Raw genomic sequence first — 72,089 nt, 5'->3', positions numbered from 1 at the left:
ATTTTCATTTACCCTTTTGTTTTTCAGTACTTTTTAATATGCTATATGATCACAATTTAAGACATGTATGCCTTAGAAAATCACCAACTGGTTTAATTTGCTTATTAGCTGGCTGCTTTTATTTGGATCAGAAAGGGTCATGAATGGAGATACTTAATATTTTTCCCATGTTGGTAATTAGCCATTCATTAGTAATAGGCAGCACATTCTTTTTTATAATATACAGGAAAATATAACTTGCTTTTTTAGCAGTTTCTTCATTTGGTTTCAGCAACAATTACCAAAATCGTAGCTTGAATAGCTTAATTCATTTTTAATTTCAACAACCACTTCACACAAGAATATTTTTCTTCTACTGTATGAGGCATACAATCCTTTTATTTAGGATTGTCAAAATGTGGAAGTTTTAAGTAATATATATTATGCGACGCGTACACTAATTTGCTGCTATAGTTGACACCCTAGAAACATAATTTAGAACTGTTACTAAAGTTATAAAGGTTACAGGTGTAGATCTTGCATCTCATTAGTAAGATTGTGAACAAAAGTTTTTTATTGCATTTACATTTATTGTAAAGAATATTTTGTTACAAACTTTTCCTACAAATATAATGCCTTATTAATACCTGTGGCTTATTCTTCCATTTGAGTAGAGGATTATTTGTATTGAAGAAAAATCACAGTGGAAGCAACTTTATTTTGCCTATTTGCTGCCTTTAATTGTCACATGACTCTGGTTGTCTGATAATTGGATAGGAGGAGGTGGTCAGTGAACCAGAGTCACAATTGTAGTGTACCCGTGTTTTCTCTGGGTGGTACTTTATCCAGAAATACGTTATCCAGGAAGTTTTATTAGTTTAGGGAGGCTCTCTTGGCTTTCCTTTAGAGAAAGCATGAAAAATGCAATTGGATTCCAACTATAATTGCTCCACCCTCAAGGGGCACAGTTATGAAAACTGCTGCAAAATTAAATAGGTAATATAACCCATAGCAACCTGGGGGTAAATGTATCAATATGCGGGTTTTTCAACACCCGCGTGTTCAGCCTCTTCCGCGATTAAATTTCAAGCGGCGCTGCATTGTAAAGGGAAGTTAACCCTTTACAATGCAGCGCCGCTTGAAATTTAATCGCGGAAGAGGCTGAACACGCGGGTGTTGAAGAACCCGCATATTGATACATTTACCCCCTGGTGTTTTTTTCTATAGTTTAGGCAATGAACAAATATTGTGACTTGTTATGAGTTATAGCACTTTTCTTTGCACAGCTACAAGTTTTCATAAATGTCCCACAATGCTGTTTATGTTTTTTCTCATGCATTTTTCATCCAGTTTAATTAGTTTAAAATGCATGTTAAGTTTTAAAATAAGGAGGGACGAATGAACCGTAAAGTAGAACTATTCTACATTCATACATTATGTAGCCTCTATATATTTATGGTACACCATCCTACTTTTTTTACAATGGCTTTCTGGTCTGATAGAGCTTTAATATTATAGAGCTCATAAGTTCCAACCAAAAACTGGACTGTGTGGAAAACATGCCCTACCTCAAAAATAGTGTATCTCACTGGAAATATATTTTTAGCCCACTCTATTAGTCTCCATATTTACTTGGATCAAATTTCTCTTCGTGTAAACTTAATTGTCTCTCTCTCTCTCTCATTTTTCTTCAGATTTTGAAAACATTACAGAGAAATAAAAATGGCAGAATATTAGGATGTGTCCAGCTAATTCACCTTAAATTCTTATTTTTACATATAATGTTTTTCATTAACCAAGAGCCCATGGACTTTTTTTTATGTTTGTTATTTTATGTTCTAAATCTAAATTAAACTTTTAAAGATTAACTTTTAATTAATTAATAAATAATAATACTAGTAATAAAATTAATAATAATAATAATTATAATAAATAATGTTATTTTTATAGCTCTTTTCTCACAATTAGGATACAAAGCACTTTACATTTGACATATAAAGAATGGATGATAGAGAGCATAAAAGAACATATGATATAAAAACATACATAACAAGATACATAGACGTAAATCAGGTACAGGGCAAACATAAAAGAGGCAGCCATCTTGGGCGTACTTGGGTTATTCCTGAAGAGAGATAAGGGAAGAATTACTTAAGAATTGAACAGGACAGAAATGAAACATATTTGGATGGGCAGCTAACTTGGGCGCAATCATGTTATGCATAAAAAGCATAGGGGAAAACTTTTGATACGGAGAAACACCGATGTAAGACACAGGGTAAAGATGACCCAGCGTTTGGAATCTAGAGGGGGGGAGGGTTCAGGCATGAGGATCTTGTAGGACTAGGTGTGAGAATATGGGTGAGATCTGGTAAAGGAAGTTCCAGTAGGGAAGAGGCTTAGATAGTCCATGTGTGGTAGTTGCCTTGCAAGGTATTAGATGGAGTAGAGTCCTAGATGGTGCAGAGGCCTAGATAGTAAATGCCTGGGTGGTGTTGGGGTCCAATGCAGGGCATAGATAGTATACAGGCCCATCTGGTGGACCTCTGGATGGTGCAGTGGTTTAGTGTGGGCCCGGACAGTGCAGAGGCCTAGTTGGTTGAGGTCATAGATGTGCAGAGGTCCATTTCAGGGTCTAGGTGTAGCAAAGGCCTAGTTGGTGGTGCCTCATAGCACCAGCCCCTGGTGATGGCGCAGACACAGAGGCCTGTGGTGGGACAAGGAACTGGCTGGTGGATCACACTCCTTGGCCACAGTCAGGGTCTTTTGGAAGGCAGATCAAAGTGGCAAGTGCCCCCACGAGACTGCCATGCTGCACTTGGCCGACAAGCTGCAGATAGAAGATGGTGATATGATGCCTAGCAGCACATTGGCTGCCATGAAACCCAGCATCTTAAAAATGCGAAGGCTGAGAGTAAGGGCATGAAGAACTTCCAAGAATGGGTCATGGGGCTGCCCCAAAGTTATGGCAGACCAGGGACAAATCTCCCATAGTGCATCAGAGCCTCTCGATTTATAGTTGGTGTGACGATTATATATTATGTCTAATCACTGATTGTTATTTTTTCTTTGAATTTATGTATGACAATGTGTATATTGTATGTAACCTTTCAAAGTGTACTATGAGTAATCCCCTCAGGCCACCCTGAGCTGAAAGCAACAATAGGGACCCAAAACAGAGGTGATGGAACCTCGGTGCTTGCAGATGTAGTATCTGCATCCAGGAGCTCTGCTGATGCTGTATATTGCTGGCATAATATTTGTCAAAGATTACTTTGCCTTCTGATGACAGTGTTTGCAGTGTAGCTGTCACTCGCCGGGGTATCGGGCAGCTCACCTGACCCCCGGCAAACTTACCTCTCTCCGGTGCTCCGCTTCGTCCCAGGCACCGCCATCTTGGATTCGGGTCTGCACATGCGCAGACCTGCAATTCCTAAACCTCTGGCTGCTTTCTCATTGGCCAGGCAATTTTGGCTCTAAATACAAAAGGCACCTCCTCTATACACTCAGTGCCTGTTCCTCAGTTGCCTTTTGGTGCCTAGACGTGACTGCTCTCTATCCTGTCTATTTGCCTGCAGAGCTGATGCTCCAACCAAGTACCTGCTATTCAATCTACTTGCCTGCAGAGCTGATGCTCCAACCAAGTATCCGCTATTCTATCTACTTGCCCACAGAGCTGACGCCTCCAACCAAGTACCCGTTATTGTGTCTACTCGTCCTCTGGGCTGACAATCCAACCAAGTACCTGCTATTCAATCTACTTGCCTGCAGAGCAGACGGTCCAACCAAGTATCCACTATTCAATCTACTTACCCACAGAGCTGACGCCTCCAACCAAGTATCTGCTATTCTGTCTACCTGTCTACAGAGCTGACGTTCCATCAGCTGTTCCGGTATTGCATCTACCCTTCACCGCTATTGTCTGTCCCTTATATCCTGACTTCCAAAAGGGTCTCGCTCAGTACTCTAGCAGGGGCCACGACCTGCGAGCAGACGCAGCTAAGACCATACTGCTTTGCGGCGGTTCCTGGTGAACACCGTCTACTCGTTAGACTCCGCGCCCTGCTGGAGTAGCGCTAAACTGTACCAACCCTAGGATTCGCATCGTAAAGACCTATTTATCGTTTGAGACCATGACAGTAGCCCTGTGACAGGATAGACCGTCTATGCCATCCTGTCTGCTGTTGCTGGGAACTGGCTGGGCTTACTTTGCCACCGTCCCCTTTTGTTATTCTGAATGTGCCCCTCCGGCTGCAGTAGGAGGAGCCTGCTGCCACCACTGGACTCCTTTATGGCATCCAGAACCACGTTCCTTCTGGGTAACTGTCACTGCTAGTGTACTCCCATGCTGGTACACTTGGGCTGGTACGCCTGACCGCTTACTATGGATCAGGGTGCTGTGGATGGATCCCCTCTGGCCTATCACACTGTCCAGAGCTGTTGGGTTGCGGTAGAGCGGTGTACTGGAGAGCTGGGTCCAAACCTCAGACAGCCAGAAACAGATTAGATTTTGGGTCTAATCTGTAGGTCACAGGATTACAGTAATATTGAAGAAGTTGTCAAGCAGGGTCTTGAAGCAGAGAGTGATGTTTATTTTGCTTAAGTGTCCTGACAAGCACAGTTCCACTGATTAAAGGTATCAGTGGTCAGGTCAGACGGAACATTAGAATGATACATTTCAGTTTACAAGGGCTCTCTCTTTAGACAGTTTTAGACACCATGTTGCAATCTGTATATCCAAACATGAATTTAAATGCAATGCAAAACTAGCAAGATGTATGCGTATCTGTGATTTCCTAAAACCTTGCTGTGATTCCCTGTGTCTCTTTTTGGACACAGTGGACATCTGACAGCAAGTCTATTTACCCCTTCTTTTCCCTTAAGGGGTATTGGACACTCTCATCAAAAGTTCTAATCAACATGATATTACCATGGGTGCTTTCTTCCAAAAGTTGCAGAATACACATTTCCCCAAGAAAAGTTGCAAACTCCAAACAAGGCATTTCCTTACACCAAGATATACAAAAAACTTTCTAAACAAAGGCTTATTGTATCAGATATATACATCAGAAATAATGCATTTCCTCTAGCAAGTTTAAAACAAAAAAAAAACGAATTTTCTCCCTGGTCTCAGAAATAAAGGTTTCCTATATCAAAATATACACAATATCAAAAATAAGTGCATTGGCAATTATATAAATAATCACCCTGTACTATTTCCTTTAAATACATTTATACCATTAGTTACTTATAAGTGATCCAGTCACAAGCCCTAACATTTTTTTTGCACTATTCCCACCTTCTACTAAGTGGTGGTCTATTATTCTGTTATATACATGAAAAGCATCAGTTCTATTGCGCTGCACTTTGACAATTGTTGAAGTAAAAAGGCATTTGATCACCTCCGAATGCTGCTGTTTTCTGGTCAGAAAGTTACTGCATTCTAAAATGACAGTATGAGATTACCCTAATGGTCATTTACCAAGAGTTACCAATCAAGATAATTCTGCACATCATCATTGAACTACTAAACAATAGCTACTTTATATGGCACACTTGCCTGAAACTTTAACACATACAATATCTGAAAATTTTAGATTTCAGATAGCTTAATGTCATTTAGTTTAAATCAAATGATATTATTATTATTATCCTTAATTTGTTAGGCGCCACAAGATTTCCGTAGCGCCGTACACCATACAAACAGTACACTATACAGGGTGAAACAGTACAAAACAATAAACAGAGATACCAGTACTTCAGGAACTCCAGGCAGGTTAAAGCAATAAACACGGAGCAGAAGAACAGGTGAAAAGACAGGAGGAAAGAGGGCCCTGCTCAAGTGAGCTTACATCCTAAGGGAGGGAAAACAGAACAGGCACAAGGGGAGCCAGATGAGGCAAAGGAGAGAGCGAGTGGAGGAGATGAAGGGGTTATGCGGATGGTTGGTAGGCTTTAAGGAAGAGGTGGGTTTTCAGTGCACGTTTGAAGGGGCACAGAGTAGGAGAGAGGCGGATGGAATGTAATAATCAATATTTTCTACAGTGATCAATTGCATAAGCAAACCCAAATGTTTATCAATAAACAAATAAAATATTCAAAATTAATAATACAATTATACCTCTGCTAAAAAATACAGCTGGGTGTAGATACCATCTGTATGTCACAAACAGGGCTTCTGTCTGTTTTGATTGAATAGCCTTCTTTGTTATTAATGACACCCAGGTAAAAATGCAGTAGTTTCATGGCTTTCCTTTTAAATAATGAATAAAGGTGATGCATTGCATAAAACTGTCTTAATAATTTACAAGGTAATATCAAGGAAATACTAAATGAAGTGGTCTATGGAAAATTTTGAAGTTGATTTACTGATGCTGCTAAGCTGGGATTTTGAAGTAAGTAGAAAAACAAACCCAAACACCTGCAAAAATAATTTATGCTGTTCTTGGCTTGATAAGAACTGAAAATGTGACAACTCATGCTTGACACCCAGTGACCAACAAATATCATGGGCTTCACTTAGAGTTAGAGGCAAATCCAACTAGAAGATGCATGTAACACTGTTGGGGGGCGCGGGGTGAGGACATTTAAAATGTGCAGACAGATTTACAGTTGGGATGGTTGGCGTCCTAGCTAAACTATCAATTACAATGTAAAAATAAAGCTACACACTATTTATTTGCTGGATGTAAAGGCAGGCAGTATTTCCTTGAATGTAAAACATTTAATTTAATTCTTTGCATTTTACAGGAGGTAACACTTGAAGATCTGTGACCACGTGGGTGATATTAGTATCGGGAGTGTCGCTTCCTGACTTTATCCCGGTATATTCAGCACCACTGATTGGCTGTCGTATGCCCCGCCCTACCACAGTGACACGCCCCTTGCGTGGTTAACCCGAGAGCTCCTCGTTGTGTATACCCGGTAATAGGATGTATGTTCTCTGTAATGCAGTACTGATTATATGATTGTATCCTATGGCGACGCTGTACAATAATCTGTTAATAGAGTTTTATTTACAGAGTGATCCTAGGCTAATAAACAGAGAAATACAGTGTAAACATACTCTAATATAAAAAAAGTAACTGAACTTTCAGAAAGTGGGTTGTATCCTCCATTTGGGGGTGGTTGATGTGGGGGTTTATACAATAAGTGCCATACCACCATTTCACCTATGGCTTTCATTGTAAAACTATTAAATAACATTCGCTTGCGTTTTCCATACCACCACTTCTAAATTTCGACTTCGACATAATCATGTCAAAATATCCTCTTCCCCTACAATAACCCATGCAAACCATGCCCCCACCTCTAAACATGTGCAGTAAAAAAAAGTCCTTACTGCGAAAAATGCATCTGGGGCATGCTACCATGAATGTGTCTTCTCCATAACTAAATCTAGTTATTCCCCACATCACAAAATCCCATTTTTGCATGTCAGTGTAAAATAAGGCACACTATTAATGAATGCTCCAGTCATCAGAATATGCTAAATTTTGCACCCTCATCGAGGCTTTTATCCTGAACAGGCCTCTACATTTCTTTTTCTTTTTTTTCTGCTCCAGAATCATATTCTGTGTGTAAAGTCACTAGGAAAATGGAATGTTTGTCCTGTTCACTCACAGCTCCTTTCACTTGAACGGAGCTTCGAATGAGAGACCGTCTTTGACGCAAGCAGGGGAATTCCCCCCTTGCGTCACATGACTGCTGAGCCACAGCACATAGCCCAACAGTAGTAAACTAATAGTTTGTAATCTTTACGGGGAGTGCAAAACAAATAGGGGCATATTCAATTCCGATCACCGCGGAAAATGCGCACTACTGCCGGTAATACGGTATCGCAATAACACGGATTTTCGTACGTATGTAAAATCCACGTTATTGCGGTACCGCGGATTACGTTCGCAGCCGTTCCGGCGCGATCCCGCGAATCGGGATCGGAATTGAATATGCCCCATAGTGTCCCTCTGAGAGGCTACAAGCTCTCTACTGCAAAGCACTTGGCATTTCCCAAACCCAATTTGGAAGATTCATAACCCTGCATTGATTCCAGTATAATGGTAAGGGATTCCATTAAACTAAAATATTATTATTATTATTATTATTATTATTATTATTATTATTATTAACATTTCTATAGCACCCCCATACTTAGCATTTGAATACTGGGAACATATAGAAATAAAACAAGACTGTATTAACAGAGGGTCCTGCTTGCAAGGTTGAAATCTGTGTAAATAGTGAAAAAATGCAAATAGATCACACAATTGTTAAATCAACTTGTATTGAAATAAACAGTCACCCAAATACCCTCGCTCTCCTCTTTATAGATTAATAAAACCTTCTTTGTTTGTAATCCAATTGGATCTTCATTTGTAATTGTAATCCACAAATTCTTCATTTATAATTATGATCCACAGGAGATTGTAATCCATGGGAAATATCAAATTATAATCCATGGGAATCCTTAATCTGACATTTTAATCCATGTGAAATTTGTAAACCACAGAAAGTCTAAATAGTGATCCATTACAAATTCTTCTTGTTATCCATTATTAAACAAAAGCTTAAAAAAAGAGATATTGCAAGTTAGAAGCCCATTCTCAGAATGACTGAACTGAATTGACCAGGAGGGTCACTAGCTGCTTTGCCAATCACGAGCGGTTTCCCATGCTGGCTATGACGTGAGAGAGTGAGACTGAAACTCCAAAGTCTTACAGCTTTCATCAGAAATCAATAGAGACTAATTGAATCACAATAATTGTGGGGAAAATCAATTATGTTAAGTTTCATTTATGCCAATATCCTATTCCCTCTAGCAGTCGGACCTAAGGTTTTGTCATCCAGTTTTAGTGGGAACCAATCCAAGCTGTATAGCCTGAGGCTGGCCTTCATTATAGCAGTAGCACACCACTCTTGTTGCCCCCCTGTTTTTTGTAACAGCAGTAGAAGTGAGCAAGCACAGACTGTCTAGTGATGGAGCTGTTGAGGAATTTAGAGCAGAGCACACGCCCAATGTTTGATTTATTAACTGTGTACAGAGCTTTTTCATTGATTTTAATGGCCCATTCATTTTGATGAGATTTCTATATGTAGAGCATGCACTGGAACCCCATTGAAATAAATGGGCTATTGAAATGGCAAGTCACCTTAACCAACTCAAACTAATTTACAAATGTTAAAATATACCATATTATGCATTTTAATTCTATCGTCTTTTTAGTTATTAACATCAAGATTTCATTAGGAATGAAATGAATCAAAAGCTACTTAAGTAAACCATGAAACTCAAAGGTGAAATCATACACGATATCAGAGCTTGCTTGTGTTTCTTTGCAGGCTTCCATATTATGCTTGTTAACCCCAAAGAGTTAACAATAGTTTTGTCGTTAAATAGAAATACTTCAAAAGCTCACAGCACTGGCTCCTATTGTCAGGCTCAACATGTCTGAAAACTATTTTGTCTTCATTATTTTCCCTTCAGTGTACGGTAATTTGGTCTTACCCAGGTCTCTTTATGTGTAGCCTACAAGATGAAAAGTGACCTTGGAAATTCTGTTTTGTTGTACATGATTCTGGCACAGAACTCTGCTGTAGTCATTATCCTGGTAGTAAATGCCCTCCATGTGTTATTGTTTAAAAATCTTTACTTCTGGGTTTATTAGCCATTATAACCACATGGTATATCTCAGAAGATTATACAAACCCTAGGAAGCCGTTTCACATCATGTACTGCCAACAAAGTGTTTTTGTGTCACATGAAAATATTTGAAAATCGAGTTACACAGCAGCACTTTCTTCTAGTTACGTCATTTTGATCTTCCATTAGCCTCAACGTGGTATGGATGTTGTGGTTGAGGTTGTGCAGGTCCTTGCAGTCTTGGTATCAGGCGATCTAGGTAAGCCATCACAAAATTGCAGTTTTCCCTCAGAATCCGCTCCTGTATACTCATTATTTGGGTAATGAAAGAGTCCTGCAGCTCGCTCTCATTATTCATGAAGCGTTGGAGACACGCATCTTCTTGGGCCACCATAGCCATATCCTTTTCCTTGAGCTGTTCAACCATTACTGTGGTCATGGCTTTTGATACTTGTTCCATCTTATTTAGCTTCTTCTTCCTTTTAGGAACATTGTAAAGTACAAATTGGAAAAGGAAAGGAAAGGAAATACATTAGGGCCACCAAGGATGAATGAATATTGCTGTAAAATTAAAAAGCAGTGTTGTAAGCTATTTACATGGCTACCTTTTGAGTTAGTGATTATTAGCCAAGCATTAAGAGAATGACCAGGACCAGTGTGGAGACACTTCTTTGGTAGTGCAGATATAAGCTTGAAAAACTGAGTTACTAGCTCTCCCTTTGTATATTAATCTACCGATCTACACTGTACAGCAAGGCTGCAAGTCTGTCACTCACTCTCTGCCTGTTCAGTTAGAGAAGCCCCTCTGACCTAACCTGGCCACCTCCGGCAGAGAGAAAGCATGGCAGAGGAATGTAGTATAAACACTTCACTTATTTCATGCTTATTATTCAGCTCACTAATACTCAGCCTTTATTATATTTATATTAATAATGGGGGCCCAAGACAGACCACTTTGAGTGAAAGTCAAGTGAGGGCGTTCCATAATTCAAGCAGGGGAGAGGACAGGGAGAATAATACAAATCGGGGGGTGAGAGGGTAATACAAGCGGTGGTAGACACGCCCCATCTAAAAACTCAGCAAGAGGTGTCCCATGGGGGACCCCTTCAAAACATTGCCATAGGGCCCACAAAAACTTTGTTTTCACAGTTCAGTTATCTCCCGGTTCTGTTGTCCATACTGATATGATTAATATTTCAGGACCATTGACATTGATTTTTAGCTAAGTATATTTTGTGTTTTTAACTGTTACAAGTTTTTTTTTGAGAGTCAGGGACACTTAAACAATTCTCCTTGTGATTTCTGTACTCCTTTTACAGTTAGTTACACCTTTTCTGGATGCGTGATATAAATAACACGTGCATTACTTACACACGTTCCAGGAAACGGCATACTGCTTGTATAAACTGTGTCCAACTGCTTCTTTATGTTTTAGTTTTGATTTACAATCCCCCCTGGAATCTGCGCTGATGAAACATTCCGTGTGATATAAACGGGGCTGTTTTTTATCAACCTGTCAGTTTCAGCCAATCGGCAAGCTTGTTTCTCCTGGACCTCTCTCTTTATATGGAGCTGAGGGAAAGCAGTGCTCCTATTGGCTGGGGCCTCTGGAGAGATTTCATATGGCACAGTTCTACTTGACACATTGTTATTATTGACCATTCCGATCTTGTTCTGTGTCATTTTTCTAACTGACTAATGGGAGCGCTAAACCGGGACATAAGTGATTGTAAATAAACGTTGAGGCTCCCTCCGTAAAGAGCAGCTGATACGCATTCCACATCCATCTTACTGGACATATAAGAATCTTTATTCCCAAATTATTACAGCTACTGAGGAGTATGCTGGAGCTATATAAATAAATGTTAATAAAAAATAATGGATTGTATATGTAAAAGTTCAGCATAGTAAAAATATATGTTAACTGCTGTTCTCTCCATCATCTTTGGTTGATCAGTCAGTGGCTGAGCCATTGTTGGGGCTGGCACACATGGTGTTTTCCCTGCAACCTGCCCTGTTAATAGGGTTGTAGAACACTTGCTGGTCTGATATAGATGTAGCGCAGTGTTTCACTTCTATATCTGTACTTCTGTCGCTGTGCTGAAGCCAAACCTAGAACGGGCGCAGATATAGTGTCCATGAGTACAAGCTGTAACCGATTCAAATCTACTTGAGCAAACTTGTTGCGTCTTTACACAAAGTGTCAAAAATCGAAGGCGCTGTTTTCATTGCTTCGGACAAGTCATTAACTGGTCACAGAAAAGCCGATCTGTTCATGTTTACGCTTGATCAAATTGGGTCAATACCTATTTGTCAGTCAGATGTTGTTCATTTATGCCTGAAAACTGGCGGCCGCTTGGTTTCAGCTTATATATTTGTATTGTGAACTGTACTACATGAGCCCCTTGTCCAATTGTCCGGCCCGATCACCAAACAACCAGATCTTTGCAGTTTCACCCACCATGATTTCAGTTAGATTTACCTTAGATCTGGCTGTTCGGCGAATGGCTATCACCCAGGCCATATCCTGTTTGTCCACGGAAAATCAAGACTGTACCACGGAAAATGAGACGGTTGTGAGTTGTTTGACAGTTTTAGACCCAGCCAACAAACACAAAAGGGAAACTGATAAACTAAGCTTCATCAGCGGTTCCGGTAATCGCCCTGGAGCTGGAGGCTTCGGTTTGCCTGATATGCTCTAAGGTTTCGATTTGTGTTTTTGTTACAGAAGAAGAGAGTAAGACCTTGGGCATCCGATTATCTTCGCCATCTGTGGCATGATGACACAGTTCAGAAATTGTGTCCTATGTCCATGTATTGATGCCTATGGAGGTGGCCATTTTCATGGAGACCAAGATTTAATCAAAGACTGACAGGTAAGACAACATGACTTCAGTAATGGAGGCAGAAATGTAAAAGACACTTCAGTCTCTGGAGATTCATTCGCTGCTTTTCTTTAATGCATAGCTGCCTACTCTCCCGGAATGTCCGGGAGACTCCCGCATTTCTGGGAGATCTCCCGGGAGAGCAGGGCAACCTCCCGGTTCTCGCCCCAGCAATAGCTAAGGTGGGGGCGGGGCTTAATGATGCAAATATTGTCATCTTAGCCCTGCCCCTGCTGTAATTGGCCAAAACTGTGACAATTGTTTAGGGGTGGGACCAAAATGATGCAATTCATCAAGCCCTGCCCCCGCACGCCCACCTCCCCCAGGATCTCCCTGAAGCCAACAAAGAAAATTTGGCAAGTATGATATATCAACAATTATTTAAACGATTGTTTCAAGTTATAACAGACAAATTTGACAATAAAGCAGGAAGGCTTTTAGGTTGGAAATCCAACCAATAAATTAACATACAAAACGTTAACTTTTTATGGTTAATTTTATTTTGCTTGATATTTGCAGAAAGTTCAGCAGTCTGAAATGTCAATTCACAGCCAATCTGCAATATGTCCAACAACTGGACTTGGGAAGAATTTCCATTTATCTGGTAGTGACACTGGTCTAATAAAAAGATTTTTCCAAAGCCTGGTGACTATGAAAACAATTATCAAGCACATAAACAGTGAGAAACGCACTTTAATCGGCTATGATAGTGGTGATTGTGTTTTACATTTTTTCTGGCCGAAAACAGAGCCCAGGAAATGGGGGAGGATGAGAAATTATCATAAGCAACGATGCTGGTGGCTTAAATATAAATAATGCTGCCACTTGCTCATGTAACCCAGTTGATTATTATACTTTCTGCTTTGGACTTGTGCCCTATAAGGGGCAGATTATTCCATCTATTTATGCGCCATGTGATCAACTTTAAAAACAAACAGAACAATGGGCTCCAAAATAATTTCAGTGTGATTCAATGTCTGCAGAGTCAGGAATAATCCAGCCAAAGAACAGGGGGATCAGAAGCCACATGGCTCACAACAGTCCTGCAGTGGATATAGGAGCGAGGGAGAGTGAGAGTGAGTGAGAGAGAGAGAGAGAGAGAGAGGGATAGAGAGAGAGAGAGAGGGAGAGAGAGAGGGAGAGAGAGCGGGAGAGAGAGAGGGAGAGAGAGAGAGAGAGAGACAGAAAGAGAGAGAGCGGGAGAGAGAGAGAGGGAGAGAGAGAGAGATTGCTAATATTTTACAGAGATCATCTAACTCATTCATTACTCATCAGATCTCCTGGTTGCTGAATGAGTGGTTAATTAAATGAACTGTGGCTGTAGTGCGATATGTAGTGGACACAGTAAAACAATGGACGATGTTAAGCTGTGTCCAGCAAGTTTAAGAAAATAACATGTGAGCATGTGAGTGACCTGAGAATATTCCAGAAGGGAGTAAAACCACCGAATTGCCCAAGTTACCTTTAACAAAGGTAATTTAGATTGTGTTCAAATCAAGCAGAGACATATTATAGCAAACCCAAGTAGTAATAAAGTTTACATTGAAAGTTCCTCTCTTTCATTTAAAAAAAAAAAAAAAAAAAAGCAACGGAACTGTACTCTCCTACATATCATCCCCAATTTTCCATGTGTCTCCTGTCTCCTCCCACACTCCAAAAACATACTAGTAGGTTAATTGGCTGCTATTAAATTGCCCTTAGTCTCTTGAGGTCTGTGTGTGTGTGTGTGTGTGTGTGTGTGTGTGTGTGTGTGTTAGGGAATTTAGACTGTAAGCTCCAATGGGACAGTGACTGATGTGAATGAGTTCTCTGTACAGCGCTGCGGAATTAGTGGCGCTATATAAAATAAATAGATGATGATGATGATCTAATGGTATTCTGCTCCCCCTGGAAATTATGAATTCTATCACAAGGCACTTTCAAAATGAGTCAATTGCCATCACTGATCACTAGTTTATCGGTTTATTTAAATTGAGGATATATTTGACTAGAGTGACTACTTCCCAAAATTAAGGAATGCCATCACAACTCCCCAAATATAAAGGTATATCTGGAATGTCTTCGCTTGTGTATTATATGAAGTATAGAAGTAATCAAGCAGATTTGTAACCATATTAGGACAGAAATATGCTTCAGTTTGGAATAAAACACATTCCCTGTATTAATGAGCTGATCCTTATATCTAAGTGTATTTTTTATCTTGAACGATAGATGTTTATTTCCATTGAAAAACACTTACAAAATGAGCCAGTTTACACTGTACGACGTCATTAAGCACCTGATAGAAGTGATGACAATCGTAGACAGCAAATAGGAGCATTTGCCAAAGGTTTATACATATGTAAATATCACTAGTGTATTTTATGGAAACTGGGCCTGGGATCTAGAGCACAGAATAGAATGGACAAATGTTGTCAGCCATCTATTATGACGTCCCGTATGGAGGTGTAATTCAATTTATCCACAATTTAATATTGGATGGAATCAGGTGAGATAAGTGAAAGAGAGAAATCTCACTTGCGCTGCCCTCAGTCCTCTGAGACGGCTATCCTGTCCTGCTTCTAACGCTCTACTGCTCAGGTAGTTTTTTTATTTTATTCCGACACCTCTAGCGGGGTTGTCTAGGCCCCTCCCCATTCAGCTTCTCATTCATACAGTTCACAGACACCATAGGGACTTTAATACACTTTTTATAGAATCCCTGGAGGACAGACAAGATACCAGCAGACATGAGATTTTCAATTTGGGTTTCAGCAGAAACATAACAGCAAGTTGTTCTTTCCTGAGGGGGTGTCTTCCAGGATGTCCGCACACCACCAGAGCATATGTGGTTTAATCATTTCGGCAAGTCCTGTCCAGGAGAGGGGTGTGACTGACGCCAAACGTGTCATTTTGGCCACGCCCCTGCGACAGAAATGCAGTTTTTTTCGTGGGAGGCGGGGCTAGAATGACGCGATACACCACGAATCGCGTCATTTTGGGAAGGCAGTTGCGGGAGACTTGCCTGCTTTCCCGGGAGTCCGTGAAACCGACCAGAATTTCGGGAGTCACCCGGACATTCCGGGAGAGTTGACAAGTGTGGGTTTAATGAGCCTGACATTGATATCCCTCCGGCATAACCTTTTCGATCGCCCAGTCGAGCACTTTGGGTTATTCTGGATCAACACCTGAGGCAGTGTTTTCACCTCCATCTACCAGTCGTCAGTTCCGTGACCGTTCTTGCGGAAGAACGGCACTACAGGCCTACTCAATTCCGTGGAGCCTGTGGTGGCCCTATTAAGTCATTTTGTATTGGTGTTTCTACCTTTTTGTCCACTACCTGTATTTTAACCATTATATATACACATTTTCACCCCACACATGCATTATATTAAAGTATTATAAGCACAGTACGGTGTTCGAGTTCCTTGTTTCTATGCTGCTCTCATCCTCTGACATAGAAGCTACCAGATGAAAAAAGATTTCTCAAAAACAATCTGAAATCAAGAAGATGCTCAAAGGATTGACGACCTTTTCAACGCAGAACAGATGAAAACTAAACTGTAAAGATTGATGGCGTGTGATGCTGGAACGACTACTGAAGGAATCTCAGGCATGCCGACAGCAACGAGCGCACCCTCAAAAATGTGTATAATGGCGAGGAGGCTCGTCACATGACCACTTCCAGAAAGTTCAAGGGCTGATTTAATATGAGTTCAAGCTAGCAAATCATAATCAGATGGTTCAACAGATATATGGAGGAAGTAGATGTTTGGCAATAATCAAAACCATATTGGCCTGGATAGTATTAGATGTTAATATGCTTATACGTGCAGCGGAACAAATGCTTAGATTTTCTCGTATCCTGTCCAAGGGCATTTTAGCAAGTATTGTAATTTAAAGAAAACAGTTGAAGAAAACACCCCTGATAGAAAGTTTAGCTACATACAATGACGGTGACGGATACAGACAGCAGAGGAAATAATGTCTGTCCCCAGTTCACCACTTATCACTAGGGGATCACTTTATTTTTGGATTACACTGACAAACCTCCCTATATTTTAAGTTCCAGATTCAAGGCAGAGAGTTTGCACTGCTGTGGAGGGCATGGATGCGTCAAGCTGAGGAGTGTAATGCGAAGCTAGCCCAACCCTCACCTAAATAACACCCCTGCAGTGCCAAGGGTGTCAGTGGCAGGTGCGCATAGGACAGAGGTGGAACTAGAGAGTCATGCGCCCAGGTGCAAAAATTTGCTTTGGGACCCCCCCCCATACACACACACACAGGCACGCATGCCAAAAGTATTGTTTTGTTTACTTCAAATTTCAAGTATAAGAAATATAAATATGTCCCCCTTCTGTATCCACTGTGCCCCTTCTGTGTCACACTGTGCCCCTTCCAACCCACTGTGCCCTTCTGTGTCGCACTGTGCCCCTTCCACCACACTGTGCCATTTCTGTATCACACTGTGTCCCCTGCCCCCCTTCACCATCACATTGTGCCCTTTCTGTGTCACACTGTGCCCCTTCCAACACACTGTGCCCTTCTGTGTCACACAGTGCCCCTTCCAACACACTGTGCCCTTCTGTGTCACACTGTGCCCCTTCCAACACACTGTGCCCTTCTGTGTCACACAGTGCCCCTTCCAACACACTGTGCCCTTCTGTGTCACACTGTGCCCCCTGGCCATCTTCACCATCACATTGTGCCCTTTTTGTGTCACACTGTGCCCCTTCCAACACACTGCCCTTCTGTGTCACACTGTGCCCCTTCCAACACACTGCCCTTCTGTGTCACACTGTGCCCCTTCCAACACACTGCCCTTCTGTGTCACACTGTGCCCCTTCCAACACACTGTGCCCTTCTGTGTCACACTGTGCCCCCTGGCCATCTTCACCATCACATTGTGCCCTTTCTGTGTCACACTGTGCCCCTTCCAACACACTGCCCTTCTGTGTCACACTGTGCCCCTTCCAACACACTGCCCTTCTGTGTCACACTGTGCCCCTTCCAACACACTGCCCTTCTGTGTCACACTGTGCCCCTTCCAACACACTGTGCCCTTCTGTGTCACACTGTGCCCCCTGGCCATCTTCACCATCACATTGTGCCCTTTCTGTGTCACACTGTGCCCCTTCCAACACACTGCCCTTCTGTGTCACACTGTGCCCCTTCCAACACACTGCCCTTCTGTGTCACACTGTGCCCCTTCCAACACACTGCCCTTCTGTGTCACACTGTGCCCCTTCCAACACACTGCCCTTCTGTGTCACACTGTGCCCCTTCCAACACACTGTGCCCTTCTGTGTCACACTGTGCCCCCTGGCCATCTTCACCATCACATTGTGCCCTTTCTGTGTCACACTGTGCCCCTTCCAACACACTGCCCTTCTGTGTCACACTGTGCCCCTTCCAACACACTGCCCTTCTGTGTCACACTGTGCCCCTTCCAACACACTGTGCCCTTCTGTGTCACACTGTGCCCCTTCCAACACACTGTGCCCTTCTGTGTCACATCGAATTGAATCTGCCCCTTAGGGGTAGATTTACTAAAAGTTCTAAAAATTTAAAGTGCAGGAGATTCCAGAGCATCCAATCAGATTCTATCATTTCCTAGACTGTACTAGAAAAATGATAGGTAGAATCTGATTGGTTGGGTTTTATAAGTTTTAGTAAATCTACCTTAATGCAGTGCTGGGCAACGGGCATCCTTAGGGCCTTATGTGGCCATCTGAGCCTTCTCCGGTTCCTTCATTCTTTGAGGTCAGATTTGTTTGTGATATTTTATAACACTTGTTGACCCTACAATAATATGCCTGCTGATACGTTTTACATACAGGTGCCTCTTTCTTTGATTAAATGTATTGTTTTCACCTATCACTGAGATTAAGGGTGATGTGTGGTCCTTTTGAAGGTTAGAGGGCCACACAATGCGGCACCTGAAGTGTATCAGGATGCCTATCACTGCCTTAAGGTCTCATGATCCAACAACTGCCCTAACAATGTGCATGCACTGACAAGGTTTTTCCACTGTTAGATTAGTGTGTGAAGCAATCGTTCAGTTTTAGGTTTATGATCACAGCAACCAGATACTAGCTTTAGTTAATCTGACTACACTTGAAAGCTGAACACCGATATCTGATTGGTTGCTATGAGTTATAGAACACTGTTTGCACCTGGTTATTAAAAAAGCCCCATTTGTGTACATACACATTGCAAGAACATATTTAAATCCCTTCTTACTGCAATAAACGTGTTATAAGCATCATGAATCCCTGGCAATGTTTTTCTCCATCTATTTTTGCAAAAGAAAAAAAAACAAACAAAAAACAACAACAAAGAAATACATCTGGGATGTATAGCAGGTGCGGAATTCAACAAAATTGAATGGCTAACTAAGGGCTTTCATGTGTCACCATTAGCACAACGCAGGTTGCCTGCACCTGTACAGAGTTGTGCGTATTCACACCGCATGTGTGAAAGCACAGTGCCTGCTTTCATGCAGTCTCTGCTTGGCACGTGCTGCCTCCTCCCCCACTGTGTAACTTCTGCCTCATAATCCAAAGAGTGAGCTTCCAGGTGCAAATCCCTCATCACCAAACACACAGCTCTTTGCAGTAGATCAACTGCTCAAAGTAACTGGAATTGGATGATGTCATTTATTTGAAAAACAGAGACTTCATTTATGAAGAAGGTCTGAGAATATGCATAGCTTTACACTATATACAATGGGCAAAGGCAAAAGTAAAATATAAATGCTAGCACATTCGTAACAATAGCTTCCTCTGACTCAGAACTATTCTTTGTTTCCCAATCTATATCTAAATCTTACATAGTAACATAGTTGATGAGGTTGAAAAAAAAAAAAGACACCAGTCCAAAAAGTTCAACCTATTTTGGATCTCCTGCGATCCTGCACTTATATTTGAAATTGATCCAGAGTAAGCAACCACCAATCTGTTTCAATTGTGAAAATCCCCCCAGACTCAATATTGCAGTCCTATTTTTACCCTATATCCACTACTATCCTTCATTTTAATTAACAGTCGTGTCCCTGGATACACCTTTCCGCTAAAAATTTGTCCAACCCTTTCTTAAACATATCTATTGAATCTGCCATCACAAGCTTCCCTGGCAATATCTTGACTGCCCTTACTGTAAAGAACCCCTTCCTTTGCTGGTTGTGAAATTTCCTCTCCTCTAACCTTAGGGGGTGACCACGTGTCCTGTGTATAGTCCTTGGGGTAAAAAGTTCCCATGAAAGTTCTCTGTATTGACCCCCAATGTATTTGTACATAGTAATCATATCTCCCCTTAGACGCCTCTTTTCTAAAGTAAAAATGCCTAAACTGGCTAACCTTTCCTCTAACTTAATGACTCCATACCCTTTATCAATTTTGTCGCCCTTCTCTGAACCCTTTCTAGTTCCAAATTATCTTTTTTATAGAGTGGTGCCCAGAACTGTACTGCATAATCAAGATGAGGTCTTACCAACAATTTATACAGTGGCAAAATTACACTGTCTTCCCTTGCATCTATGCCCCTTTTTATGCATGACAATACTTTGTTTGCCCTTGCAGCTGCTGCTTGACATTGAGCATTATTGCTAAGTCTGTCTACGAGCACTCCCAAATCCTTTTCCATTATAGATTCTCCTAAATTAATTCCATTTAATTTATAGATTGCGTTCTTGTTTTTGATCCCTGAATGCATAACCTTACATTTATCTGTGTTAAACCTCATATTCCTTTTGGCTGGCCAATCCTCCAGTTTATTTAAGTTCCTCTGTAGAGAAGCTACATCTTGCTCTGATTTTATTACCTTACAGAGTTTAGTGTCATCTGCAAAAATAGAAACTTTACTCTCTAAACCATCACCAAGGTCATTAATAAAATCAGAGCAAGATGTAGCTTCTCTACAGAGGAACTTAAATAAACTTATCCCGGCAGGTAGATTTAGTATGGGTGTCTGGATACATGTATACATCCCTTTAAGGAGTGACCCTTAAGTATCCAAGCAGGACATCTACTGATGTATTGTTGTGTGTTTTGCATTACTTTGGTGCTGAACTTCTCTATGCCCACAGTGCCATGGCTTATTTACCTTCATATTGCTCAAGGTATCTGGTGGCTTGTAGACGCCTTTCGTACCTTGATTAAATCCTATGTTAAAGGAGGTTTCCACTTTGCAATAGGGTTTTAACGCCCTTTCCCCAAATTATTTAATGGAGCGATAGCATTTGAATGTAGGGCTCTGTCCTATCTAGAGACATGTTTGTGTTGTGTGTGGGAATGTTGGGGAGAAAAAGAGATATTTAATGGGCAGTCTAGCGCTTTACAGTGACTATTAAATGTTTCTGATAGGCTTCTGAGCTTAGGCTCACCCCTGGGCTAAAATAGGCTTTGTTAGGCTCTTTCCCTCGGATCCCTGAGGCCCCGGATCCTGACTCTGCAAAACTGAAGAGAAATCATTGTGAGATTCTAGCACCCCAACGTTGACAGTCCCTACCACCCCTGCATCTGGAGGTGTAACGCTAGTTGGAATAAATGTCGAGGAGGCTGCAGGCCTACCTCGAGCCAATGATCAGAGAGTGAATAAGACATTTGGTGGCATCTTGGGAGAGGAAGGGCCGGATGCGAGCGATGTTGCGCAGCTGGAAGCGGCAGGATTTAGCAAGAGAGAGAATGTGGGGGCCAAAGGAGAGAGAGGAGTCGAGGATGACACCGAGGCAGCGAAGTTGGGGGACAGGGGAGATAGAGGTGTTGTCGACAGTGATAGAGAGGTCAGAAGGGGGCGAGGTGTGAGGGGGAGGAAAGACTATGAGTTCAGTTTTGGTGAGGTTAAGTTTGAGGAATCGAGAGGACATCCAGGAGGAGATGGCAGAGAGGCAGGAGGACACCCTAGAGAGGAGGGAGGGAGAGAGATCAGGAGAGGAGAGGTAAAGTTGAGTGTCATCAGCGTAGAGGTGGTAATTGAGGCCGTAGGAGCTGATGAGTTCACCCAGGGAAGAGGTGTATAGAGAGAAGAGTAAGGGTCCTAAAACAGAGCCCTGAGGGAACCCGACTGGAAGGGTGGACGGGGGGGAGAGAGACCCAGAGGTGGTGACGGAGAAGGAACGGTCAGAAAGGTAAGAGGTGAACCAGGACAGGACAGGGCCGGAGAGGCCAAAGGACTGGAGGGTGTGGAGGAGGGGGTGGTCAACGGTGTCAAAGGCTGCTGAGAGATCAAGGGGAATAAGAAGGGAGAAGTGGCCCCTGGCGTTAGCAGAGAGTAGATCATTGGTGACTTTAGCCAGGGCAGTTTCAGTGGAGTGAAGGGGGCGGAAACCAGACTGGAGAGGATCAAGGAGGGAGTGTTCAGAAAGGTAGGAGGAGAGAGGGCTGCAGACGAGCCTCTCGAGAATTTTGGAGGCAAAGGGGAGAAGAGATATGGGGCGATAGTTAGAGGGAGAAGTTGGCTCAAGATTAGGTTTCTTTAGAATGGGGGATACGAGAGCATGTTTGAAGGAGGAGGGGAAGATGCCGGTAGAGAGGGAAAGATTAAAGAGGTGAGCGAGGTGGGAGCAGGTGGTGGGGGAAAGGGAGCGAGGAAGGTGGGAGGGATGGGATCCAGGGGACAGGTAGAGGGGGGAGGATGAAATGAGAGAGTGGACTTCCTCGCCCGTGGTGGGGCGGAAAGAGTGGAGGGGAAGGTGACTAGGGGGGGAGGACGGAAAAGTGGGGGGGGGCTGGATGAGAGAGTGGAGAAGGAGATTTCAAGTCGGAGGGCCTCAATTTTAGAGGAGAAAAAGGAGGCGAAGTCAGAGGCGGTCAGGGAGGAGGGGGTGCGGCCAGGAGAGTGCTGAAGGTGGCGAAGAGACGGCGGGGGTTAGAGGATTGGGAAGAGATGAGGGACTTAAAGAAAGATTGTTTAGCGAGTGAGAGGACAGAGCTGTAGGATGCAAGGATGAATTTAAAGTGGAGGAAGTCAGCCAGGGAGCGGGATTTTCTCCAGTGGCGTTCAGCAGTATGGGAGCATTTTTGGAGGAAGCGGGTAAATTTGGAGTGCCAGGGTTGGGGTTTGGAGCAGCGAGGGAGGACGGAGTGGGCAGGGGCGACTGCGTCCAGAGCAGAGGTGAGGGTATGATTGTAGAGGGAGACCGCCTGGTTGGGGCAGGCCAGGGAGGAAAGGGGAGAAAGGAGGGTATTGAGAGAGGAGGACAGAGATGCCGGGTTAAGGGCTAAGGACATCCCCACCATCATCATGGGTGACTTCAACATCCCCATTGATTACCCACCTTCCAAAGCTGCTTCCAAACTACTCTCTCTAACATCCTCACTTGACCTCTCCCAGTGTATTGAATCATCTACTCATAAGTATGGCCACTGCCTTGATCTTGTTTTCTCTAGACTATGCTCAGTTTCTAATTTTATTAATACACCCTTCCCCCTCTCGGATCATCACCTTATCAGCTACACTCTCACCCCCACTGCTCTAACCTCTCTACTGTCTAACTCAACCAAGCCTCCTCATACTCGTAGAAATCGTAATTCTATTAATCTTCAACAATTTTCCACCTCTCTCCAACACCTTCTCTCCCCTATCTCTACATTCTCATCCCCTGAGATGGCAGTACCTCATTTTTACCTAACCTTAGCAACGGCCCTTGATCAAGTGGCTCCAGCGACACTACATACTACACGTCGACTTCGATGTCAACCGTGGCACACCAAAGCAACACGAAATCTTCAAAAACTGTCCCGTAAAGCAGAACGTCACTGGCGTAAATCTCGAAGCTCTAATGACTTCTTCACATATACTTCTGTCTACCACTCCTATCGAAAAGCTCTGGACACGGCAAAACAAACATACTTTCAATCTCTTATCTATGCTCAGGCTTCTAACCCCAAACGCCTTTTCAATACATTTAATCATCTTCTCAATCCTCCCACCCCGAACCCTCCATCTACTATCAGTGCTCAGGATCTTGCTTCCTACTTCAAGGACAAGATTGACAAGATCAGACTAGAAATGGTATCCTCTTCCTCAACAAGCCATCAGCTCAATTCCATCCCACTACCATCTGACACCCTCTCTTCATTTGACCCCACAAATGAAGAGGAAATTTCTACGCTCTTCTTATCTTCCTACTCTACCTCCTGTCCTCTTGATCCTATTCCCTCGCAAATTGGTAGATCCCTGTCTTCTGTGCTCATTTCACCTCTAACTCAAATCTGTAATCTCTCACTCTCTACTGGCATCTTTCCATCACTATACAAGCATGCAGTGATTACTCCTATTCTAAAAAAACAAAACTCCGACCCAAACTCTCTCTCAAATTACCGTCCCATCTCTCAGCTCCCTTGCCCCTCCAAGCTTCTAGAGAGACTTGCCTACACTCGCCTCACACGCTTTCTTTCCGCAAACAACCTGTTGGATCCTCTTCAGTCTGGCTTTCATTCTCAACACTCCACAGAGACTGCGCTGACCAAGGTTGTTAATGATCTGATCACTGCTAAGACTGAACGCCATTACTCTCTCCTAATTCTCCTGGATCTCTCGGCTGCATTTGACACCGTTGACCACTCTCTTCTCATACAAACGCTGCAATCCCTAGGTCTTCAAGACACAGTTCTATCCTGGTTCTCATCCTACCTCTCTAATCGCTCTTTCACTGTTAATTTCTCTGGAGCCACCTCTGCTCCGCTTCCCCTATCAGTTGGAGTACCACAAGGCTCGGTGCTAGGTCCTCTGCTGTTCTCTATCTATACCGCTTCTCTTGAAAATCTAAGAGTTCCTTTGGCTTTCAGTATCATCTCTATGCGGATGATACCCAAATCTATCTATCCTCTCCTGATATCTCGACATCTGTGTTGTCCCGTGTAACTGACTGTCTTTCTGCCATATCATCTTGGATGTCCTCTCGTCAACTCAAACTTAATCTTTCTAAAACAGAGTTAATAATATTCCCACCCGCCAACAAGAGCATACCTGACATTTCTATCTCTGTTGATAACATGACCATAAATCCCACCCCACAAGCTCGCTGCCTAGGTGTAATCCTTGATTCACGCCTATCCTTTGTTCCCCACATTGACTCTATATCTAAATCATGTTACATACATCTAAAGAACATTTCCAGAATCCGCACATATCTCACACAAGACACTGCTAAAACCTCAACTCATGCCCTCATCATCTCCCGCATTGACTATTGCAATTCCCTCCTTACTGGTCTTCCCAAAAACAGACTCAAACCCCTAAAATCTATTTTGCATGCTTCGGCTAGATTGATTTTCCTTGCAAATCGTTATTCCTCTGCTGAATCACTCTGTATGTCTCTGCACTGGTTGCCTGTTTTCTACCAAATCCAATATAAAATACTTTTACTAACCTACAAGGCCATCAACAAAGCCGCACCAATATACATCTCCTCTCTTGTCTCAAAATATCTCCCAACTCGGAAACTCCGTTCTGCACAAGATCTGCATCTCTCATCCACCCTCATTACATCCTCCCATTCCCGGTTAGAGGACTTTTTTCGGGCTGCACCCGCTCTATGGAATTCACTCCCTCGCACAATAAGACTCTCCTCTGGTCTACAAACTTTCAAGCGTTCTCTGAAAACCCACCTCTTCAGATAAGCTTATAATATTCCTCAACCACCCTCTTAACCTCACTAGATTACCCTATTACCACCCGTTACACAGTTCACACATGACAACTACCCCCTGACCAACATTTCTGTGTGACGGGATCATTTAGCTTACGAATCACTTTTTACCTTTGCAGTCTGGCTGGGCCAAAATGCAACATGTAGACTTAATCTCATGTATCAAACTCCCATTGTCCCATAGATTGTAAACTTGCGAGCAGGGCCTTCTCACCTCTTTGTCTGTTTTACCCAGCTTGTTTATTAATTTACTGTGTTTGTCCCCAATTGTAAAGCGCTACGGAATATGTTGGCGCTGTATAAATAAATGACGATGATGATGATGATAATGATGTTTAACAATTACTTTTTCAGTTTCTTTGCTAGTCTGGTTTCTCTTTTACATATTTTTGTTCATTTCTTTTTAACAACTTAAATACTCTTTTGTTTTCCTGTATCACCATTACTTTCTTATTTTGCCATATTGGTCTCATTTTATTTCTAGAACACTTGTTGACCTTATTACTAATGCTATTCAAAATATTTAAAAAATGTCCCATTTGAATTCTGTGTTTTTCTGTGAAAGAACAGTTTTCTAGTTAGTCAGCATTAATGCCTCTCTGAGCTGTTCAGAACTGGCCTTTATAACATTCTTGTTTGTTTAGGACCCTTATTTTAGGCATTGTCAAATGTTACCATGTTAGAATGGCTATTTCCTAGCCCCCTTACCTGTGTTGAGATATAATATATGTTCTCTTAAATAGCATTAAGTCTAATAATCCCCTCCCCCCTTCATTTGGTTCTTCTACCAGTTGTATTTTAGAGTACGTACACACCGGTGTTTGCATATAACCCATATTGCATTTATGTATGCATTTAAAAGTGATTTACATGTGTTTTATATCTGTTTAGATGCATTTACAAATATGTTCATTCTGCATTTTTTTTAAAATGTGTTTGACAAAAATAAAGCCAGTTGTAGCACCCTGATATACTTCAATGTGTGTCCCTCCAGCCCTAAATTACCTGTAATTTCAAAGTGAAGCAAAAATGGGAAAACAACATTGGTATGTCCACATCACTCATCCCTAAATGTGTTCATATGCCCATCACTTGCTCCACTCAGACCTCCTACTTGCTCCAAAATATCTCCACATGCTGATCATATCTCCCCCACATGTCCATCAGATATTCCCAACATGTCCATCACACCCAGGGCCAGCACTACAATTAGGCAAACCTGTACAGTTGCCTAGCATGCCAATGGTAAGAGGACCCCTAGAACACTGAATGAGTGACATTTTATCCCTTAACCAGTGTTTTTAATAAACTAACAATGCTCGCACACGGAGCGCCAGAAGCTGACATGTAGGAGAAGCAGCCAGCGGCTTCTTACATGTGAAGCTGCTGATTGCTGCTCCTTCATGTCAGTGTTAATCTGGGAGTCGATGTTACAGCCAAATGCCAGACATCCAATCCCGGGAGGAGAGGATGCCGCTCTCACTTCCCATCTGCTAAGGTAAGCAGTGTGGGGGAAGGGGGTTGGAGCTGACCACGACTTGTGGAGCGGGGGCACAACCTAGAGTCTGCACCAGCCCTGATCACACCTCCCCCCACATGACTCTCACACCACCACTTTTACTTACTTGTACAGTGGAGCGTGCAGAGGAAGGAGGGAGACCACACTGCACTGTCTCCTCCTCCTCCTCTGATAAGATGCATAACCTCCCTGTGTTGTGCAGAGGAGGTCACGTGATGCAGAAGTTGGCTGCTCCTGTTCAGTCTTATTCTCTGCTTTACAACCAATCATAAAATAAGTCATATGAGGAGCAGCCAATTTGGGGCTGCAGGAGAAGGCACACCGGGTTCGCCTGTTGTCCACCACTTCAATAGAAACTATAGTAATCTAGTAAAACCATCAAAACGCCTAAAGATATATTGGCTGTCAATTCATACCAATTGGTACAAATCTTATTCTACTAGTCAGCTGGCATTGAGTGAAATAAGTGAGCTTGTAAAGTTAGATGGGGTTGGCCAGGTTATGTCACTTTGAGTGAAGGAAGTGGGGATACTCTTCATTAAAGAACTAAAAAGTTACTTGTCTAGAAAACCACTTATTCTTAAATGAATGCATGCTTGTTAAAAACTGTATATTATCACTCATTTGCTTGTTATCACTTATTACCCCTTGTGGCTGCTGTCTGTTTGCCCTCCCTTTAGGATGTAAGTTCTTTCCAGCAGGGCCCTCCTCCCTCCTGTCTCTAGACCATTTCATCTCCTCCAACGTCACTGTACTACCTATGCTTGGAGCTATTGGAGTGCTGGTATTATTTGTTTATTGTTCTGAACTGTTTTACACTGTATGGTCAACTGTTGGTATTCTGTATGGCGCTAAGGAAACCTTGTAGCGCCTTATAAATAAAGAACAATAATAATAATTACAATTAATAAATAAATATATAATTCTCTTTCCAGCTTTGAACAGCTTTGCATTAATTTTGCTAATGAGCATCTACAGCAGTTTTTTGTGCGCCATATATTCAAGCTTGAACAACAGGAATACACTGCAGAGCAGATACCCTGGCAACACATTGATTTTACTGACAACCAGCGCACGCTGGATGTCATTGCCCTCCGGCCCATGAACATCATCTCACTCATTGACGAGGAGAGCAAGTTTCCACAGGTAAGATGCTCTACACGGCTTTCATCAACATTCTGCTGTTCCAGATAACACAATAGCCCCAAAAGACAACTTGGGCACAACGGTATAGTACACATGTATATGTTATAGTTATGAGTGTCTGTGAAGTCCTTTACAAACAAGCAATTCAAGTCTACTAATCATAAATCCTTGTTCTGGCATCACCTGATTGCTATTGCGTCTGTTGCTCCAGGTATCATGCCACTGTGCATGGCCAAGTGCAAGCGATATTCCTCTAGAAGATTGGGGACAATCCAGACATACCTACAGGGTAAATTTGAAAAAAGAACAAAAATAACAAATAACATCCTGCCTTCAGCCTTCCAGTTTGAGAACTTCCACAGGCTTTTGCATAAAATAATTTTCAGTGAGGCCCATGAGAATATGCTTATAATAGATACCTTTCCCTCCTAATGAAAAACTTGGCCAGAACTGAACTAAAATTATTCAGTTGAATCATTTTAATGCATTTGAGTGATTTTGTAAGACATACACACTGCTGAAAACATTCGTGTAGCATAATGGTTACTCAGATCCATGAATCCGAGTGGTTTCGGCTACTATAGCTGATTGCTGACATAACTGATACTGTCTAATGAATAAGGAGCAGTGAATCAGTTTCATATGTTCAGTAACAAGATTTAGCTTCAACTAATACAGCCTCTGACACCAATTATGCAACCTGTGTTCTTTTTATTTTGCTTTTAGGGAACAGATGCTACTATGCTGACCAAAATGAATTCCAATCATAGCAAAAGTAACATTTACATCGCATCTAAAAGTGTCCATGACACAAAGTTTGGAATAAATCATTTTGCAGGAGTTGTGTATTACGAAACTGAAGGTGAGCTCTGCGCACGCGGCATAAAACAACTTTGATTTTTTACAGATATGTTTATATTTTAGTTTATATTATATATTTTAAGTAAGGGTGTGCACCGGCCACTTTTGGGGTTTTGGGTTTTGGGTTCTGATTAGCTTGAGGTTTTGGGTTCTGATTTGTTTTGCCAAAACACCCCACAAAAGGTTTTGGTTCTGATTTTGGGTTTTGGGTTCTGATTTTTTTTAAAAAAAGCATAAAAAGTGCTAAAATCCATATTTTGGGTTTTTTTCACTCCTACACTATTATTAACCTCAATAGCATTCATTTCCACTAATCTCCAGTCTATTCTGAACACCTCACAATATTATGAACCTAGCTCAACCTCACACACATAAAAGACTTTCCACCTACAACTATTTGGTTCTAAAGCCAACAGAGAGCCCAGTTTCCCTCTCTTCTTTCCTCCCCTCTCCCTATAATGACATCCCTATGTTTTTTCTTCTTTTGCTTTCTCCAACCCCTCTCAACCAAGTTTCTAGAATGGTTCTAATACATTTTATCCCTTTCTAAATTTGTGTCCTACTTCATATATAACACTGTTTTAATTGTTTATCTAAGAATCCGTTTTATGTTAAGTATACCACACCATTCCACTGCCAAATTCTTTTTCTGTACCCTCATACTTTGATAAATCTGTGAAATTCAAATAAAAATCGATTTAAATAAAAAGATGTAACTATGTTCAGTATTTGGTTAATGAACTCACAAGCTACATGTGTGAGAGCTCTTGATATGAATATATCACTGATGATCTTTATTTGTCCTAGTGCCACAATGGTTTTCCTTCCATATGTCACTTATAGTAGTGCTTGATAAATATGTTATGGAATACAGTATACAGTTGTTGACAATATACCTACATAATGATTTCTCTTCCTGTGAAATGGCATAGTAATAATTAGTAATCATTACATTCAATCTGGAGAAATATATATTATTGCTCATAATAGCTGTGGAAATATAAAAATATGCTTAACTTATGTCCCAATGTTTAGGCTGCTGCTGAAAGTCCCTTATGTCTTACAACCTCTAAATCAGCTTACACCTCTCCCCAAATAAATAAAGGTATAATATTATCTATTCCTTTCTGTCTTTAGTGACATGTTTCAATTTTGTCTGTTCCCTGTGCTCAAAAGATGTCTTCAGTTTGTACTTCACATGCACTGTATGAAGTGTGGATAAGAAACATGGACATCTGTGGTTTTAGTAAAAAGGAAAATCAAATGATATAATTTACTGTCATCGATCTTCAGATCCAGGCAGGATTTCAGCGTCATCTTGTGTATGGGATTCTTAACTAAATATACCATATACAGAAAAAAAATCAAACTAAAACATGTGTTTGCTAATAGAACTATAGCAACGTGTGTGCTGGCATTCACGCTTCCCGGGCCCCCCACCTCTTCTGAGCATACACATTCCAGCACACATGTTCAAAGGAGAGATCCGCTCTGTTCTTTTGATAACAGAGAGGGGGCCTCAGGGTGAGGTGGGCCGCAAGGTATGGGGCCATCCAGCATTGTTGTACCCCCCTCACATCTGGGCCCCATAGCCTCCACACTCATTGGACCCCCTATTGTTATGCCCCTAGGTAACAGTTAGTGTTATTGGTCGTGATGTGGTTTTCAGAGTCGCTTAGCAGGAGTAAGATGCTGGACTCTCACCTCCATAATTAGCTCAGGAGCAAGACACTGGTGTCCAGCCTACTGAAATAACTTAGCGGGACCAAGATATTGTACTCCAACCTACCAAAACTTTTCAGCTACTCAACCTATTATCATAGTTAACATGGCCTCTCTGCAGTGAACATTTTAATCCTTGTTTAGAGTTGAACGTACGTCAATGTTCTGGGTATAAATATCTGCATTGGATAGAGTATGGACATGTAAATATAAACATGTAAACGACTTGGGCGCATACCCGAATAGGCTTCTTAGGAGGCATTTCTTTTTCCTTGATCAGGAAGCCTGTTGTAAAGATACATGATTATGATGAGGACACCACCAGCGCTATTAAACTTCTTCTAATTGGCTGGTTGTATATTAACACCCATAGCTAATAATACTGAATTAATTAGCTATATTATCAAGTTGCAATCGTCTATTTGGATGACTTATCTGTCATTTTTATTAGGACTACTGCAGAAAAAAAAATTCTCATTGCATTATAAAGCGGTAAATAGATGTGGGGGTGTTTTTTCATTACATTTTTCGCAACAGAATTTTTATGCGTATGTTTGAGGCATAAAATGCCTCACACTCTGAATAGGCCCTTTACCTGCAATACGACTGGAGTACTCCAATTCATTTGAATATTTTTTTTCAATGATATCAAATAAGCAGACAATAAACAATTGTTTACATCAAAACTGGATCAGAATCGCATGTGCATTTTTTTTTAAGAACACAATGGAAACAAATCAAATGCCACAGTCGAACATACCGAGAGCTTTCTAACAAGAATATTAAATATATCATTACGAGAAAGTTGCTATATGCATTAACCAATACAAAGCTGGCTCATAAAAACTGAATTACACTACAGACATAAAAGACTATTTTTTAACATAAAACCAGAATATACAGCAATAATTATGCATCTCTCATTTTATTTGTGAGGTTAACAGTACTGGAAACTGAAAACACTAACCACCAAAAGATAAATCTGTGAAGTTATATAATTCGATAAATGTATTAATTCATTCATAAAATATGTCAAAATATAAAAATGAACATATAAAAACACTAAAATAATAACAATATTCCTATAAACATTCTGAAACATCCGAACTGTAGAATGTTTTCCTTACCATTATTGTTTTTGAAAAGTTGACAAAAAAATTCAGAAGTCTCCTTTAAAGAAGTTTATATTCTGCTATTTATTTTTTAGCTCAATGAGCATTAGTAACAATAACATTTCTATTGTTGCTTGCATTGGAGCACTGCTTAGCCAACTATTGAAATGCAGTTGACCGAGAGAACCGTTGATCCCCATGACAACGGCTCTTGCTCTTCTCAGTGAGTGTTTAAATCCAACTTGTCTGAAAAACTTCACCGAGTAACCTAGAAGAGTTAAAGTTAAAAATGTGCAAGTTGTGAATGACCAAGCGCAGGTTACGTGGGTCAGTGACCCTTCAGAGGAGCATTTTACAAGCCCTCTTGTAAAATGCAGGTAAAGACCATTATTTCCGGCAGTTGAATTGGAGGGGAAGATGTAGAGCAGTACAATGAGTGTTTGCAGGCAACAGTGAAACATGGCGATGGTTCCTTGCCAGTTTGGGGCTGTATTTCAACAAATGGAGCTGGGGATTTGGTCTGGATTGGTGGTGTCCTCAATGCTGACAATTACAGGCAGGTACTTATCCATCAAGTTATCATGTAAACAAAGTGAGGGCTTGGAATCTCATATACGGATCTAAAGCATCTAAAGACATAGGGTTTCCAAGGGGACCAAACAATTTTTTTTACATGTTCAATGAGTATTACTGAAGGCTGTTAAATGTACATCATTGGATAATTTATATAACTTTCTGATAAGCATTTTCTTCACAATAATTTTGACATTGTCTGCAATGTCCACAAGTGTCAACGTTATGTACAATGTAGTATTATGGAAACGGTTATTAAATACATAGTACACTCTGTGCTGCAAGGATGCATTGAAAACAAGTTTCTAACATTGTCAAAAGCAAGAGCAACAAGGTATTGTCTATGCTTTTTAACAGGCCTGAAAGGAAAAAATGCTTTAAAAAGAAAAAAACTCACCTCAATTATATGAACAAAAGAAAAGAAAATGTATCTATATGTTGTAAGTAATCAATTAAGGATCTATATTCAACCTAGTTAGACAATGTTCTATCAATAAATTACTTATTTGGAATAGAATATGATCAAATGTAAAAATCAGGCTTTTCCCCTTAAGGCTACGCAGCTGTTCACTTGATTCTCAATTCAGTATGCATTATTATATGTAGGTAGGAACAGTAATTCATGTGCTGTCTGTGCAACTTTGTTTACAAAATTGTAGTCATGCAATATTATCATATAACATATTACTTTAAAAGCAGGGAACAAGTTGTGTTTGGTTTTAGGTCTGACACGAGACAGACCTATACCAGACAGCGTGTCATGATTCATTTTTTTAGGATTTAAATCTTTTTGGGTTAAAGGGCAGCCTGAGCATTTAGATTTTTGTTGGCTTTTTTAAAATATGCCTTTTCCTCTCCATTATTGCCTATGTTGAGCTGGGAAATAGTCTCCTGAGGTCAATCTACAATTTACATTGATTATAATTGGAGGTAAACGCAACAATTAAAACTCTATAGCACAACTCTTTACCTGTCATTTTATAGCCCTGTGTGACATTACCCTTAGTTAACACAATTAATAGCAAAGCAATCAGCCATATGTAAGACTTCTGCACTATCTCCTTTTTCGGACTATTGCAATTACGCAAGACTGAGTAGTGCAACTGCACAAAATAAACATGGCTGCTTTCTTTCACACAAACAAAAAAAAAAAAGATTGCATACTGTACAAAGAATATATTGCTGTTTTTTTCTACTTTGAACAAGTGGAAATATGTATCTTTGTATTACATAATTACATACACAACATGGAGATTACTTTGTTTAAAAAAATAATACATGAACAACAAAATCATCAGTGAAATATTTTGTACCACACATTCTCATGTTAGGAGATACAAACAAACCTATACAGCTGTTGGAATGAACTACAAAAATGTAAAAATTGCACTTATAGAAAACACTTTGCTCCGATTGGCTGTTTCTTTAAAGATGATGTGTAAATTAAAGAGAAGGAGGTAGAATGAAGTCTACTATAGACATTACTGACAACAGGGCAGTTTATTTATTGATCTAGCGAGCGACAAATAATGTGGGGCATACATTCAGAGAAATATCCCATTTTGCAACTTGCATTGTATTAACAGAAAGACAGTATCATCCTCTCCATATATAATTAACACTTAGTTTCACTTCACCAACACTGCTATGTTCTGAATAACTGTCGCCTATCATGAACAGCGCAGTTTTTTAGAGGTTTCAAAACAGACTAAAAATCAGGCCACTAGTAATAATAATCTACCATGCAGAAAAATTAAAGGCAATCCAGGAGTGCAACTCAACTAAAAGGGGTATTTTAATGATTATTACTGCTGCTCAATAATAATGCAACACTGCATACATAATGCAGTACTATTGCTATTTATCATGCCAGGGCTGGTGACTAACCAGGTCAAAACGCATAACATCATTTGTTTTTAAATGTATGGAAAAGTTGACTTAATGTAAAATATAAACCAAAGGTTAGAAGCAGTTGAGCAACAAAAAAATACAAAGCGCAATATGAAAAGTAAATCTAATAAACATTGCTATATCTGGTACAAAAAAAAATTATTTTTGCCTATTTGAAAAAAAATAAATAAATATGCATCTACTGCAACAACATGCTTTCTTTCAGATTTGTATCTACTCTAAGTCCATTTTTGGAACAAGGCATTTGCCTACATTTTACAGATAATGCTGGCTAAGACTTGCTCTATTAATTAAAAACAAAAACCTATCAACAGTTTTTTATTCCCACAATTAAAATAGGTATATTATGCAAATATTTCCTTTTGCTGTTAGTACATTGTTAGTGCTTAAAGTGTGCTCATGTACTTTGGTTTGTATTTTACATAGATCTTATTACTCTGTCATCAAGTGATTAAAAATAAATACAAACTTTGATCTTTTCATTTATCTGAATTGCGTTGTGCAGTTTGACCTTGTTGACCACATACATACTGCACAGCAATCTGAACAGGAACTAGGAACATGGATTCCTATGCCAGTGTATAACATACATGGCAAAGTTATAGGAAAACGATGAACCCGATGCCTACTCCATAATCAATGCATTAGGAATGTGACTAAACGGCATATTCTCTCCCTGACCACCTTCTCATAGACACCTGCACTGCTGGTTAGCAGGTGGGAGAAGTTACTAAGCACTGGTAATTGGCGGTCCTGTGCATTCCATATGTATACCACTTGGAATGCGAAGTAGCGACAGTAAGTGTTTTAAGTGGTGTTCATAGTGGACTAAGACTAAACAAAGATGAACAGCTGTGTGGGGTACAGGAAGGTACCAACACTACAAAGATCTGATGATCTTAACTGGACTCCATCTGTGGTAACAAGGTTAAAAATACAGTGGCCTGTATTAGAAACCAAGACTTGCATTTTGACAACTCAAACTCTTTTCTATAGGACTGTTCTATATAAAGATACTAAACACAATATTTCTTTCAGGCAAAAAGGAAAAAATATCAAAATATCTAAATATACATAAAACAGACAACAATAGATATAAACAGACTAAGGGTGCTGTAAAAACTAATAAAAAAAATAAAATAAAAAAAAAAGACTGCCAATGTCACTAAAACAACTACAAAAAGTAATACAGCGCTCTAAAGTCTAATCATATGACAAATACAGAGGTCAGAAGAAAAGGAAGCAGCAAAAAATATAGCAGGTCAAAAGACATTAATGCTAAATATCATGAAAAATAAGTAATCATTTGCATAAACCACAAAAATTTGAACATATACATATATAAAATATGCGCAACCTAAAAATCTCACTCAAAAATGTCTAAATTCTACAATAGTTAATAAAACGCCCAAACAATTTACAAAAATTCCTATCATAAATATTTGCCATTCTATTAAGATGTGGCTTAAATAATAAAAATTTAACGCATGAAGCGCAATGTTCCACACATTAATTCTTGTTCTGGAGCTTTCAACACAGTATCAGCCTTCTAAGTATACTGGCTCCTAGCTGCCTTTTTTTAACCACATGCTGAACTGTAAGATACTATAAGTTTTGTTTTAGAAAAAGTTTCTAGAATTGAAAGAATTTTTCCATATTACATTTATAACTAATAAAACGCCTAATACTACCCCTTGCTAATTATAAACATCTGCTGGTTTGGACAAATTTTCTCTTTTGTTCCTTTCCTTAATGATTCAGGCCCAAAAGCTGCACACAGATGCTAAGGCCATGCTTGGTATATGATCTCATGAGGCCAATGTTGTGAGACAGGAGTGCTAATCTTAACTCCCATATATTTCTTGTAATAAGGAAGTTTGTGAGGAGGGTAGCAGGTATCCCCAAACTTTGACATCCTCCCCTTCTTATGAGTGCAATGAATTAGGGGATCTTTCCACACATTCCCTAGGACGATTTGGTGGGCCTTTCCACCCTCCTCCCTACCCTGTGATGAAAGCACTCTAGCCCTTGCCTGACTCGTGTGTGTGTTTGCAATTAATATTAACAATTACACTTTAAATACATTTGTCCCAGATAATATCATTATATAAATGCTAATGCAAATAATTAGGTTAAAACAATTCTGCACAATACACTCTTGATTGTGTTTTAACATTTCTAAACAAACCCTTCGCATCTTACACTTTTCCCATTCTATAATACGAATTTATCTTTAAGTAAGAAAATGTTCGTAAAATGAGTTAAGAACTTCTTAAGAGCTGTAGTTTTCCTTATCTCCATGTTGCATATTTTTATCCATTGTGGAAGTAACTTAAGTAGGGATTCATCTTCGTTTGTATCTTGACTTCCATTCCTTGTTGAATCGATACTTACTTATCTCCCCATATTTTCTTAAAATACTTTTCGCAACTTTCACATAAGATAAGAACGGTAATGAATCAGGCCCAGCAAGATTATTAACATAGTCTTATTGTTACCTAAAGGGGGAAATGGAATGATCACCAGAATCCACGATCATGAATGTTTTGTCTTGGAAAATTTTGAAAATGGAGCTAAATATGTCTGTTTGAATATTTTGTATTTTCATGGCTTGATAGCTGTAACACACCTGAACACTATATGTAAAATTCAAGCTTGGAGGCATGCCGGGAGCTAGAATGACAAAATGTTGATGAGGACCCTGCTTAGGATAAGCTAGGACGAGGGAGACCTCACTGTTTGCATAAGTGAATTACGTGCTGATCATCCAGCAGGGGGTAGGCTAGCCACACAGTTCACCAATAATGATCATGAGCAAATGACACAAACCAAACACCTCACTCTAACATCATGTGATAAAGGGGGCTTAAACCCTTCAATTGAAAAAAAAAAAGATAAATAACACATCTCAAAAGAGCTAATGCCATACTTGCCAACTCTCCCAGAATGTCCGGGAGACTCCCGCATTTTGCAAAAGTCTCCAGGACTCCCAGGCGTGTGTGGCAATCTCCCGAATTCTGCCCACTTCACTAGAAAGTGCCCCACTCCCTAGTGAAGTGGGTAGAATTAGATCCCAAACGCCGCGATTCCCGGTGAATCGCGGCATTTGGCCCCGGCCCCCGCTGTCAAATGACAGTATTTAACTTATGTGCAAACCAGAATACTTAATTTGCACCCCTGCATTGTAACATGGTTTTGTCCAGAAGACTGAAATAAGAAGTTTCTTAAGTTAAGATCCTTAATGAATCAGGCCCATAATCAATTAATAGTAAAGATAATTTGTGTGTTCTGAGAATGATTATTTGTCATATTTTTATAACGCGCCAGCATTTCATAAATGCTGCACAGTTCAGAAGAGGTGCACAGACCCTATATTTAAGTACAAACTGAACTTAATAGGGTCATTTACAAAAGTAAAGCAAAAGCAGGTTAAAAAACTTATTAGTGAAATTGTGACATTAGTAAATAGTATATCTGGACCCTACATCTTTTTGCAGCAGAAATTATTGCTTTTCCATTACATTTTTAACTGTTACTTGTCCATATTGGTGCAAGTAATGCACTGTGAACATTTATACAAGCATATACAGAAAACCATTAAAAGAAAAAGAAGAAAAAAAGGAAATACATTTCTGTGACTTGAATAGTATAAAGTGGGTGTTTTAAAATGCCACAATTCTTTGCCTAGTAAATCGTAAGTGATCTACAGCAATGATACACTTAGTTTGGGTAACTTATTAGTGAATGGAGAATGTTCCACTCTTGCAATCCCAACTTGATTAAACTGAACTTGATCCACCAATCAAGCAGTGCTGAAGATGAGTGGCTACATCCACCCTTACTTCAAAACAGAGTGCACACGCACAAACAGAAGATAAAGAATTACAATAATAGGATTTTCAGAACTTAGTCAAACAAAAAAATATATTAAATGTGGTTATAATAAATTTACCTTGCATGCTATTTTAAATAATGTGACATATTTGGATATAAATCACCTGGCAAAGGTTTGCTCCTAGGATGAAGACTGAGCACCATTTTCTTTCATATTCTATACTTAAGACAATCATACAAAAATACTCCCCAATGTGCAATAAGCTGGCCCTATATATAGCAAATTCTTCAGCTGTCCACCAGTATTTGCCTTTAAATTCAAAAGTTGGAAAGTTCTTGAGCAGGTCCATGTAGTCTAACCAAGAGTAGCCCCTTTATTTGGTTATTCTACCTGCTAATAATTCACAGCTCCATTTGCTATTAGAATAACTTGCAATTGTTGAGCCTAGACCATGTAGAGACCAATTGACTTATAGTTGCCAGTTAGTTGGCAGTAGATCTCTACTTCAGATAACTTGCTTAATTGCATCCCAAAGATGCTCAATTGGATTGAGATCTGGAAAGTGGAAAAGCAAAGGAAGAAAAAAAGAGGGAGGGTTCAGGGGGAAGAACCCGAAAAGAACAGCAGGAGGAGAGAAGTATGCCAACGCCACCACCTTGCCATTCCCCAGGTCTGGGTGTGTGGGAGAAGGACAAGCCCCCGAAAGAGAGAGCAGCTGGAGAGGTAGTGACCTCAGGGGATAGCCAGGTTTCAGTGATGGCAAGCAGGTTGAAGGATCTAGAGATAAAGAGATCATGGATAGAGGTAAATTTGTTACAGACTGATCTGGCATTCCAGAGAACACAGGAGAGTGGAAGAGAGGGAAGAGGAGAGATGTGGATGAGATTGTTGGGGTTGCTCGTCTGCAAGGCAAAGTATGATATGAAGTGAGGGGAATGACAGGAAGAGTGGGTAGGAATTGGACGAGAAGCAGTAATAAGAGGGGATTTGTCAGCAGACAGGAGACGAGGGGCAGGGGAGCAAGAGGTAAGGGAGGAGTGGAGATGGGGCAGATAAGGAGGTTTATGAATGGGAGAGGCAGAAGTTAGGAGTGACGAGAGGGAGTAGATTACCTGGGGGGAAAGAGAGGGAGGTGGTAAGTAGGAACAGACTGACGCCGAGAGAAGAGCAGCGAAGGGGACAAGAGGGAAAGGGTGTGAGTGGGGAAAGGGAGAAAAAGATGGAAGAGGGGGCAGCATGTTAGATCAGGGGCCCAGAGGCACAGAAGAGAAGAGAGGAGTGAAATAGGTAGGGGAATGGAAAGTGAGAGGGGGCAGAGAGGAGGAGAAAGAACATGGAAAGATTGGACATGGGAAGCAGGGGGATAGAGGGAGGGGACAGAAGTGAAAGTGGAGTAAATCATGATAAAGTTAGAGAAGGTATAGAATAGACAGTTAAAGAATTCAGAAATCAAAAATGGTAAGGGCTAACAAGTGGAGTGAGGAAATGATGAGAGCACAAGAGGGGAGTAAAATGAAATAATGCAAAGGTAGAAGGAGAGAAAAGAGGAAGAAGAGATGTATAGTATGAGTCAGGGAATAGGAAGCAGTAAGGACAGCAGAGATACCAGATGGGTGTGTTTTTGGAAAAACAGTTAGATAAGACAGTGACATCAGACATGCTTGGAAGGCAATAGTATAGCACAAGGCATAATACAAGTGTCACGGGCACTAGGAGTTGCTTACCCGAGTTTCACCAGATGGAACTCTGCTAGAGAGGCGGGGTTATGGCACGCACCTCAAAGCAGGCAGGTGAATGATTGGAGCGACACAACAGCAGGAGAGTAGAGATAGTCTGAGGAAGTCAGCGACTTGCAGCTATGGTTAGAGGAAAGTCAGCGACTTGGAGCAGTAAACTGGAGGCTGAAGATAATGTAGACACGAGGAGTGGACGTGGATAGGTGATGGTAGGTAGAGGAGGAGTCAGTGGTCTGCGTACAGCAAGTTGTACCACTGTAGTGATGGGAAGAATAGTACTGGTGCAGGTAGGTAGCAGGGTAGTCGGTGGTCTGCGTTCAGCAAGTTGTACCACCGCTATGGTGAGGAGTCTGGTCCAGGTGTAGGTAGGTAATAGGAGAGTCAGTGGTCTGCGTATAGCAAGTTGTACCACCGCTGTGATAGTAGGACTTGTCCAGGTGCGGGTAGGTAGCAGGGAAGTCAGTGGTCTGCGTGCAGCAAGTTGTACCACTGCTGTGAGAAGGAATGAGGACTTGTCCAGGTGCAGGAGAGTGAAGTTGCAAGGCAAACTGTGGCTGTATGGAAACAGCGCGAGTAGAGCAATGTCTTGTGAGGCACAGATGGAAGGCACAATGAATAGTCTGTATGGAGTAGGTGCCTTGCAGTGAGGAGAAGCTGGTCACAGCAGATATGCACAATAACGCTAAGTAGTAGCGTGAGGAGATATCGTAGCTTGAGTGAAAGCTTGTCCTAAATGAAGCAATGCAGTAACACAGTCTATATGGGTACTTGTACCCTGTGCAGCAAACAACAATGGATACAACTGGTATGCGAGCAATAGGCAAATAGTCAATAGTCAGTAGAGCATACCCAGTTGTGTAGATCCGGAATCAGCTGAGAAGTAAAGTGTTGTAGCGGTATGGGAACCGCCGCTGAGTGAGCTGCGCATGCCCAGTGCGACAGGATGGCGGACGGCCGCGGTTCCATACAGGTGTGAGCGGGAAAGATGGAGAACCACGTACCAGAGTGGAGGCACTCACACTCCGGTGAGTGACAGTACCCCCCCTTTTAAAGGTGGGCACAGAACACTTGGAACCGGGTTTGCCGGAAATTTTTGGTAGAATTTTTTAAGCAGAGCTGGAGCGTTGAGGTCCTCAGCTCGAATCCAGGAGCGTTCTTCTGGACCGAAGCCCTTCCAATGAACGAGGAATCGGAGAGTTCCTCGCGAAATTTTAGCATCCAGGATCTGAGAGATCTCGAACTCCTCTTCTTGATGAATCTGTACTGGTTTAGGTACAGAAGGAGGAGCAGAAAAACGATTGATAACAAGAGGTTTGAGCAGAGAGACATGGAAGGCATTGGAGATCCGGAGGTTCTTTGGTAATAGTAGCTTGAAGCATACTGGATTTATGACTTGAGTGATGTTGTATGGTCCGATGAAGCGTGGTGCGAACTTCATGGACAAAACCTTCAAGCGGATGTTTTTTGTAGAAAGCCATACATGGTCTCCAAGCTTGAGTGGTGGAATGGCTCGCCTCTTTTTATCTGCAAAGAATTTGTATCTGGCTGATGCTTTCCTCAGGGATGATCTCACCTGAGTCCAGATGGTTTTAAAGTTTTGACAAAGTCTCTCCACCGCAGGGACTTGGGTGGGAGGGAGGGCAGGAAACTCTGGGAGAGACGGATGGTGACCGTAAACCACGAAAAAAGGAGTTTTTGTTGAAGACTCATGGTACATGTTATTGTGGGAAAACTCAGCCCATGGGAGTAAATCTACCCAATTATCTTGATTGGCTGAGGAAAAGATTCTTATGAAGGTCTTGAGATCTTGATTGACCCTTTCGGTCTGGCCGTTTGATTGGGGATGGTAAGACGATGATAGAGACAGTCGGATACCCAAGTTCTTACAAAGGGCTCGCCAGAATCTGGAGACGAACTGCATTCCTCTATCGGACACAATCTCGGACGGACAGCCGTGAATTCGAAAAATCTCTTTACTAAAATGGTCAGCCAAGGTAGAAGAAGATGGTAATCCGGTGAGAGGGACGAAGTGAACCATCTTGGAGAATCTATCCACCACTACCCAGATGGTATTACATCTCTTGCTAAGAGGAAGCTCGGTGACAAAGTCCATACTTATGTGGGTCCAAGGTTTGGTAGGGATAGGTAGTGGTTGGAGCAATCCCGCTGGTGTTCTGCGGGAAGACTTAAATTGAGAGCAGATCTCACAAGCGGCCACAAATTCTCTGACATCCTTTCTGATAGAAGGCCACCAATAACTCCGGGAAAGGATCTCAAAAGTCTTTTGTTCACTAGAATGTCCAGAGAAGCGTGAAGAATGGTACCATGACAATATTCTCTTGCGTAGAGATGGCGGAACAAGAGTTCTCCCAAACGGTAGCCATTGGTGGACGAAGTGGCCAAAGTCACACATTTGGGATCCAGTATAGGATGATCGGAAGAATCCAAGATGTCAGAAGAAGGAGCAAATGCCCGGGATAAAGCATCTGCTTTCCTGTTCTTTGCAGCTAGTTCGAACGTTATAATGAGTTCGAAGCGAGAAAAGAAAAGTGACCACCTCGCCTGTCGAGGGTTTAGACATTGGGCTGTGTGTAAATAGAGGAGATTTTTGTGGTCGGTCAAGATGGTTACCGGATTATGAGCCCCCTTCAGTAGATATCTTTACTCCTCCAATGCGACTTTTATTGCCAACAGTTCTTTGTCACCGATGGTGTAGTTCTTTTCCGCGGGTAGAAGACCCCGGGAGTAGAAGGCACAAGGATGGAATTTCTGTTGCTCAGATCTTTGGGAGAGAATAGCTCCTAGTCCGACATTGGAGGCGTCCACCTCGAGAAAGAAGGGAAGGCTTACGTCAGGCTGCCGAAGAACAGGGGCGGTAGAAAATGCTTCTTTAAGGCTTTGGAAAACGTGAAGGGCCTCGGAGGACCAGTGTTTAGTATTGGCGCCCTTCTTGGTCAGAGCCACAATAGGAGAAGCAATAGATGAGAAGTTCAGGATAAAACGTCTGTAATAATTCGCAAACCCCAGGAAGCGTTGTATAGCCCTGAGGGTAGTTGGCTGGGGCCAAAGTAGAACGGCATTAACTTTGTCTGGGTCAATCTCCAGACCTACTCCGGATACGATGTATCCCAAGAATGGAATTTGGGATAATTCGAAGGAGCATTTTTCTAATTTGCAGAATAGGAGGTTCTTCCGCAGTCTGGAGAGAACTTCTGCCACATGTTGATGGTGGGAGACAAGATCTTGAGAGAAGATTAAAATGTCGTCCAGATAGACTACAACGCACACGTATAATAGGTCCCGGAAGATCTCGTTCACGAATCCTTGGAAGACAGCTGGGGCATTACACAGTCCAAAGGGCATAACTAGGTATTCGTAATGCCCATCCCTGGTGTTGAATGCTGTCTTCCATTCGTCGCCTGACTTGATCCGGATTAGGTTGTAAGCGCCATTGGAGATCAAGTTTGGTAAAAATCCGAGCACCTTTTATACGATCAAAGAGTTCGGTGATAAGAGGAATCGGGTACCGATTTTTTACGGTTATGGCATTGAGCCCCCGATAATCAATGCAGGGTCTTAAGGTCCCATCTTTCTTTTTCACGAAAAAGAAGCCCGCTCCAGCGGGAGAGCTGGAAGGTCGAATGATTCCGCGATGAAGGTTGTCCTTGATATACTCTGACATAGCCTGTGTCTCTGGTAGCGAGAGAGGGTATACACGGCCCCTAGGAGGGTTTTTGCCAGGTAGTAAATCTATGGGACAATCCCATGCCCGATGAGGTGGCAGGCGTTCAGATTGCGCCTTATCGAACACGTCAGCGAACGGGGCATACTGTGGAGGAAGACCCGGAGGACCAGGTGTTATAGATGATCTGTTGATTTTGAGTGGTACCACTTGGGTTAGACATCTATGATGACAATCCAGGCCCCAGGATGTGACTTGGGGAGTACTCCAATCAACTTGTGGTGAATGAAGCTGAAGCCATGGAAGGCCAAGAACAATGGGACTAGTAGTAGCAGGAAGGACCAGCAAAGAGATTTTCTCTCGGTGTAAGGCTCCAATTTGAAGGGTCAAAGGAGTCGTACAGTGGGTGATAAGTCCATTAATGATGGGAGAGCCGTCTATAGCGGTGACCGCTATGACGGTTTTTAACGGGGCCACTGGTAGAGACCACTGGTTAACAAGAGCACTGGAGATAAAGTTGCCGGCAGCGCTGGAATCCAGAAGTGCTTGAGAGATAAAAGATTTGGTGGCTGAGAAGATGGTAACATCAAATGCACACACTTTGGAATCCATAGAAGATGGAGAGGAGTCCAGGAACCCTAACCTTACCTCTCCAGAACTGGTTAGGGCCTGGCATTTCCCGACTTCTTAGGACATGAGTTCAGGCTGTGAGTAGGGTCAGCACAATAGATGCAGAGTCTATTTTGTATTCGTCGATCCCTCTCTCTAGATGTTAACTTAGAATGTCCTACCTCCATGGGTTCCACTGGAGGGGGAAGGTGATGAACTTGAGGTGATGGGCGAGTGAACTTGTTAGAGGTGCTTGTTTTTTCAGACTCCCTCTCACGGAATCTCATGTCTACCCTATGACATATGGAAATTAGATCGTCCAAGGAGGAGGGTAACTCTTGTGTGGTCAGTGCGTCTTTGATCTTATCCGTCAGACCCTGCCAGAAGGCAGCTATCAGGGCCTCGGTGTTCCACTGTAGTTCAGAGGCGAGTATCCGAAACTGAATGACGTACTGGGCCACAGAGTGTGATCCTTGGCGTAGTCGGAGAATGCTGGAAGCCGCAGAGACAACGCGGCCAGGTTCATCGAAAATTTTGCGGAACGTGGAAATGAAGAGTGCACTATCCTCCAATAGGGGATCATTTCTATCCCACAGAGGGGAGGCCCACGCAAGAGCCTGTCCGGAAAACAGAGAAATGAGGTAGGCAATCTTGGCACGGTGAGTGGCAAAATGGTGAGGTTGAAGCTCGAAATGGAGAGAGCACTGATTCAAAAAACCTCTACACGTCTTGGGATCTCCATCATATTTTGAGGGAGTAGGCAGGTGTAGCATGGAAGCAGTAGACACCTGGGATGGCACTGGGGAAAGAGAAGGCGCTTGAGGTTCAACAGTCGCTGAAACAGTTTGTAGAGGAACTCCTCGGGTGGCCAGAGTCTGGAAACACTGGAACAGATGTTGCTGCCGAACATCCTGTTGTTCTACCCGAGTGATCAGATGCTGCAGCATCTCTTTAGCTGTTGGTTCCAATCCTGGGTCTGTCATGGCCTGATCTTACTGTCACGGGCACTAGGAGTTGCTTACCCGAGTTTCACCAGATGGAACTCTGCTAGAGAGGCGGGGTTATGGCACGCACCTCAAAGCAGGCAGGTGAATGATTGGAGCGACACAACAGCAGGAGAGTAGAGATAGTCTGAGGAAGTCAGCGACTTGCAGCTATGGTTAGAGGAAAGTCAGCGACTTGGAGCAGTAAACTGGAGGCTGAAGATAATGTAGACACGAGGAGTGTACGTGGATATGTGATGGTAGGTAGAGGAGGAGTCAGTGGTCTGCGTACAGCAAGTTGTACCACTGTAGTGATGGGAAGAATAGTACTGGTGCAGGTAGGTAGCAGGGTAGTCGGTGGTCTGCGTTCAGCAAGTTGTACCACTGTAGTGATGGGAAGAATAGTACTGGTGCAGGTAGGTAGCAGGGTTGTCGGTGGTCTGCGTTCAGCAAGATGTACCACCGCTATGGTGAGGAGTCTGGTCCAGGTGTAGGTAGGTAGCAGGGAAGTCAGTGGTCTGCGTGCAGCAAGTTGTACCACTGCTGTGAGAAGGAATGAGGACTTGTCCAGGTGCAGAAGAGTGAAGTTGAAAGGCAAACTGTGGCTGTATGGAAACAGCGCGAGTAGAGCAATGTCTTGTGAGGCAGAGATGGAAGGCACAATGGATAGTCTGTATGGAGTAGATGCCTTGCAGGGAGGAGAAGCTGGTCACAGCAGATATGCACAATAACGCTAAGTAGTAGCGTGAGGAGATATCGTAGCTTGAGTGAAAGCTTGTCCTAAATGAAGCAATGCAGTAACACAGTCTATATGGGTACTTGTACCCTGTGCAGCAAACAACAATGGATACAACTGGTATGCGAGCAATAGGTAATAGTCAATAGTCAGTAGAGCATACCCAGTTGTGTAGATCTGGAATCAGCTGAGAAGTGAAGTGTTGTAGCGGTATGGGAACCGCCGCTGAGTTGAGCAGGGAGCAGCGTGGAAGCTGAAGCACGAGTAGAGCTGGAAGCAGTTTGGAAACTGTACACACGAGTAGAGCTGGAAGCAGTTTGGAAACTGCACACAGGAGTAGAGCTGGAAGCAGTTTGGAAACTGCACACAGGAGTAGAGCTGGAAGCAGCTTGGAAACTGCACACAGGAGTAGAGCTGGAAGCAGTTTGGAAACTGCACACAGGAGTAGAGCTGGAAGCAGTTTGGAAACTGCACACAGGAGTAGAGCTGGAAGCAGTTTGGAAACTGCACACACCTATAGAAGTTCACTGGGAGTGAGACTTCAAGATCAGGCCACTACCTAAGGCTGCAGGTGCCTTAAGTAGGGAGGGGTGATTGATCCATCAATCACATTAGTGGTCAGGTGTAGTTGTTAAAGGGACCTGCTCATGCCCAGTGCGACAGGATGGCGGACGGCCGCGGTTCCACACAGGTGTGAGCGGGAAAGATGGAGAACCACGTACCAGAGTGGAGGCACTCACACTCCGGTGAGTGACAACAAGGTGAACTGAGCTGGCTATACAAGTTCACAGGACAAGAGTGAGCCAGTTCAAAGTTCAAGCTAAGTGGAGCAACAGTGTGGTTTAAAAGTAGGAATCCAAGCAGCATAAGAGGAATCACCAAGTCATAATACTGCAGCAGGCCTGAATAAGTGAAAGAAGTATGAGAGAGGCCATTAAGCCGAGGGAGTTTAAAAACATGTGTTGTGAGCTGACAATGTTACTTACCATTAGGGGTTAAGTCTGTGATGGTTTCAGCCAATTAGGATGAGGTGGGAGTGGTCGTGGAAAGAATATATCCAGCAGTGGAGGAGGAGAGAGCTTCCTGTTTCCTGGATCCGGATATCGAGCAGCATCAGGCTTAGTATCTCTCTCCTTTATTGTATTTATCTGTGTTTATCCTGTTTTTCCTTCTCCCCCTTTTCCTTTGTTTGCCTTCTGCTGCTATTTACTTTCTTTTCCTGCCCTTGTTTCTTTCCCTTTGCCATGTCCTCCACCCTTCCCAGGCGTTCCAGGTCCATCCCTGCCAGGTTCCTCCCTCCCCCCCTCACCGCGCGGCAGTCGTCGCTGATTCCCCACTTAATCTGCCCTTGGTCTCCTCTCCCCTTCCCCCTCAAGCCCAGTCTGCAGCGCCGAGTCCGTCAGGCGGGTCCATCCGAGGGGCGGAGCGGCAGGTTTTTCGGCGAGCACGTGACTCGGCCGCCGCGAGCGGATCTCGCGGGGCTGGGCCGGGTCACGTGAGGAGAGCTAGGGCTCCGGAGCGGACGGATAGGATGCTCGTGTCCGGAGCCGGGAGGCGGCACAGACAAGCAGTCCCTGCGCGGGGAAGGGGATCTCCTTCCCCTGTTCCCGCAGCTGCGGGACTTCCTCGGGGCACCACGTTAACCCCTCTTCCTGCGGGCATATCAGGGCATGGCGGGCAGGGCAATTCTGTCTCCAGGGGCATGTCTGGGGGCGTTCCCCCCATCCCGGTCAGGGCTCAGAGCCGCGGTTCCCCTTACAGGGGGTTGGGCACCGTTATTTTTGACCCGCTGCCCCCGTTGTCTCACCAATTCCCTGGGGGGGAGTCGGGTGGCAGCTTTTCCCCTCGTGCGGCATATCCAGTCCCCAGTCTCACGATAGGTCGCAGCAGTGGATGTTACCCCCCTTTCCTGCCCTGCACGGTGCTATTCTGGCCAATGCCCTGCCATCCCTTCCTGTTCCTCAAGTCAGGTACACCCCACCCTCGGGTGTTTCCCCTCTGCTCTTCTCCTTAGAAGCGGTGACACAGGCCAGTAAGGGCATCTCGTCCAATCAGGCCCCCGGGTTGCTGGGCCCAGCCTTGGCTAGTTGTTTTTTTACCTGGGATCAGGGGGACGTATCAGCAGCAGGCCCCTTCCTCTGGGTTTCAGGTTAGCCGGTCTCAAGGGGCGTTAGACATAGCAGGCAGCTGGCCATTCCTTCCGCCGCTTTTCAATCAGCCCGGGGTAGACGGTCCGGCCACCTATGGGTCCCTGCCATACCACCCTAGGGATCACAGACCCGTGCTAGAGGGAGGTAGTAATTGGTCGGCCCCTTACCCTTCCCTGTCCAGTCAGTACCTGCATGCCTATCCTAGGCCTTCTTTTTGTATTACGGCTGGTGTTTCTGGTAAGGATTCTCAGCCCCCCCTCATGTCAGAGTGGCAGTGTGATAGGAGTCGGGGTGTCCCCCCGCCCGTGGGTTTCTTGAGTCATCACGGGGGTGCACCCTCGTTAGTTGCCCCGGCAGGGGTCCGGCCTCAGACCCAGCGCGATCTGTCTCCCCCAAACGCTAATATGTTTTCTCATTCAGTTTCACAGGTACAGTTTTCTTCTACGGCAGTGGCGACAGACGAGGGCGGTACAGTGCGTCTTGAGCAGCGTGGGGAAGAGTTGGAGCATGCAGTAACGCAGCAGGGTGCCCAGCAGATCAGGTCGGAGGATGAGGAAGAAGCAGGAGCGGGTCGACTGGAGGCACAGGGAGCAGCCGGTGAGTATGAGGGTTCCACTGTATGCAATACACCTTTGTCTAGCCCAACCATTGCAACTACGAGTGATGAGTCCACTTCATCTTCCCCTAGACAGGGTCAGCACAAGCTAATAAAGATACTTAACGATCATTTTGGCGGAAGTAAGAGAAAACACAGGGATCGGTCAGGAGCTTCTTCCCCGGCACCATTAAGAGGCCCGCTAGTTAAGTGTGAGAACACGGCGTTGATGATAGGAATTAGGCGCAGCGTAAGGGATAAGATTAAGCGGGGCTAATATGTGGATATCTTTGAGTTAACAAAAGACACGGAAAGAGAGTTGGCGGCTGCATGCGCAAGAGGGGGAGTTGGTAAGAATACGTACAGAAATTTTTCTAACTGGTTGACGGGGTATTGCGTCTTTTCAGCCTGTTACTTGGAAACGAGACCAGACGCAATTATAGACGTTTGGAAATATCTCCATTTGATTAATGAAATGCATAGCTGTGAGTGTCCAGGGACCTGGAGGCTATATGATAAGCTTTTTCGTGAGAAGGTGCACGGCCAGCATTGTATGCCTCTGGCCTATAAGGATGTTGAAATTTGGATGAGGTTGAATAGAGCCCAAATGGGAGGGGTGCATATGGGGTATGGTCCCCCGCAGTTAACTAGGTTTCAGTACGTGGTACTCCCCAGTCTTAAAGGAACCGGTGCTTTGCCTTTAACAATTCCTCTTGCGGGAGGGGGGAAGCGTGCCGATACAGACATGCTTGTTCCAATTGTAGAGGAAGTCACCCCCTCAAAGATTGCCTTAGAGGCGCCGTTGGCATCGGTAGGGGTCGGGGAGGGCCGGGGGGTGCTGTCTAAGGCGGATTCTCCCATTATAATTCCAATCCTCTGTAGATGGCTGGCTCTTTACCCGGATGCGTCGCAGGCCTCGTTTCTTAGAGAGGGTTTTCGCCTCCCCATTGCAAGTGGGTAAAAGCAGGTTCTTATATCACAAAGTTTACACTATACGCAGCATATTGCCACATGCAATGGGTATAACTAGGACCATGTATTGTATATATACAATTATACAAAGCATAACTACCAACAACCTCTAATTTGTTTTCTTGTAATGTATTTTTAAAGATCCCAGTAATGTCATACATTTTATACTAGTTTCAGTTATTTCCATCCACCTAATATGTAGGTAATAGTTATGCTTTAAAGCCTTTAATCCAGAGAAAGTGGTCCAACCACTTCTTGATTATTAATTTTAAGTATGCAAAACTCTTTACACAGGAAACAAAGGAAGGGCCTTCCCAGACTGAAGAAAATAATCCCAGAAGACCTTTTAATACAACTAAGATTTGTGGATACACACCCAGCCATTGTCTTAGTGCAGGACAACAATTAGTGAATCAAACTTCATTTCAAGACTCCAAGTAAGGAACTGATTGAATTATACTTCCTTCTCTGACAATCTAAACAAAAGGATGCGCTGGCTGCACCGAGAATGACTTTAAAACAAAAGAAAAAGTCACAGTAATTAAATTTTTTCGCACAGTTCATGTATATGTACTAACACAACTTCTGTTCTGCATAACCCAAAATGTTACCACGCTGCGGTCTCTGTACGTCCTTTAACTATAAAGATCCAGTTTATTAAACTGCACAAATCAGATTCGTCGGGCAAACTTTCGAATTACTGTCAGATCATCATTTCCTGGTACAGAGGTCAGTTCTGCATTCCAGACATCAGAATTTCAGAGCCTTGTTGGCTGTCCGGTAATGCTGGAACTTCTAGTTCTACACCAGCTGCCGCTCCATGGATTGCCTGTTCTATTTATTTTTACAGATTTCTAAATGCGAGAGATGGTTTAGACCAGGCCTAGCCAACCTGTGCCTCTTCAGGTGTTGTGAAACTACAAGTCCCAGCATACTTTGCCAGCGATCAGTTGACTCTACTGGCAAAGCATGCTGGGGCTTGTAGTTTGACAACAGCCGGAAAGGCACAGGTTCACCAAGGCCTGTTTTAGATATATCAGCACTCAAGCAATGCTTCCTCATAGCAATAAGGTTCTGGAAAACATATAGGGCATTATATCGTTATATTTCTCTGTTTATTTCTTCCCAAAACATGAAAAGATGCTTAAATTCATAGACATCCTATGTTCTTTTCTTTTTATGCACAAATTTCATATTTATTTTTCAATATATTTTTATTGTAATTCATATGTACAGTTTCTTTTATTTTCCACTTTGCATGCTCTAGACCAGCGGTGGGGAACCTCTGGGATGTTTGGCTGATCTGTGTGCAGAAAACTGCCTACTCGCTGCGTCAACATCGTGCTCTAAATGTCAGGGATCAGCAGGAGGGAGCTATGATCAACCTCGCCCTAGCCTTTTAAGAAATTAATCAGAGTGCTCGGCTCCTCAGAGGAGGGGCTTCCTCTCTGAGGAGCCAACAGAAGCCGTGCACGAGGAACAACTGACCCAGGTTTCCATAAGGAGAACATTAGAGGGTAACAGCTTTCTGAATGTTCCTAAATCTGTGCTGGTTACGTCCGTTGTTTCTCCTAAACATTTTGCAGAGTTGGCAAAAATGGTAAGGGAATAGAATATACATAATTTGGAAAAAAAAAATAGGGATATAAATGAATGTGTAGGTGTTTCTGATTCACTCATTGAAGAGTACAATGAGAGATTTAAAGATTTCGAAAGGCACGATTTCAATCTCTACTCTATTTTTCAATAAAGACATCTATCAAAGTATATTTGTATATTTTTTTGTGCATAAATGCTAAATATATACACTTCTGCAGTTCTACATGCGGCCTTAACAAATGCTTCACAAATGGGATGTGGATTAAAAAAAAAACAAGGGAAAAGGTTCCCCTACCTCTGCTCTAGACTTGTAAGCGTTCCTATGCGGTAGGAGATTGCTTTAAAAGTGTTTTAGGAACATCTGGTACATGGGTCATGACAATGTAAATGAGTTTTCTGTAGGTGACACAACCTGTTATCATTGTACAATGCAATAAAATAAAATTGACACATTGTTTTTCCTCACCCCTCATTTATAACATAGTTCCATATTTTCTGAATGATATTTAGAAGGCTGATGTCAGAGAAATAGTATCTATCGTACTTGCATTGCGGGAAAAGGACTTGCAGCACAATTGTTTCAAAAAGATTATTAAATTAAAAATAAATAAATTGAGTGTGTGTGTGTGTGTAATTTATATATAATCCTAGCGGCGTGTGGGGAAAAAAACAAAACAAGCTGCAGCACCACCTGCTGGGCGGAGTTATACACTGACCTACTAAATTCTTAGCATTATCTAATATATAAAAGTAAAAGTCTATTGTGTGTGTGGAAAAAACTATTTTCTCAGAAAGGGCTCATCCAATTGACCTGAAATTTGGTATACTGACATTATTTGACAAAAAAATTAGATTAGTGAAGTCAGTTAACTTCCATAATCCCCCCTTCCCCCCCGTGGGAGGAGTAGTAAAGGCTAAATTTACGAGTTGAGGGCTCAAACTCATTTTCGTGAGGTAATTTTACCTCATGAACACACATTAAAAAGGGCGCTTACGTCGGGAAGTAACGATCTTCCCCTGAGGAGGCCTGGGCTAGGCCCAAATGCGTGACAAGAACCTTTTTAAGACCTTAAGTAGCTTGATTTGACAAGAATGCATGAGTATCATGCACGGGCTAACTTGTATATATGTGTATATAATATATATCTATAATATAAATGTCGTGTGTGTGTGTGTGTGTGTGTGTGTGTGTGTGTGTGTGTGTAAAAAATAAAACCAAGCTGCAGCGCCACCTGCTGGGCGGAGTTATACACTGACCTACTAAATTCTTAGTGTGTGTGGAAAAAAAAATTCAAAAAGGGCTGAAATTTGGTATACTAAGAGTTTTTTAATTTGTTAATTTAATTTGTTAAAAGTGTTATATATATATTTTTTAAATCTTTATAATTTCTTGAAGGAGAAGTGACAGTTGGGAGTGGTTGGTGGTTGCCAGGGGTGACAGTTGGGAGTGGTTGGTGGTTGCCGGGGGTGACAGAGCGAGAGGAGTGTGATACTCAGGACCGCTGAGAGAGATCCCTGTGTCTGGATAGACATCTGGATAGATGTGGCGATAAAGATGAAGGATGAGGTGATGGAGAAGAATGATGAGGTGGTGACATGTGGACAAAACCACGTTAAAAAAGGGCGCTTACGTCGGGAAGTAATGCTCTTCCCCTGAGGAGGCCTGGGCTAGCCCCAAATGCATGACAAGAACCTTTTTAGGACCTTAAGTAGCTTGATTTGACTAAACCCGTGCATGATACTCATGCATTCAAAATATATATATATATATATATATATATATATATATACATACACACACACACACTTTTCATCTTATATCTAAAAAAATCAACCACACAAGCACCTGTAATTACTGGTTGGACCAGTGTACTAATAGAAGTCTCTATCTGAGGAAGAATAGTTTCTTAGAAGCTGTTGGCAGCCTCTGTTCCTACAGAAATTGTATCCTTGCAGAACCAGAGCAAAAATACCCAGATTGCCAAACTTCAGTTTTGATACAAAAACCAGTCCCAATGATTTAGGAGAGGTCAGCAGAGGTATGATGATATCATTCACAAGACAGATTGTGTGCCAGAGAGGTAGAGCAGTCTCATTTGCAAGATGTATTTTGGCAAACCTAATACCTTTGTCTAAATGAGCTGCGTATGTTGCTAATACTGTCTATGGAGAGATTCTTTTGAAGAGGAACAGTCTAAACCGGCGGTTCCCAAACTGTGCGCCGCGGCTCCCAGGGGTGCCGCGGGCCAGCCATATAAAAAAAAAAAGTAAGAACACAGTAACTTACCAATCCGCCAAGCGCCGGGACCCAGTAGACTCCTCTCTCCCGCAGCAGCTGTCACTGACGTCGATATTCAGTGACAGCTGCTGCGGGAGAGAGGAGGCTGCTGGGTCCCGGCGGATTGGTAAGTTACTGTGTTCTTTCTTTTTTTTTTATATATGGCTGGCCCGCGGCAGAGAAGTTAGAGGGATCGTGACAGCGGGGCAGAGGATCGTGACAGCGGGGCAGAGGAGGGTGACAGCGGGGCAGAGGAGGGTGACAGCAGGAGAGTGACAGCAGGGCAGAGGAGGGTGACAGCGGGGCAGAGGAGAGGCAGAGGAGGGTGACAGCGGGGCAGAGGAGGGTGACAGCGGGGCAGAGGAGAGGCAGAGGAGGGTGACAGTGGGGCAGAGAAGAGGCAGAGGAGGGTGACAGCGGGGCAGAGAAGAGGCAGAGGAGGGTGACAGCGGGGCAGAGGAGGGTGACAGCAGGAGGGGGACAGCGTGACAGAGGGCAGAGGAGGGGACAGCGTGACAGGGCAGAGGAGGGGGGACAGTGTGAAAGAGGGCAGTGTGTCTGGATGCAGAGGGGGCATTTTTGCATACAACTAAATAAGTATTTCTGTCCTGACCTAAATACTTATTACAATTTTTTGACCCAACTACTTCTAAAACAGGACTGCTCAATAATTATATTGGAGGGGTGCCTTGGAGACTCTAAAGGGTGCCGCGAACGGCAAAAGTTTGGGAACCACTGGTCTAAACAGATGTAGTGGAATTATATAGTAAACAATGTCCCACTGCTCGACTCCTCGCTCTTTAGAACAGGTTCTTACACAGCTATAAGGTATTGCAAATCCCCCAGGGGGAGAGAATAAAAAACTAACGCGTTTCACCACATCCTGTGACTCAATCAGACATCCAAATTTAGTGTTGCTCCAACTTACACATACTAACACCAAGGTGCCAGTCACACAGGTGGCAGAGGTAAGGGAACAAGTCATGAGAAGGCCCTATCTGGGTGACATCCTTGTGTTTGTGTGGGGGGGGGTAGAGAGTGAGGAGTTTAGAGCACATTGTTCACTACAGAATAATGAACATGTCTGGAATGTAAACTGGGCAAAAAGTCATCATTCCATCACAACACAATGTTCTGTATGTTGTGCACATAGAACCCCTGAACCAAGTATCTCGGAAGACAGGAGAATTGGTCCTTTTCCCTATTCAAGTTGTTTAATGTGATTTTTAAATTGCAGGCACTTGCTCCTCATCACGTACGAGCTCAGTTCCAAAGTGAAGGAGAATCACCTGTTTACAGTCTAATTACCTCCAACTACTTCTAAAGGCTGCCCATAATTTTTCCCAGCCCATTTAAGGATTGATGTGTGAGGGTTAATCTACAATATAGTAAATGTTTTTGTGCTCTATTCCACAGCAACCCGGAGAAATACATTTGTGGACACCAAAATATTTTTTTTTTAACTTCAACCATTATTTGGAAGAATTGGTGCCTTTTAGAAAACAAAACTAAAAGGGGGCCAAAATTTCTGGCCATGACTATCTGGAGAATACAGTTTCCTCTTCCATTCTCCAGAGCAGCCATTGCAATGGGTAGGTTCCCTTTCAAGTTTTGGTAGACACAGCTAAATATTAAAAAAATAAATAAAACCCAGACACTATACAAGGTGACTGGCTCCCCTGCATCTTGTTCAAGTTAGGTCAGATAGTGTTTTATTCTTTCCTGCAGAGTTGGGGCTTACCTTCTCTGTAGTCCCAGCGTTGCACCATCCAACGGTGAAAGCAGAGAATTGTCTACGCCGGTAACACCCATCTGCTTCCTACAAGAGCAAGTCTGGTGTAAACATTCAAGTTTGCACCGCTTCTCAGACCTTGGTGGTCTGCACAGGCTGGCAAGATAGAGACCAGTCCAAAGAAGGACTCTGAATAGCTCTAAAGCATTCCTGGGTAACATTCATTGTGCGTGCAGGAGCTGGATCTGCTGCAGGACTGAGCCAGTCAAATAAGAAACAGCTGAAGAGCACCTGAGCTAAGTAAGGGTGCTTGTTCTTCATCTGTATGCTCTTTACACAGTTAACCAATGTTCTGTCAGTACTCTTATAGGAGAAGGAAAAACAAACAACAACTGAATAGAATAGGACAGAAGTTGTGGAGCTTCTGATCAGCCTTTAAGAAGGGAGTCTGAAGAGGTCTTTTGTACAACATTCTCAAGCCCAGGGGACAAAGCCCCCGGCACCTGAGTAGTTTAAGGCACTTATAGTCTGGAGGAAGGAACCTTTTGTAACCAAATAGGATCTTTGTGTTGTACAGGGGTTAGAGAGAGCAGGGTGTCAGACAAACATGGATTTAGAGGAGAAATACTGAGAATGGGATTCACCAGGAAATTTAGAATAAAAAGAGGACCTTCACATACTTACATACATACCTCTTACGTTACCTTGGTGAGATAAGAAGAGCTTTTCATAGCTTAATGAATTGCAGAACTTCGCAGTCCTCATATTAATCTATGGGGACTGCGTTAGAAAATGTTAAATGGGTTATGGCAGGAGAAATCTTTGATTTCTTCTGCCATAAACCTTTAATAAATTGTGCGATTTTATGTAGAAAACTTCTGTTTTCTCTGTTTCAAAGACTGATCACACTTTAATAAATAGACCCTATTAATTTAAAGGAACTACAGAGTTGAGGAACCAATTATATTTTTTAGTATTTGCCCACTATTTGGCTCTCCTCTGTTGCTTTCTATTAGTATATTTAATTTTACATCTAAATAATACATCAACTAATTTATGTCATTTAGATTACCTTTCTCTATTTATTTGCATGTCTTAATATATTCTGTATATGTAATATTAAATACATTAATAGACAGTAACAGAGGAGAGTCAAATAGAGGACCAATACTAAAAAAATAAATGGTTGCACCACCATTAAGACTCTGCCCTTAACAAACAGCATATTCTTTGAGATGGCTACAGATCATCTTGTGGCAGAGTGGTTAGCATTGCTGCCTCTCAGCACTGTGGCTATGGGTTCCATTCATACCAGGGCCCTAACTGTGTGGAGTTTGCATGTTCTCTCTGAGTTTCCTCTGGGTCCTTCGGTCTCCTTTCATATTGCAAAGACATACTGGTAGGCTAATTGGCACCTGACAACATTAACCCTTGTCTGTGTGTGCCTGTGTGCGCATGGTAGGGAATTTAGACTGTAAGCTCCACTGGGGCAAAAACAGATGTGAATGGTTAAATATTATCTGTACAGCGCTGCGTAATATGTAGGTGCTATATAATTCATAAAATAATTTTAAAACTCTGAATTCTCATTTGACCTTTATTTTTAGTCTCCTCAGGCTAAATTAAGGACAGATTACTTGCTTAGAAGAAGGAGGACATATTTCTTCCAAGGGAAGCCTTAAATTAGGGTAAATTAACCCCCTTTCCCACCTTATGTCATCACCTCTTTCACTTCGTTTGGGCCCTTTAAATGATCACACTTTTATTGAGAATTAGATTACTAAATCTACTTCATTAAAAAGGAGTAATAACTTTCATTTTAAATGTAATTTGCATATAGATATTACACTGTGTTATTTGCCCTATTGGGAGAGATGTGGGTAGACGTAAGGATGACTGGGGTAAAACTTACAAGTGTGCAGTTTCATTAATTTCAAGAACGCCATATATTACGCTATTGTTTGAATTGAACGAATAATCGATTACATAAAAAAAACTTTTTTTTTATCTTTTTAATAAAAATGCAAATTTAAAAAAAAATGAAAATAAAACCATGCAAAAGTTTAGGACGGAGTTATTCGTTAACACTGATCTTCCTAAAATACAGCAGCACACAGTCATTTCTGTGTGACGTAGACAGGAGAAGTCAGAAAAGGTATGTTTTATAAACTGTTGTCTCCCACAGCAGCTTGTATAAAATGGGGATTTATTCCCTTAATTAAAAGTAGACGGTACAACTGACATATTAATGTAATATTCTACACCTACCTAAGAAACTAAATTCCAGTTTTATTAAAGGTTAAGCAAGGGATCAAAGCAAACCTGTTGCAGAACCTAGAGGTAAAGCAATATGTAGAATCAGAAAAGTCAAAAATGTTGCTATTATTCTTACTCTAGAGCTTTGCATTTTTATTACATTTGAGCTAGGAGTTAAGGTTCAGTGATAGGCCTGCTGGAGTATAGAAACATTATTTAAAAAAAAAAAAAAAAAAATGATATTAAATCACAACATATTATAGAGGGCCTTGAAAAGTATTCACATTGTGTTGCCACAGATACTGAATTTAGAAATAAAAATAAAATGATATAATGAATTGAATCAGGATTTCTTTTTGTCTCTGTTCCACAAAAGCATGGTGTACCGTGTATCAACAAAATAAAATATGCCAAAACTTTTCCACGAATTAAGGAAAATGAAAAACAGAAATTATTCATATTTCAATAATACTCATTCCCCATGTAATTGTAAGCTGAGATTTGTACAGGTGAAATAAATACACAACCTAAAATATGTTCATCATCTAGTCCTCGTCTCTACCTGATCTGATTATAGAGAGATGCAAGTCCTAAAGCATTGAACATCATTCATCCTGAAAACTTTTCAAGGCACGGTGTATTACGGGTACCACTACGGTTTCCCTGATTCTGCCCTTAACATGCAAACTACCCCTGTACTCATTACACGGACATCCTTTATGAAAAGTGTGGTAATGACCCCTTTCATTACAGCTGTGGGGAAGAGAGAAAGAGTTACAGTAATTTTGCTTTTTAAGAGAATCATTCAGACAAAGTCTCGCCCTTGGAGCTTTAAATATAACGCTATGTGGTGCTTTTTACAAATATATTAAAAGAAAAAATGGCATAACAAGGAAAACACTTAAAATAACAGTTACATGACAATAAGTAGAAGACATGTAAAAAATGTGATTGTCACAAGTTACTATGTTTGCAGAAATATTAAAAAACGCACACACACACACAACCACACAAACACATAATCACACATCAACTATGTAAAATATTCAAGATCACAGGAAAGGTCATGTGCATCATTACAGAAAGCCTTTGGCAATACATTATTCCTATAACACAATAAAAAGAGGATAGATTAAAAAGCTAAAGACTAAGTCTCGATGGTCAAATGTATGCAGAGCGGAGTCATCATTTAACTTCTCCAGCCCACCATCTATCACCGCTAAAAGAGCTGTAATCTTGCAGAGGAGCAGCCCGTAGATGTGATGGACTCTAAGTTTCACGTCTTCCGACTCATGAGCAATTATGGAGAGCGGAGGGAAGGAGAGCAGGGAGCACAGGGGTACAACAAGACAGGAGTGTGGAAGGTCTGCAAACATCATTTTTATTAAAATAAAAAGCACAATTAAAAATGTCTCAAATTAAATAATTTGCTAATAAACTGTAAACAAGAATAATAAACAAAGACAAAAAGGTACCAGTGAAAGCCTATAGGTTCGTTCACACAAATCTACTTTGACTGCGCTTTTCACCTGTTAATAAACCAGGTTTACAATGCATGAGTAGAATGCGCTTAAAACGTGTATAATTTTTCATGTGTTTTAATCCATTTTCCCAGCACGTGTGAACAAACATTGAATCTATGGTCTTATTTAACACCTATAGAAACTGAAGTGGAGCACGCAGATCATCCTTACAATTAGCACCCCGAATGGGCAGCAGGATCACCATCTAATTTGGCCACATGAGATCTGGACGTCCAGCACTCCAGCCTAATCACTGTAGCCTGTAAGTGCCGTTGGTAATGACCCCACGCACAGACCTAACATGATCATCAGTTACCAAAATGCCCAGTAATGTTCTGATCAATTACAACTATATTATTTTATAGCATTTATTTGTCTAGTGAACATTGGACACTAAGGGGTAGAATCTGATTGGCTGCTATGGGAAAAACACTTCCTTTCCATTTTTAGAAGCTTTGATAAATCTAAAAAATTGCCAATTTTGCTCGGTGCAGAATGTACAGCCGAGCAAACCATCCTGCCCTACAATGGGTGAGAATGCAAACGGTTTTTGCATGAAGGACAAATATTGGATAAACTTGCATGCTGCACATACATACTGGACAGGTAGATTTTTACACTGCAATTTAAAGTCCGGGTAGCTCCCGCTCCTCAATTCTAGAGATGGTCACTGACCCCCGTGTTTTGGTTTTGGATTCGGTTTTGGATCTGGATTACCGTCGTGTTTTGGTTTTGGTTTTGGTTTTGCAAAACCTCCATTGCGTGTTTTGGTTTTGGTTTTGGTTTTGTTTGGTTTTGTTTTGCTATTTTTTGGGAAAATCCATGTTTTTGGGCCTAAATTAACCCAATTTAGTGCTCCAACTGTTTTAGAGACAAGTAATCTAATTGTTGAGGTAATAAATCATCCCAAAAAACAGTTTAATTCTTCGTTGGTAGGCCTATTCTACACACAAAACAGATTGTCTTCCTCTCCATCTATGCATATTGGCAATGCAGCCATCGTCTTTGAATGTATATTACACCCTACACTTATAGTTAAATATGTAAAGAAATGGAAAAAGCCAGTTTGGTTTCTGTCTCTCAAGGCCCCCCTCCACTTGTATAAAATACCAAAAAATTCAGCCATTATAGACTGTACAATATTAATTGACATGGAGAAAGCCAGTTTGGTTTCTGTCTCTCAAGGCCCCCCTCCACTTGTATAAAATACCCAAAAATTCAGCCATTATAGACTGTACAATATTAATTGACATGGAGAAAGCCAGTTTGGTTTCTGTCTCTCTAGGCCCCCCTCCACTTGTATAAAATACTAAAAAATTCAGCCATTATAGACTGTACAATATTAATTGACATGGAGAAAGCCAGTTTGGTTTCTGTCTCTCTAGGCCCCCCTCCACTTGTATAAAATACTAAAAAATTCAGCCATTATAGACTGTACAATATTAATTGACATGGAGAAAGCCAGTTTGGTTTCTGTCTCTCTAGGCCCCCCTCCACTTGTATAAAATACTAAAAAATTCAGCCATTATAGACTGTACAATATTAATTGACATGGAGAAAGCCAGTTTGGTTTCTGTCTCTCTAGGCCCCCCTCCACTTGTATAAAATACTAAAAAATTCAGCCATTATAGACTGTACAATATTAATTGACATGGAGAAAGCCAGTTTGGTTTCTGTCTCTCTAGGCCCCCCTCCACTTGTATAAAATACTAAAAAATTCAGCCATTATAGACTGTACAATATTAATTGACATGGAGAAAGCCAGTTTGGTTTCTGTCTCTCTAGGCCCCCCTCCACTTGTATAAAATACTAAAAAATTCAGCCATTATAGACTGTACAATATTATGAAAAATGGACAAAGCCAGTTTAGGGTCACTCTGTCTATGACACCCTACCCTTAAGGATAAATTGCCCTAACAGCAGCCTTTCAAGATGGTATGTGATATGGAAATGCCACAAGTCCCTTTCCTCTTTGGGGGTAGATTGCACCCTACACTTACATAGAAAGTTTTAAAAAGATGTTATCGGCATCATCTTCAGCTTCATCCTCACCCTCATCAGTGTTATCGTCATCATCACAGACTATCAATTCATCGCCGCTTGAATCCGCCATTAGAGAACAGTCAGTGCTTGCATGTCTTGGATGGTGAAGGCCTTCCTCGTGGAAGATGTAGTTCATTTTTATAAACATCATTTTCTCCACATTTTTGGGAAGTAACCTTCTACGGCGATCACTGACTAAGTTCCCTGCTGTGCTGAACACTCGTTCAGAGTACACACTGGAGGGTGGGCAGCTTAGGTATTGCAAAGCAAGTTTGTACATGGGTTTCCAAATAGCTTGCTTTTCTTCCCAGTAAGGAAAGGGACTGTCTGACATTTCCATATCAACTACCTCTTGAAAGTAATCCTCCACCATCCTTTGCATGTTTATACTCATATTGGATGGACTTATGGGCAAAGTGACACTTTTTTTTGAAAAATCCTTCAAACCAGCCCAGATGTTAAATTGTTCTCGTCTGCCCCCTGTGTCTTCCCTGCTTCTTTTTTGGAAATTTAATTTTTTACGAGCAACAGCTTGAGAAAGTGAAGGAGGACACGTCGTCAAGCCGAGGCCCAGTTCAGCGGCCAACTTGCTGAGCAATAGCTCCTTGCAAAAGTTCACATCTCGCTCATTTACAAGTAAAGACTCAATGTAGGTTTTAAACCTTGGATCAAGCACAGTGGCCAAAACGTACTGATCCGAGTTCAAGATCTTAATAACTCGAGGATCATTGTGAAGCGAATTAAGTACTTGATCGACAAGGCCAACATACTTTGCTGAATTGCTTGCTTTCAGCTCCTCCTTCATTTTCTCAAGCTGCTTTTCCAATAGTCTAATTAAAGGAATGACTTGGCTCAAACTAGCAGAGTCTGCACTGACCTCACATGTCACAACTTCAAATGGTTTCAGCACCTTGCACAGCACTGAAAGGATTCCCCACTGTGCAAGAGTGAAATACATCCCCCCTCCTTTCCCAATGTCATGACTTGTGCAATATGCTTGGATGGCTTTGCGCTGTTCCTCCATCCTCTGAAGCATGTACAGGGTGGAATTCCACCGAGTTACCACCTCTTGCTTAAGTTGGTGGCAGGGCAAGTTAAACTGCTCTTGGAGCTGCTGTAATCTCCTACATGCTGTGGCTGAATGCCTGAAATGGCCTGAAATTTTACGGGCCACCGAAAGCATCTCCTGCACCTCACGGTTGTTTCGTAGGAAGCTCTGCACCACCAAGTTGATGGTGTGAGCAAAACAGGGAATATGTTGGAAATCACCCAGCTGTAATGCTCGCACTATATTGTTGGCGTTATCTGAAATGACATACCCTGGGGAGAGTCCGAGTGGTATAAGCCATGCATCAATCACATCTCTCAGTTTGCGTAACAAATTGTCAGCCGTATGCCTGTTAGTGAAGCCGGTGATACAAAGAGTGGCCTGCCTGTGACAAATGTTACGTAGTGGTGTACATGCTGCTGCTGTTCCTGCTGGTGAAGGTGAATGACCAACCCAGTGGGCTGTCACAGTCATATAGTCTTTGGTTTGGCCACTTCCACTTGTCCACATATCTGTGGTTAAGTGAACAGTGGGCAGAATGGCATTTTTCAGCGCAATCTCTACATTTTTACACACTTTTTGGTATAGTTGTGGAATAGCTTTACGGGAGAAATGGTGTCGCGATGGAATTCTGTAACGCGGACACAAAACCTCAATTAACTGTGAAAAACCAGCTGCGTTTATGGTGGAGATTGGACGCAGATCTAACACTAACATTGCAGCCATGGCGTCTGTGATTCGCTTGGCGACTGGGTGACTGCTGTCATATTTGCTTCCCCTCGCAAAGGATTGTTTCACAGTTAATTGCTGAAATGTAGGACTGCTCATTTTATTCACCTGCCTCTGGGATGACGATTCACCCCCAGCAGCAGCAACAGCAGCAGCAGGACTAACGCTTTCTTCAGAGGAATCAATAATAGTGCCGGAGTCATCCAGCCTTAAGTGGGATGCCGGGCTAACTCCGAGCGCTACTGAGGATATTGATGAGGATGGTGTGGTGGGTGTATTTTGTGGCCGTCGGTATGTCGGTGAGCGGAGGGTCTTAGCTGATGAGGGAGTGCTTGTATTCTTTTGGGAAGAACTTTCAGCTTTTCCCAACACTTTGCCATGAACTCTCGTTAAATGGCGTAACATAGACGAGGTTCCAAGATGGTTAAGGTCCCTCCCTCGACTGACTGTGGCTTCACATACACTACAAATGGCTATACAATTGTTGTCTGGATTTGGGTAGAAATAATTCCACACATAAGAAGTGGATTTTTTTGTTTTATGCCCAGGCATGACAATGGCCTTTTTCTTGTCACGTGCCAGAACTGCTGCCACTGGTGCAGGACTTACACAAACAACCTCATCCTCATCAACATCCTCATTAGCGCCCTCGTCGCCTACACAAATCTCCCCCTCATCCTCTTCTAATTCCAAAGTGGCATCCTCAATTTGGGTATCACCGGCTACACTCGGGCTATTAAGGCACACATCAGCAGAATGCTCACGATTAGACATCCCACTGTTGGATGGACTCTCCACAGGGATTGTTGTCATTTGTGAATCAGAGCAAATATTCTCCTGTAATGCCTCACTGGTATCTTGCAGCTCAGCTTTGACGCGTAACAGTAGTTGTGCACCAATTGTAGGCTGGGTAACTTTTTGGGATCTGCCACTAATAGCCAAAGGTGAAGGCCTCATTCTCTCTTTGCCACTGCGTGTGTAGAATGGCATGCTTGCAATTTTTTTTTTATCGTCACTTAACTTTTGCTCAGTTACACTTCGTTTTCGCTTCAATACAGTAAATTTTTTTTTGGTTTTTGTTTTTTGCACTAATTTGAAAACACTCTGTTGTTTGACATCGCCTTGGCCAGATGACGTACTGGGAACACTAACATCAGGACTGGTGACAGAACCTGGTTGCTCATTTAGATCATATGTGGACTGCTTTGAATCCATTGCGTAGATACTGCTGACAGATATGACTTTTGACAGCCAGAAATATTAATGCACAATTAGGGAGGACACCCCAAAAACACAGAGGAGTGCTAAAATTTATTGAGTAGATACTGCTGACAGATATGACTTTTGACAGCCAGAAATATTAATGCACAATTAGAGAGGACACCCCAAAAACACTGAGGAGTGCTTAAAATTATTGAGTAGATACTGCTGACAGATATGACTTTTGACAGCCAGAAATATTAATGCACAATTAGGGAGGACACCCCAAAAACACAGAGGAGTGCTAAAATTTATTGAGTAGATACTGCTGACAGATATGACTTTTGACAGCCAGAAATATTAATGCACAATTAGAGAGGACACCCCAAAAACACTGAGGAGTGCTTAAAATTATTGAGTAGATACTGCTGACAGATATGACTTTTGACAGCCAGAAATATTAATGCACAATTAGAGAGGACACCCCAAAAACACTGAGGAGTGCTTAAAATTATTGAGTAGATACTGCTGACAGATATGACTTTTGACAGCCAGAAATATTAATGCACAATTAGAGAGGACACCCCAAAAACACTGAGGAGTGCTAACATTTATTGAGTAGATACTGCTGACAGATATGACTTTTGACAGCCAGAAATATTAATGCACAATTAGGGAGGACACCCCAAAAACACAGAGGAGTGCTAAAATTTATTGAGTAGATACTGCTGACAGATATGACTTTTGACAGCCAGAAATATTAATGCACAATTAGAGAGGACACCCCAAAAACACTGAGGAGTGCTTAAAATTATTGAGTAGATACTGCTGACAGATATGACTTTTGACAGCCAGAAATATTAATGCACAATTAGAGAGGACACCCCAAAAACACTGAGGAGTGCTAACATTTATTGAGTAGATACTGCTGACAGATATGACTTTTGACAGCCAGAAATATTAATGCACAATTAGGGAGGACACCCCAAAAACACAGAGGAGTGCTAAAATTTATTGAGTAGATACTGCTGACAGATATGACTTTTGACAGCCAGAAATATTAATGCACAATTAGAGAGGACACCCCAAAAACACTGAGGAGTGCTTAAAATTATTGAGTAGATACTGCTGACAGATATGACTTTTGACAGCCAGAAATATTAATGCACAATTAGAGAGGACACCCCAAAAACACTGAGGAGTGCTTAAAATTATTGAGTAGATACTGCTGACAGATATGACTTTTGACAGCCAGAAATATTAATGCACAATTAGAGAGGACACCCCAAAAACACTGAGGAGTGCTAACATTTATTGAGTAGATACTGCTGACAGATATGACTTTTGACAGCCAGAAATATTAATGCACAATTAGGGAGGACACCCCAAAAACACAGAGGAGTGCTAAAATTTATTGAGTAGATACTGCTGACAGATATGACTTTTGACAGCCAGAAATATTAATGCACAATTAGAGAGGACACCCCAAAAACACTGAGGAGTGCTTAAAATTATTGAGTAGATACTGCTGACAGATATGACTTTTGACAGCCAGAAATATTAATGCACAATTAGAGAGGACACCCCAAAAACACTGAGGAGTGCTAACATTTATTGAGTAGATACTGCTGACAGATATGACTTTTGACAGCCAGAAATATTAATGCACAATTAGGGAGGACACCCCAAAAACACAGAGGAGTGCTAAAATTTATTGAGTAGATACTGCTGACAGATATGACTTTTGACAGCCAGAAATATTAATGCACAATTAGAGAGGACACCCCAAAAACACTGAGGAGTGCTTAAAATTATTGAGTAGATACTGCTGACAGATATGACTTTTGACAGCCAGAAATATTAATGCACAATTAGAGAGGACACCCCAAAAACACTGAGGAGTGCTAACATTTATTGAGTAGATACTGCTGACAGATATGACTTTTGACAGCCAGAAATATTAATGCACAATTAGGGAGGACACCCCAAAAACACAGAGGAGTGCTAAAATTTATTGAGTAGATACTGCTGACAGATATGACTTTTGACAGCCAGAAATATTAATGCACAATTAGAGAGGACACCCCAAAAACACTGAGGAGTGCTTAAAATTATTGAGTAGATACTGCTGACAGATATGACTTTTGACAGCCAGAAATATTAATGCACAATTAGGGAGGACACCCCAAAAACACAGAGGAGTGCTAAAATTTATTGAGTAGATACTGCTGACAGATATGACTTTTGACAGCCAGAAATATTAATGCACAATTAGAGAGGACACCCCAAAAACACTGAGGAGTGCTTAAAATTATTGAGTAGATACTGCTGACAGATATGACTTTTGACAGCCAGAAATATTAATGCACAATTAGAGAGGACACCCCAAAAACACTGAGGAGTGCTTAAAATTATTGAGTAGATACTGCTGACAGATATGACTTTTGACAGCCAGAAATATTAATGCACAATTAGAGAGGACACCCCAAAAACACTGAGGAGTGCTAACATTTATTGAGTAGATACTGCTGACAGATATGACTTTTGACAGCCAGAAATATTAATGCACAATTATGGGGGACAACCCAAAAGCGCTGGGGAGTGCCAAATATGAAGAAAAAATAATAAACCTCTATCCTCCTCTCTGCACTAGCGATTTTGGTTAGAGCAATTGCAAGAACAATATTGTATTCTTTCTCTGTCCCTGCTCTAATTAGCCTATGACTACACCCTGCTCTCTCCCTCTGTCAAATGGCGATGGATTGCTGTGGAGGCGTGTATTTATAAAGTTGAAGTATCGCGAGAACCGAGTCCCGAGATCCGACGACGTCACAATGACGTTCGGCCTCGATTTGGATTCGGAATTGGCGGGAGAGTACCGAGCTGCTCAGCTCGGTACTCGGATACCCAAAGTTCGGGTGGGTTCGGTTCTCGGAGAACCGGACCCGCCCATCTCTACTCAATTCTAAGGTTGAGTGTTTTACATTTTTCCCCCTGCAGCACGAAATGTCTTTTCCAGGTGCAAAATTTGCACCCAGTATCCGGATTTGCTAACTCAAATTTAAAATGTGCAGAAAAATGTATAGTTGAGAGGCGGTGCTAAAATTGCAGTCTAAGAATAAAGCTGCCCAGTATTTGTGTGCTACATGCAATAGCCGTGGCAGAATTCCGTGTGTGTGACACACTACTACGTGCGGTGTGGCAAGGTTCCACACACGGCCCACTGCTGCGTGCTGTGCGGCTGTGGTAGGTTGTACAGATGCTTGATGTACTGTGGGCAGTGTAATGTCTGGTTGAGGTAAATTAGAGCGATAAATAGAGGAGAGAAGCTGTAGGTTGCTGTGAAGTACATTATCTTTGTCACACTGGTAAGAATGAGATATATATTGGACACCATAGTGAAAGAAATTGTTATGTTTGATGACTGGTGCTGTCAGTTGTGTATAGATGTATCCCCACCACTCATATACTATATTGTTATTCATGAAATGTTCAGGTAAATATCCCGCTCGTACAGTGAGGCAGCAACTACTGGTGCTGTACAAATATAGGATAATAACATCAACTGTACCCGCTGTGCTGCTCCCGACAGCTCTTATACAATGATCGGACAAACATTATAAACAGATACATCCGCTCCATCACATAGTGACAGAAAGGGGATACATTACCTGGAGTTTACAATCCATCATTTTTACATTGTTATAAATGTCAAAAAAAGTGTTTGGGCTTCATCAATAAACCTGCTTACGGGAGATGCGATGCACAGGTCAGTTCATTTACAAAACAAATAGGGGGCGCACTGTCTGCTGCTTATGGATTTTGATTTAAAACGGACCCGACTAATTACAAAACACGATAGTTTTAAAAGGTGTATGAGGCTCAAACAAGCCATGTTTTAGGAAGATAAATACCTGGTACCAAATAAAATGCCCTTCGGGACACATTCTCTCCAGTGGGTAAATGCCCCATTGCCTTCGAGCAGGAGCACCTGTCACTGTATGGCCACATAACTACACAGGTAAGGCTGGTTAAGCACTGCAGGGTTTTCAGCCAACTATTGGGTGAATCGAGCGATAAATGACCTTTCAGGCCAATATCACATTAGTGTGTATACTAAAATGATGAACAGTCGTTCCAAAGTACCGATCGCCGTTTCATTTGATTGTTCAGGAGAACCTCGACCAATTGCTCAACCAACAGTTCCTCAAACAGAGACTCCTTTCTCTAGGAATTTATGACACTGTCTCTATGCCTCCCAGGTGGTGCGGTGTCAAAACATCAATCAAATGGGGAAAAATGTTTTTTAATTTAAATTTATGTAACATATTGCTCCCAGGAGGCCTGATGTCGCTTCAGTACGTGCGGAGCCACAATCTTTTCACACGAGGTTACGGCAGACGAAAAACACAGCGCGGAAGCCAAATTGTGCAAAAATTGTTTCAAACGTGTGTAGTGTATACACGTGGACGAACGACTGATCAGAACTTCAGTCGTAGGTACAAACGTTGCAGATAACACATCGGTGGGAAAATTCTGTAGTGTGTACCCAGCCTTAGCGTCGTCCTAAATTTGCATCTACAGAAACCTGCTTTCCCGCTCCAATTATGCACAACCCTGAGCCTGGCTGTTGCTGAGCAGGAAAACCAAAAATGACCGAAGGAAAAGAAATATTTCAGTGTGAAATTCTCTCAACCCAACCTCATTAAGGAGACTTAAACAAATGTCTGTACAGTAAAATTACCTTCTGCAAATTGGAATCCTTCAACAGTTCCCGAGAACTGATATGGAAAGCAGTATTATGGCTCTTTCTGCATCAATAACAGTACAACTGTATGCCCTGCTCTGTACAACACGGACAGGGTTCCAGGTGAATTAATATGTTGTTTTATGATCCTAGGAATGCCTGATTACTACGTATCCAGTTTTTAACAGTGAAATTAATATTAATTATGGTTCCTGGTTATTTAAAGTGAACGGTTTACCATATGCACAAGGCCAATTGAACAGTGTCTGCAATAGCTCAATAATTATTAAAAAGTTGGAGGAATACTTGTCTGCAATAACTTTTAATAAAACATTTCAAAGCCCATTATATCCGAATAAAAGATGGAACAGTGTGATACTGTCCATTGGATGGAAGACAGTGCAATACCTTGTACTCTGAGGTATGATTTATATTTAATTTTTTGATGGATTAGTGCTACAGTAGTGTATTAAGCTAACACAGTCCACAAATCTATAAGCTTACTCGTAACCGTATTTTTAAATTATAAGGTAATTTACACTAGTTCTATACTGTGCTCTCAATCACAGCAGCATTATATTTTCATACTACGATGCTGAGATAGTTAAGTGCTCAATATTGTACTGGCTTGTACTTTAATGGTATGACAGGTACATTATACTCAAAACCACAATGTCTCAATGCTGCAATAATATATCAGTCTGACACAGCTCTCGCAAACGCCGGTAGTTTATAACAACTCTCGCAAACGGAGTTAGTCTATAACCTTATATTATAAATATAACTTAGATCTAATTCATTCTGCACTATGCCTTTGCAGTCAGATCACCTATTTCCCGGGTGCTCCACCCGGCTGTTTTTACTTGCCACCCGGCTCTTGGAGCCCAATAGATTCCTATTGTACTAGAATAAACCATTGTTTCTCTATTTATAACAGGTACTATGTGAGCACTACAGCCAGCAGTATGTGTTAGACCACTGAAACCAGTCTGACCAGTCCTGGCAGGTGTGGACAATACCCTCCAACATTTTTCAATATTATTGCAAAGTATTACACTGCCTCCACCCGGCTGCTTCTTAATGCCACCCGGCCGGGAAAATTTTCTGGGGAGAGCACTAGTGTTTGTTACATGGCAAGGTAGTCACGGTATCATGGTCTTCCCGTTCACCAACCCCGCTGCAGACATTTGGGCTACCATGATTTCTATACCCAAGGCAGGTGTTGTATGCTAAGTTTTGGCCTCCACTGTGGAAACCTGTGCAGCGTCAAGATGCTGAACAATGAGCCGACGGAGATGAACGTGTTCCATTTCCACTCACAGATGTGAGATCTCCTGCAGAACACCAAACGGCGAGTCACTCACATTCCTGCCTGTCGCCTCTGGGTGAGTCCCTTCGGGGTATACTTTCAAGGAGCACTTCTAAGCATACATAATTAGATTTTACTACAGTTTGATACAAACTACCACGCTTCTTTTTTTTTTTTTTAATTACTGAAGGAACCTCCGAGCACTTTTGAATTTCCCGCGCCCAGCTCAGTGCAGTGAATAAATTAACTGACATCACTGAGGGGCGGGAAGTTTAAACGGGCTCTGTAACACAGCTTTGGAGAGATTTTTAAACTGTGAAATGAGAGCAGTGCCAGGGGTAATACCAGTATAGTGTGCCTCCCCTCAGCCCCAAAACACCAACCAACCCACCTGTACCCGATAAATATGGCTAAATTCTCCTGCTCACAGAAGAAAATTTCTTAGCAAGAGGGTCAGTCAGCCATATTAGTACTCTCAAGTGAAGCCACTCTGAGTACACCCAGCACACACCTCTATCTAACATGTGCAACATTATGAAATCCCCTATCTTTAAAATGGGGCATATCTTACCAAATTGTAAAAAACTGTACATTTCTCAAAATTTTAAACCCTCAAAGCCACTCCTCAGCCCTAATAGCTTTCTTACAATACAAATCCCAGGTCTTTAAACGCCCTGTACACCGAGTTACGCTCTCCCCTGAAAAACGGTCACTTTTGCAAAACAGGAAGTGGAAAAAAAACAGCTAGATTTTGAAGTTTAGATTATTCCTAATTTGCAATTTTTTATTATTTTTTTCTGAAATTTGGCATGCGGCACCTGTGGACAGTCCTACATTAGCATGCCAATATTCAGCTTAATAGCTTTAATATGTTTTAAAATGTAGACCCTCAAACACCATGCCCCCCCTCACAGATTTATAATGGCAGAATGTCGTTTATTAGATGCAACCTTAATATAAGGGCACGACTGTGCCCTTATAATATATATATATATATATATATATATATATATATATATATGTATGTATATATGTGTAAATATATATACATATATATATGTGTATGCATCGGATATTGGTGAAGCGGCGCTTGTCAAGGATTTCAATCAGACAACTGTGTTGATGAGAAGGTGTTTTAATCCACTTTTAGCCGACATTTCACTTCACAACTTTCCTCAGGGACATCATGGTAACAAATACCCAATTCACCTAACATTTAAAGTGAATACCCTAATTAACATGCCTTACACCTGCTAGGGTAATTACAAATACCTGTGCAGCTTGTTTCTCAGAAGCACTTCCAGTCTGTATTACCTGAAGAGAACATTCCTGCACTATCATGTCATCCTGAATTGTGCAGGTGAAAGCTGAGACCTACTGCCAGTAGAGGAAAGCTTGCATCAGTTATTTGTATCTGTAGACATGTTCCTGGGTACCCTCTGCACCATTATATGTTTGTCTAAAGCTGAAATAGAAAGGAGTGCGCCCTCTACCAGATACAAGGTCCATCATGGCCTTGACTGCATTCTGAGAGGAAGGGAAGCTTCTGAAAATAAGAGACAGCTTTTACCTTGTCATTCCTGAAGGAAAGATAATGTTCTATCCATGCGGTGTTGAAAGGGTGACTGTCTCCTGTACTGCTAATTGAAGGAAATCCTCGGCTTATCCAGGGAGGAGAGGCTCTATCTGTGCATTCTGTTAAGGTGAAGCAAGTTAAGACATTTTGTTTAACATAGTGACCTATACTGTCCCCCTCCTTATCTAGGCTTGTCACCATCTTTCTGTTTGTCTTTTAGAAAGATAAGGATATTGAGCAGGGTTGTCTCCTGGCTGAACCTATTGGACAGTTTAATATTAATTAAAGGAGTTCTGACACAAATGACTTTGTGAATGTTCCTTCATTATCATTGTAACCCAGTTGATACACCCAATTATAATGGTGTCAAAGACCGGACTCCTGGATCATTTTGGAACCGGTCTCAGTATAGTGTTCAAGTGGTTCTTCAACTTCTCAATTTAATAAACTTGTTCTGCCAAAAAACTCATCTTACATGGATGCATTTTACACCTCTCTTAAAATTTGTATCTATAGTAATCTTATGGATTCAGTCTCATCCATAGGATTGTCTATTTTTTGTTCTTTGTTTTAATTTATTAAATTGTTCTACATGTATATTAAAAAGAATGTAGATCTGGGATGATTTAGAGACTGAGGAACCAATGACTTGTATGATAATGAAAAATCTTACACCGAAATTTGAATGAAAGTTTCCAGCTAGTCTCTTATTATCCACATTTTACTATAGTCTCTTCTTATATAATTAGTGTATGGCCAAATACTTTGTACT

Source organism: Mixophyes fleayi, unplaced genomic scaffold (assembly GCF_038048845.1).
Source record: "Mixophyes fleayi isolate aMixFle1 unplaced genomic scaffold, aMixFle1.hap1 Scaffold_29, whole genome shotgun sequence".
Classification (NCBI taxonomy): domain Eukaryota; kingdom Metazoa; phylum Chordata; class Amphibia; order Anura; family Limnodynastidae; genus Mixophyes; species Mixophyes fleayi.
This window is presented reverse-complemented; position numbering follows the sequence as displayed.